The sequence below is a fragment of the Lissotriton vulgaris genome, chromosome 1_1 (assembly GCF_964263255.1).
Source record: "Lissotriton vulgaris chromosome 1_1, aLisVul1.2, whole genome shotgun sequence".
Taxonomy (NCBI): domain Eukaryota; kingdom Metazoa; phylum Chordata; class Amphibia; order Caudata; family Salamandridae; genus Lissotriton; species Lissotriton vulgaris.
The window spans coordinates 1,539,054,138-1,539,126,226 of NC_141685.1; positions in this window are offsets into that span (position 1 = coordinate 1,539,054,138).

A 72,089-nucleotide genomic window follows, 5' to 3' on the forward strand; every position below is an offset into this window, starting at 1 on the left:
ATTTACAATATTATGCTTGGGCATTTCAACTCACTCATTCTTGTATGATATTGAAAACGCCAAGTGATAAAGGGAGTGGAGCTATGTTTTGTGTTTTTTTCTACTTTTGGTTACTTTTAAAGCTACTTTTTTAAAACTCTTTTCTTTTCTTTACTTTTTCCCTATTCTTTCCTATTTTTTTTTTTGCAGCTGTCCAGGACCATGGCAAAGGGAGCCGGGAAGAGTAAGGGGAAGGGCCCCACACCACGTACCCGGCTCCCATGCGGGCGCTTAAGGGGGGAAGCAGTTATAGCCCGGGAGATTTTCAGCACAGTGGAGGTGGCAGCACTGATGTTGTTCGTTCAGCGCCACCTCCCCAAAACCGTCGCAGCAGGCGGCAGGCTCGGTGCTGGGTACGGGCTCTGGGAGCGTGGCCAGCAATGGGGGAAGGTGTGCTGGGCCATGTATTGTGAGTCTGGGGTCCGGCGCATCTACAGCCAGGCGACGCACCGGCGGTCTGACGTCCTGGACCGGGAACACGACCTGATCGACCTGCTAGGCGCCGAGATCCCTGGGCTTGGTGAATAGTAGTAGCATTTTAATCACTACTCGGTTTTCTCCTGCTCTATGTTATCATATTGCAATTGTTTGTTTTTTCCAAAGAGGAAGAATGCTGCCGATTACATTGAGGGTAAATTATGTTTCAAAAGCTTCTGTGATTGCAGGTGCTGGCCTGCTCACTTGCGGTGCTGCTATGCTTACTTGTTTTCAATTTTGTGTTCATTTGGCCTGGGTGATGATTATATATCAGTGTACTTTACAGAACTGCGTAATGCTAGACATTCGAGACTCAAGTCCAGTCCTTCCTTCGTACTCCTGCCACTAAGAAGAGATAGTAGTGGTGATCATGACAGACTGTGTCTGTCACTTCGCGTGCTGCAGGGTGCTGCCTGCCAGTCCTAGTAGAACCTTTTTGTAGTTGGTTTAGTGAGTATATAACTTTCCAAGTAGACGGTCCGCGAATCCAGCAATATTCTATTAGACCACATTGGATAGGTCAATACATTTAGTGCAATTGTTGTCTATTTCCCCGAAATAATTAGTTATTGTTTTTTTTTAAATGTTTGATGTGGTTGACAACAATCATCCATGTTTGTGTCTTTCTTTCATGTTGTACATCAGCTTCCCCCAGGGGCAAGGGGACACAGGAGGAGGTAGCGGCGCCGGCGGAGCAGGGACAACAGCAGGAAGGCCAGAATCGGTCTGACGAGGGCTCCTCTGCTGGCCCCAGTAAGTTTCCCTGTTAATATTAATAATTATACTTTTCTATCTTTTACAGCACCTGTATTTTTTCCAAATGTTCCTCATTCTATTTTTTACTAAATCGTCTTTGATCTTTTTGTAGACTGTTTCTAAATTCTTATCCTGCCTCTAGTATGACTCCCTGTGGTACTACTAGATTATTATTAGTCTGTGTAGCTAACTAAGCTTGCACAGTTGGCAAAAGGTGTTAAACAAAACTCCCATTCTTTTCAGCAATAGCTCTATGCACTGAGTGCAGTCCTCTGGGTTGTCCTTACTGTCTATTGAAGTCTTCTAAATGTTTATGCTTTGACAATTTCCAACAATAAAATGTCAATGGCCACCAAGAATAAGATACTAGTTTACTTTTTGATTAGATAGGAGGACAATCCATACTACTATTGTTGCAGGGATTATTCTGCACAAACAGAACTATAGACAAGAAATAGGGCATTGGTTATGAATTATAATAGGCGCAGTTAAACTTTCCACATACCTCAGTCATAACAGAAGTTGAACCCCAAATCTCCATACTGACTAGCTAGTGTGTCAGAGTCATTATTTTAGCTCCCGAATGCAGTGATGATTGATCCCCAATGATTATACAACCCAGGACATAAGACTACGGAGTCATAGTCCCAACCTCTCTGAGCCACGGACTCATGCTTGCAAATTGCAAACACTTTAACTCACTCACTCATGACCAAAAACCACAGAGTCTATGTAAGTTTTAAAGCGCTATTAAAAGTAAAAACATTTATTAAAATCAACTTCATCATATAGGATAAACGGTGAATGATTCCAAACTGAAAAGTGGCTGATTTCACACATTAATTGTGGGAGAGCCCTCACCTGGTAGGAACATCAAGTCTTCTTTGTGGGGATGAATCGTTGCTGACTCCAAGTGATGATGATCGGATCTTGCTCTTCTTAGAAGGGAAGCTTCTGTCTGTTATGAGAAAAATGGTGCGTGTTAAAAAGCAAGCATTCATCAGTTGTGCGAAAAAGTGTAGCAAGACATGTTATGGCTAAGAATAAATAAAAAAAAGCCTTCCCTGAAGAAAGGGAAATTTGTAGTTTCGAGACTAGAGAGTCACAAATTATTCAATTAGTTTATGTAGTACTAGTAAAAAATTTTCATTCCTAAAAAAATAGGGAGTGGTGTTATGGCATCTAAGAATATGAAATGTATTTTCTAGGCGGAACATCGGCACAAACATCCACCATTGCCGGGGCCAGCGCGGAGGTGGGCACTCCTGGGGCGGAGGCAGTGGAACAGCCATCAGGAACTGCTGTGGGGATGCCACGGTATTTGCGGGCAGTGGTAAGCTATTATATTCCTTACTTATTGAGACTGCAGACTGCAGAGTGTGCTCTCTGCAAGGGAGTATATGTTATACAGTACAAGTACACTTTACTGTTAAGAAGACTTACAAATTTAGAAGTAAGTTTTTGTCAACCAGGTAGAAGACATTCACCCTTGACTTCACATGAGCAATAGCATTAGCGGCAGGAGTTGATGAGTAGCCAAGGGCCTCCTCTAAATTTGACTTCAACTCAGCTGTGAAAGTTTTATCGAGAAGCCAAGTCAGATCAGAGATGAAGTTGATGGATGGGATGAACGAAAAGGGAAAGAAGGGTGTAAGGAAGTTAAAAGTAAGGACTGGCAAAGAATGATACGTGTTTTTGAATGCTGCCCGAGGTGGCTGGGAATATGATGCATGGCCAGTTAAAAGCTGAAGCAAGGATGGGTGAAAGGAGAAAGGGAAGAGGACTACCTGGGTCGGTGAAACAGAAACTGTATGTGTGCGCAATATATCCTTTGGTTCAAATTCAAATGCAAGTCAAGCACGGATGCATGGCTGGCGGTTTCCAAAATAAAATAAAAAGGTTGTTTTTCCGTGAGAAAAACTAAGGTTTGTCCAGTTGAGACATTAAGAATAATGATTGACATATACTTTGAATGGATGGATGCTTGGATCATGGTACTATCTTACTCATAGATAGCATAGGTATATGTAGACGGTCACTGGATGAAATAAGTGTTACTTTGAAGAGCATTTAAAACCGCACCCGCACGTCCGTTCCAGTCTAGCAAAGGCGAGGAAAAGAAGATGTAATTTATCAGAATACTACCATGACTAGTGACAATAGTTTGCAAGCACAGTATATATCCTGCCATTACGGGGGCCACTCACTACCTCTGTTAATAATGTTTATTACAACTCTGTCATTCATGTGTGGTCTATCAGTGTTCACTCAATAAAAAACAAAGTATCCCATATGTAAGCAAATATCCTGTGAAAGGATAGATAATCATATTATTTATCTTCTTCATTTTCCTTTTCTAGTAGTCATTGGCACTGCAGGGTGAAAGTTAAATTAATCAAGGGCTTGGGTTGCCTCCAGGTAGCCATTCGCTATATAAATGCTTCTCACAATCACAATCACAGTAGCCCTTGTAGCAGAGTATGGCCAGTGCCACCTGTAATAGAAAAGTAAGAGCTTTACCACCTGCATGTACTAGAGTGGTACAGTAACGCAAGTCTGTGTCATCATGGCTTGCGTCTGTTTTTTTCGGGTACAAGTTGACTGTACTGGCATTATGCTGGCTTCCACAAGTTTTCGTACCAATTTCACTAAACGAGAGAAGAAGAAGACTGGTGTTCTGTCTGAGTCTAATGTAGTGAGTCCATATAGTGCTAGTAGTATTCCTGAAACTCCCATTAATGTTAGAACAGAGGCCGTCGAAGTGGGAGGTTAGATAGAAACAGGCCACAAATGTTATGTACTGTGCTTGCAAGTTGATAGTGCTACTGTGACACAACTTTCTGCTGAATTATTTTGTGTTAATCTTAAAGAGCAATGGCTACAGTATGTCTTTCTTTCTTCATATAGATGCTCCTTCCAAACCAACACGGAAGGAGCTGGCTAGACCGGCCCGGCAAAGGAAGCTGGAGGCGATTGTTGCCTAATATCGGTGGCTGGTGGCGCAGGTGGTGGGGGACACGCTGTCGCAGTCCACAACAACATCCACCACAACAGCTGCATCCTCCGCCGCGCTCCCTGGGTCAGCCAGTCAGCGCAAGCCTCCAGTGGTACGGAGCAGTGGTACCGCAGCCACCCGCCACTACCAAGGAGCCAAAAATCAGCTGCCCCCCACATCAGGTGCAAGGCACTCATCCACCACCTAACCCTCAGGGTGTCCAACCTTGAGCAGGAGATGGAGAGAGTAAAAACCCTGCTCAAGAAGAACCTCCGCAGGGAGCAACAGGACCACCAGGCCAAAGGACACCACCGGTGGCAGTTGAGGTGGAGAGACTGTCCCTTGCCCCTTTTTTAAAGTCTTTTGGGGGGGGTGGGAATTGGGAGTTGTGTTTTTTGGACTTTGGGGACTTTTTATTTCACGGACTTTCTTTGGGGTTAGGGAGGGTGAGGTAGGTCGGGTCTTGCGGGATAGTTTATTTTCGTTAGGGATAAAAATTATTATTTACTTTCAACTTAAACATAGCATACGCGTTTTTACTGTTTTGCGGGGGAGGCGGGACGGTAACTGTACGAAGCTTGTATTACATACAAGCTTCATTTCGAAAGTGCGTACTCTGAGTCACCTTTTCAAGGATAGTAATTAGTAAGTATGGGCAAATTGTGAGGATCTTTCTCCTCAAGCTAGGTGCAAACTGGTATTTTAGAACAAAATTAGACCTTCCCAGCAGTGCCCCCAGACCCCTCAACCCACCCGCAGACATCTAGACCCCCCCAAGCAGCACCCCAAAAACATGCAATACTGCCTCAGTTTAAATTGTGCCAAAACGCTGTCTGCAACTAGGCCCAAACCCCCCTTTCCCACCATGGATTTTCTTCAAACCACTTGCAATCAAAATTAGATCTTCCCAGCAGCGCCCCCAGACCCCCCAACACACCCCCAAAAACCTAGAACCCCCCTAAACAGCCCCCCAAAAACACGCAAGTGAGCTAAAAAATAAAAACTTTTCACCATGGATTTTCTCCAAACCACTGGCATCCAATATTAGACCTTCCCAGCAGTGCCCCCAGACCCCTCAACCCACCCCCAAAAAAGTAGAACACCCCCAAACAGGCCAAAAGCAAAAATGGAAAAAGCCACACTTAGAAAATCTACAGAGGCCTACCTGAAAATAGCTCCAAACGCTCTCTGCAGCTAGGCCCAAACCCCCCTTTGCCACCATGGATTTTCTTCAAACCACTTGCAATCAAAATTAGACCTTCCCAGCAGTGCCCCCAGACCCCTCAACCCACCCCCAAAAACCTAGAACCCCCCAAACGGCCCCCAAAAACACGCATGTGAGCAAAAAAATAAAAACTTTTTCACCATGGATTTTCTCCAAACCATTTGCATCCAATATTAGACCTTCCCAGCAGTGCCACCAGACCCCTCAACAAACCCCCAAAATAGTAGAACGCCCCCACAGCCGGCCCTTCTGAAAAGAAAATATGGAAGCTGTAGGTCGTGTGGGTGTAGTAGTTAAATGCGGTGATGGTGGTACCAGTGCCACGAAGCCCACATCCTGTTCAGCAGCAATTCGGGATAGGGTAAAAATATCTGTCTGCTGCATGCCCGCTGGGGCTGGAGTGACGTCTGTGATGACTGGGTCGTCGTCAGACTGTTCATCAGCAGCATACACCACTTCTTGCTCGTGGTCATCATCAGCTATAAGTGAAAGCCTTGAGGGAACCTTCCTTTTAGGCTTAGCTACCTTTGTCGGCTCGTGGTGTGCCTCCCTCTCAGACTGCATTGCTGGGTTCCAATAAAGATCAAGGTCATCAGAAGGAAGGGGGCTTGAAGAAGAACGTGTAGTAGACCTCCTTGACCTTTTTCTTGCTGGAGATCTGGAAGACAATGGCTCATCCTCAGGAGGAGTGGCTTCATTGGATGATACCTCCGCTTGAATCTCGATTTCCTGATGTGCCCCTACTTCTGGAGGAGAAAGCATTGTGGGCAGTTTTGCCGCTCCATGCACCTCTAGTTGCGCCTCTCCTTGCGCCTCTACTTGCGCCTCTCCTTGCGCCTCTACTTGCGCCTCTCCTTGCACCTCTCCTTGTGCATGTACTTGTGCCTCTCCTTGCGCATGTACTTGCGCTTATACTAGTTGCAGCTGTGGTTGTTGAACACTTGTCAGCTGAGTTACACCCTGCGTTGATTGGGTGCTACTTTCTTGCGATGAGCCAACATCACTGGTTGATGGTGATTGAACAACCAAAGTGGCTGCCTCTGCAGCACTCATGGACTTGGACCTAACTTGGTGTGGTGGCACTGAGCACAAGAAGCGGAGGTGCTGCTCCCAGCTTGGTCCCCGGCGGACCCGGCTGCTGCAGGTGTTGTTTTTTTCCTGAAAAAAGTGTCTGTGGGCAAACCAGTCTCCTTGGTAAGTGGCACCACTTGCTTCTTCTGCTCCTTCTTACTGGCAGTGGCAACTTCCTTTGTAGAAGAGCTACGGCCACCTTTCTTTGGACCTATCTGCTTCAGATGTCAGAACAGAAGGCTGCAGTTGCATGAGTTGCAGAGTTGTCTGTGGCCACATGTGACGTCACGTGACTTTGTGCTGCACACACCGCTGCAGGACTTCTTCCTGGCACTGGTGGTTCTCTTGTGCACCTAAAAGCAAAGGAATCCAGAGGAACATCGGTTAAACAACCCAAAAAGTCGAAAAACACAAAAAAATCAACACAATCCAATGCCATCCATGCCCTCAATGATACTTAAATTCAAGAGGCCCCCACAAAGTCTTGGTCCATGCACCACTCACTACCCCTGGGCATAATGGGTGAAAGTAGGGCAGGCTGGGTGCAGGTCTATGGCTCAAAGCACACTGCCTGGCTTCAAAATGGCCCCTTGACCCCCACCACATAGCCAGGCCCTGCCTGGACTAGGCCTCAAATGGCCCACACCCACATGGCCAGGCGCCAACAACACCCCAAGAAATCGAAAAACACACACAAATCAACACAATCCAATGCCATCCATGCCCTCAATGATGTTTAATTCAAGAGGCCCCACACAAAGCATTGGTCCATGCACCACTCACTACCCCTGGGCATAATGGGTGAAAGCAGGGCAGGCTGGGTGCAGGCCTTTGGCTCAAAGCACACTGCCTAGCTTCAAAATGGTCCCTTGCCTCCAGCCACATGGCCAGGCCTCAAAATGGCCCCCACCCACATGACCCGGCCCTAACAACAACACCCCAAGAAGTCGAAAAACACACAAACATCAACACAATCCAATGCCATCCATGCACTCAATGATTTTTAAATTCAAGAGGCCCCACACAAAGCATTGGTCCATGCACCACTCACTACCCCTGGGCTTCCAAATGGCCCCTTGTCCCCAGCCACATGGCCAGGCCCAGCCTGGTCCCGGCCTCAAAATGGCCCCCACCCACATGGCCAGGCCCCAACAACAACACCCCAAGAAGTTGAAAAACACACAAAAATAAACACAATCCAATGCCATCAATGCCCTCAATGATGTTTAAATGTCAAGGGGCCCCACACAAAGCATTGGTCTATGCACCACTCACTACCCCTGGGCATAATGGGTGAAAGCAGGGCAGGCTGGGTGCAGGCCTATGGCTCAAAGCACACTGCCTGGCTTCAAAATGGTCCCTTGTCCCCCAGCCACATGGCCAGGCCCTGCCTGGACCAGGCCACAAAATGGCCCCTACCCACATGGCCAGGCCCCAACAACAACACCCCAAGAAGTCGAAAAACACACAAAAATCAACACAATCCAATGCCATCCATGCCCTCAATGATGTTTAAATTCAAGACACCCCACTGAAAGACTAGGTCCATGAACCACTGAGTACCCCTGGGCATAGTGGTTGAAAGCAAGGCAAACTGGGTACAGGCCTGAGCACACTGCCTGGCTTCAAAATGGCCCCTTGACCCCCACCACATGGCCAGGCCCTGCCTGGAAAAGGCCTCAAAATGGCCCCCACCCACATGGCCAGGCCCCAACAGCACCCAAAAAGTCGAAAAACACACAAAAATCACCACAATCCAATGCCATTGATGCCCTCAACGATGTTTAAATTCAAGACACCCTACAGAACGACTAGGTCCATGCACCACTGAGTGCACCTCGGCATAATGGTTGAAAGTAAGGCAAACTGGGTCCAGGCCTGAGCACACTGCCTGGCTCCAAAATGGCCCCTTGAGCCTTGATCCCCACCACATGGCCTCAATGATGCTTACATTCAAGAGGCCCCAGACAAAGCCTTGGTCCATGCACCACTCACTACCCCTGGGCATAATGGGTGAAAGCAGGGCAGGCTGGGTGCAGGCCTATGGCTCAAAGCGCACTGCCTGGCTTCAAAATGGCCCCTTGACTCCCACCACATGGCCAGGCCCTGCCTGGACCAGGCCTCAAAATGGCCCCCACCCAGATGGCCAGGCCCTCAATAACACCACAAAAAGTCAGAAAAAACATAAAAATCACCACAATCCAATGCCATCCATGCCCTCAATGATGTCTAAATTAAAGACACCCCACAGAAAGACTTGGTCCATGCATCATTCACTACCCCTGCGTCTACTGGCTAGTAAGGCTTTACAAGCACCCCAAAATAAAAAAAAAATCAATATATAACAGTGAGCTAAAATTCCATGACATAAATGAGAATTAAGTTAAAATAAATCACAGAAACAGTTGTATCATGCACCCATGACTAACCCTGGGCCTACTGAATACTGTGGCTACCCACGATATGTATTTTTTTTAAGTTGTGAAAAAAGTTTTAAAACTGTAGTTGCAGCAACTGCAGTGCCCCAAACAAACAACACCAACTTACTTGTAAAATCTCAAGTCCAAAAGTGATCAAAACTCCAAATTCCAGAAAGTCCTCAAATACAAATATCCAGCAGCAGCCACAAAAAGTAATCCTTCCAGCTCCAGATCCAAATCAAAAGTGACCAGGACATGGACAAAGCACTGGGAGGAGCCTTCTGGACAGGAACAGGAAGTTGGAGACTCTGAGGCACTTCCTTCCTCCAACCCCCCCAAAAATGGATTCCTTGTACCAAAAAGTGCAGCCAAATGTCAATCTGAGGAGTTATTCTGATCAAAATCATCATTTTCAGAAGGTTTATGCTGCCTGCGGTGGATTTCTCGTGCAGAATTGCAATTTTTGCAATTTCAGGAAAGCAAGCTGTTCAAATCTCCCGCCGGAAGTCAGCTGCGCGCTGCATCTACGTGTTCGGCATTGTTTACTCCTGCAACGCGTGATCACAAGCCCTTATGACGTACTCGCATTGTCAAACTCTCGCTGTGCAAGATGGCGGGCCGTGATGACGTAATCGCGGTCAAAAAACTCTTGCGTGATCACGCAGCAAGATCCAAAATGGCGGAACACACGCAAACCGGGAGAAAAACAACTCGGCGAACACAGAATCATGGTAACTCAACGCAGCGCACCCGATATTGTATTTTTCAAGCGTGACCAATTAAAAAAACCCACAGCTTGCGAATTTGTGGATTTTTGGGCACATTCGCGTGATTTGCGGACCGTGAATTTGCCAAAAATCCACAAATTCCCCAAACCAAACAGATTTTACGCCCACAATTAAAGAAGATACATCTGTAGACATTGGGTAGATCATGTCCCTCCCAAACATTCTGATTGGTTGACTTCTTTGTATGAAACATCTAAAATGGATATGGCTAGAGTATGTAGCAGGAAAAAGATCGTATCCTGGGACTTGTTGCAGTGGAGGTGATTTTTTTCTCCCTTTTTGTCCAATGATTATGCCAACTGGACACTCCTTGGACCAAGCTAGATATGCCCATGGGTTATGGGGCATCAGGAGATTCCATAGGGCCTTTTATTTCAATACCTAACCTCCCTATGTCGATGGAAAGTTGCTTTTCGGTCTGAAAACACATCCCTTCGGGCTAAGGGTATTGAGAGAATCCAAAGGAACAGCCCATGTCATCCTAGACTATTGAAAAGGGGAATGTACTGACGGTCTGCACACTATGGGTACTGGCGAATGAGGACCAAAAACAAATTATGATTATTATTTAACAATAAATTAATTATCAATACCAATAAATAAAAAAAACACATAATTACTTATTTGCAAATAAATTACTTCCCACCCTATTCCCGTATAAACCCACAACCCGCGAAAGAACTAAAATGCAAAATTTACTTAAAAATAATTAGTAATTCCTAAAAAAAAGTAATTAATTTACTATAATTAAATTGCTTCCCACCCTATTCCCCTATAAACCCACAGCCCGCTACGGTACTAAAGCACATAATTTACTTTAAAAAACATTACTAACTTTCAAAAAATAGTACACATATATTCATTCATTCAGAAATCTTTATTCGGCTGTGTTCCAAGCCATAAAGAATGCATTATAAAAACAAAGATTTCGAATTTAGAAAAATAAACAATATCAACAATATTTCTTGAAAAGAAAAAGAGAGACAATTTATATCCAACACCAATAATTATACTGAGACAGAAAAGAATCTACATTCCTAGTGCCATATGGCAACATTTTTAAGACAACAGTATATATATAATGCATTGATAAAGTGCAATATGAGGTCGTTTTCCAACAATATTTCTAAGTCGGGCTGAAGAGGAGATATATCTATAAACTGTCAGACAGATAAATTCATCCTTTAAAAGCTGGAGATAGTGTAAAGATGCCTGACACCTTCTTATTTTCAAATGTTTTAAAAATGGTATTAAAAAAGTGCACCTTGGAGTGATATAAAGATTGCAAAAGAACATAAAGTGCAACGTGCTCTGCTTAGATTTTGAATCACATGGGCAGACATCCAGCCAGGCATCTGTGTAAGCGTTTCGTGGATATGGAACCAACAGATGTGAGCTTTCAAACCTAAACCTTATAAGGTAATATAATTTGACATGATTAAAATAAAAAGAAAGGTAGGGCTCAGTCTCCATTGAGCAAACCAAAAGTGAGTGGGCAAGAACCCTTCTTTTAGCCATCTCCTGCATATCTCTTTCCAAGTACAGATACGCCATGTATTCTTTCTTTAACTTGGCCGTTGGAATTTTAGCAGCTTTTGCTGGGTTGTCGAAACAATCTGACAAACCCAGGTTTGTCAGGTGTGCTTTGAGATAGGAGAGCCAAGGGATTTTGCTTGCCCACTCTAGTTTTAAGCAATCTACAATAATGGCATGATTCAGGACTGTTTCTTCTTTTGCCCAGATATTGTGCCACAGTAAGAGAGGTAGTAGTTGCTTTTTGAAGGATAGGGGGATCACACAGAGTTCGCTATGGCACATGGTGGCAGGGGTGCTCCGTGGAAGGGTCAGTAGGTTTTTAAAAAAAATAAATTCCGCTCGCTAAAGACCTCAAGTATTGCAGGGGTCCCAAACTCCTGCGCCATATAAAGCGGCAGCGCATGTGCGAGCTTTATAGATCTCTATTATTGCATTTACAGGATGTGAGCCTTACTTTTTATTAAATCTAAAAAAAGCTTCCAGGCTTTGATTAAAACCCCTAATCCTTGTCTTCATTAACTACAGCCATGTGCTTTTTGAGTCAAAGATGACTCCTAAGTAGGAAAAAGTGGACACCTGAATCAATTTCTCACTGCCTATAAAAAATGTCTTTACAATGGTAGGATGTTTATCCAGCACCATAATCTGAGATTTTGCAGCATTAGTCTTGAGGCCAAGGTCACTCATAAAATTGTTAAAATCAATTAAAAGTCGTTGCAGCCCCACCCCGGTTTGAGAATTTAAAACACAGTCATCCGCATATAATAAAGCTGGTAATAACCTACGGCCTATCAGGGGTGCGTCCACGTGGCCATTTATAATAGAGTTTTCCAGATCATTTATGTACAAACAAAATAAAAATGGGGCAAGCAGACAGCCCTGGCGGACTCCACAACTCATTTTAATTGGAGCAGTGAGCTCCCCACCTAATCCATATCGGACCCTCCCAGTGACCTCCCAATGTATAGCAGCTATAAAATGCACAATTGGTGGTTGCCCATTTCCAACATCTTCTCCCAGAGCATTCCTCTCTGCACTCAGTCAAAGGCAGATGTCAGGTCCATGAACCCTAAGTGAAGGGAACCCGGCTATGCTAAGGTATATTTGCCTATGACCAGGTGCAGATTAAGGCACTGTTCGACCGTCCTCAGGCCTCTCCTAAATCCATATTAAATATCAGAGAGCTTACCATTCTCTGTTACCCAGGCCTCCAATCTTTCTAGGATTACTCTGCACATGATCTTACAGGTGCAGTCATTCAAAGAACACATATATTCAAAAGCCAATACAAAACTTAATAAAAAAATAAACACAAACTTATAAAATACATAATAAAATACATAACACTAATATAAATATCGATATTAGTAACATCGATATTAACAAAACAGATATTTCTTACCTTCAGGGTGATATTCTGGTGGTCAATATTCTTGATTTCTATATTCCGTACCTAAGATATTTAAAACTCGATATCACTGTTGGTCGATATTTAAAACTCAATATCTAGACTGCACATCTTCTGGTATAACATGGCACTGTCAGTTTTTCTATGTGACGAGAAAAAGTGGCTCCAAATGTATGTCCTCCTTCCTTTGTCTAGTGGGCCTGTGCAGTCCCAACTTAACTGCTAGGTTACAGCTAACTAACAGATTCAGATTCTACTCCCCACTCTTTCAATAAATAAATCAATCAATCAGGGAATTGTGAAGCGCTACTCACCCATGAGGGTCTCAAGGCGTTGGGGTGGAGTGCAGCTCCGGGTCAGCCGGAGAGCCTCGTCTTGAGGCTCTTCCTGAAGAAGTGCAGAGTGGGGAGGATCTGATGTTGATCGGGATTTTGTTGTTTTTGCCACGATTTCCAGAGAAGGCTCTTCCACCGGCTCTGGTTCTGCGGATGTGCAGAGCTTCTGCGAGGGCAGGATTGGCTGATCGGAGGTTTCTCCTGGGTATGTGGAAGGAGACTCTTTCGTTGAGGTATTTGTAGGCATGGATGAGTAGCTTCAAAGTTACTCTCTTCTTGATAGGGGCCAGTGGAGGTCTTGCAAGTGTTGGGTGATGTGTTCATGTCGTGGGATGTCGAAGATGAGTTTGGCCGCGGTGTTCTGCATGGTATGGAGTTTACGTAGCAGGGATTTGTTAATTTCAGCACAGAGGTTGTTTCTGTAGTCCAGTCTGCTTGTTATGAGTGTGTGGGTGGCAGTCTTTCTAGATTCAGAGGGGATCCATTTGAAGGTCTTGTGAAGGATGGAGAGGGTTTTGAAGCTGGTGGAGGTGACAGCATTGATTTGGCGGGTCATGGTGAGAGTGGAGTTGAGTATGATGCCAAGGTTTCAGGCATGGTCCATGGGGTTGGGGGGTTGCAGATGGCAGTGGGCCACGAGGTGTTGTCCCAAGATGAGGGGGTGGGTCCAAAGAGGAGGATTTCTGTCTTTTCTGAGTTGAACTTCAGACAGCTGTTGTTCATCCAGGATGTGACGTATTTCATACCCTCCTGGAAGCTGAGTCTGGTGGCGTCATGCTCCTTCATGAGTGAGAGAATGAGCTGGGTGTTGTCGGCATGGAATATTATGCTGAGTCCATGCTGTCTGGCGATGGTGACGAGGGGAGCCATGTAGATGTCTAAGAATGTGGGACTGTGCGATGATCCATGGAGTACTCCGCGGTTGATCACTGTGTGTTTGGAGAGGATAAGCGGGAGTCTGATCCTATGGGTTCTGCCTGAGAGTGAGGAGCAGAGTCAGTCGAGGGCGGTTTCTTGTATGCCGGAGTTGTGGAGTCTGACTGTGAGAGTGCGGTGGGAGACGGTGCCAAAGGCTGCGGAGAGGTCTAGTAGGATGAGGTCCACGGTATGGCATTGGTCAAAGATCATGCAGATGTCATCTGCAGTGGCGAGGACGGGTGTCTCGGTGCTGTGGTTGCAGCAGAATCCGGATGGGGAAGGGTCGAGGATGGCGTTCTCCTGGATGAAGTTAGTCAGCTGGGTGTTGACGATCTTCTTAATGTCTTTGGCTGTGAAGGGAAGGAGAGAGATGGTTCTGTAGTTTTTAAGGTCCGTCGGGTCTGCAGAGGGTTTCTTGTGGTTGGGCTTGACTTCTGCGCATTTCTAGTCATTGGGGAATGTGCCGGATTCAAAGGTGGGGCTTATTGTTCATCTTAGCTCCGGCCATATAGCGGCGGTGGCTCTGTGGAAGATGTGCGGCATGTAGGGGTCCATGGGGGCTCCTGAGTGTGCGCTTTTCATGGTTGTGGCAGTAGTGACCGCGGTCCAGGCGGCGATGGTAGGCTGGCAGTTGCTGCTGAGGAAAAGGGTGGTTTCTGGAGTCTGTTCACTGAAATATTCATATAGGGCCTCGATTTTTAGATGGGAGTAGGAGCCGAGGTTATGGCAAAGGTCCTGGGAGGGTGTGACATCCGTGGCTTCACTGGGGGGTTTCGTAAATTCATGGATGATGCTTAAGAGTTGCTGGAGCTGGCGAGGATTTTGTTCTGGATGAAGGTCCTTTTTGGTGGATCTAATGAGTTGGTAGTATTCTATCATGGCGTTCTTGCATCACTTCTCAAGACGTTTGCAGGTACGTCTGGATTCTTGAAGGTTGGTGATAAACCTGATGGTGTTCACGGGGCCCTGTCTGTTGGGGTTACAGAGGGAGGTGAGCTTGTCTGCACAGTTGGTGATGCATTGGTGTAGTTGTTTGGCTGCAGAGTTGGCGTTGGTCGAGGCGGGAGGGCGGTCATGGTTGACGGTGGAGTTGAGGTGCTTCTTTGTGATCTTGCTCCAGTTGATTTGCAGCAGGCATGGTGTGGGTTTGTGAGCAGTGGCGTTGTTGATGGAGAACTGTACAAAGTGGCAGTAAATCCAAGGGGGTTGGGTGGTGTGGCTGAAGTGGATGTTTTTCCCTCCTATGAAGATGGAATCAAGGGTGTTTCCTGCCTTGTGGGTAGGGGTGGTTACAAACTGTTTCAGTCTGAGGTTAGCAATGTTGTCCAGGAGGGTGGCGGGATTGGGTTAGCTGAGATTGCTGAGGTGGAAGTTGTGGTCTCTGATGAGTATGAGGTCCATGGAGGCGATCGCATGGGGCATGATGAGGTCAGCGATGGTAGTGGTGAATGAAGTACAAGGTCCAGGGGTCTGTAGGTGAGGGTGCTGCGTAGGGTCATTCTGGTGGTGGTCTGGATCTGGAACTAGGTCAAGCACTGATAATTGCTCTTTCTGTGTGGAGAGGCCTCTGCTGGAGAGCAGAGTATTTAAAATGGACCAGTGTTGTGTAGTTTCCACCCAAAGGTAGGTACTGCTTTTTGTAAACAGCATAACGTTTGGGATGGTGCTAGACTGATTAACACACTCCCTCAGGATATGTGTCCTAAAGGCCAGCTGTCTCACAGTCCCAACATATGTACTCCTAAACTTGGTCGGGTATCAAATGGTTCTGGGAACCACTGAACATGACAACCCTGATCACCCAAAGGAATCGAAGTAACAGATCTAGAACCCTTTTACTCAGTCACTTGTGCTTTCTTTTTCTCAGAGAAATATACAAGGAATACACTGTGGGACGCAGAAGCAAATCAAACATATGAGAATTACCAGGACAGTGAAGACTATGAAAGGTTCCATCATCATGCTAAGACACTGTATATATGCAGGTATATAAAACAATGTAGAAATCTGGTGTACTCCTACTATGCATCTCCTAACCTAAGTATCTAGGGTGTGTGTGAGTTTTACCAAGCATCCCAACACTGAATGATCCAACCTCTGTTACCTGAATGGAAAGAATGAAAGTCCCCATCATAGTCACTAGTTGGACACCCTTTCCAGAGATATCAGCAAGCTGCAGGGCCAAAAGCTTCAGCATGTAGAGACCTCCCCAATGGCAACAAAGCACACCTCTGTCAACACCCATAAATGCTAGTTTATTTATAAAGAAAAGTATCCTTTAGAGTCCTCAGGCAGTCCAGCATTGTCATGGTCTATAGATAGCTGTGCTGACTCGTGGATAAAAAAATAGAACCACATTGGCACAATATGTATCGAGGCCTTGTACATGGTGTTCAAGGAGTTGTGATAATGGTATAACTAATAGGAATCTGTAAGCAAAGTGGTTTTCCGAGAAACTAATTCAGCATTGTCATGCACGCAAATGTGTGTAAAAGGTTATTGTGTGAAAGGGAAGGCTACTTAAGAAATGTGTACATGCTGAAAATTGGTAGTATTTCTTCATGAGGCTAATTAGGGCACATGACACAATCAGAGAAAAAAAGGCTGAAAATCTGATTGTGCATGTAAGTTATTGGAACATGCATATTTAAAACTCAGCATGCATATTAATCCCTAGTTTGACACTTAACTAGACTGAGTAGGCCTAAGTAGAGCACAACTGCTCTTTAAGGCAGATTTCACCTATATGTATAACACAAGTGCACTACAGATAATCCAGTGAACCATTCTGACCTATCTATGAATGTCCACAAATATTATAAGGTCTATGTCAGCACCTACTCTGGCAGTGTCCATTCTGTGCCAGGCTACCTCTGTGCAATTACTGGGCTGAGCACGACGGCAGTCTCACATGCAAAAGTCAGCACGCATACTCATGTGTGTGTGCAAATGTTCACATGTAACCAGCCCAGTGGCCCTCACACTACCTGTGCTGCAGATGCATTATCTGAACAGGCAGACACTGATGGTTAACATGCTCAGTCCAATTACCATGCAATTAATGTGAGGGAAACTCAGTTACTGAGGTTCACCCACAGAAGAGATCCAAAAATTAGGTGATCAAAAATTTAACATTCTGCACGGACTAAATGGTCAGAACCCATTTTGCTACATGTACCTTGACAAGTACATATTTATGGTGTGGTTTATCGGGGTAAGTATTACTTTTCTTAAGTACTCAAATGCCCAGATAAGTATATACTGGTGAAGTTAAGTACATCACAAATAAAAAAGTTACTTTCACAATAGTTTGGTTCTTAATATTTTGGACAGGATTGTTTATCAGCCTGATGTTTCTGTTGTCAATTTTTCAACATTTAACTGATTAACTCATCACATGGTAAGTGAAGCAGCACAGTTGCTGCAGCTGGTTATTGTACTGCTATACACAGTCCCGTTGGTGGTGACCTTCACTCGTTAGGTGCCTGCTTCTGAGGTGTGATGATAACAACAGACAGCTGCTACGTCAGTGAGCAGTTTGCTAAGGATCATGCAGTGATGGCGATATCTCTGAAAAAATAAAATAACGTATTCATTTAGTTCACACAGGTATTTCAACTCTTGACAAGGTCAACAATTAGCATTTTTCGGAACAGTGAAATATTGCATAAGAATTGTTTGATTCCATGTATGACTAGTCTTATAATTAATCAGTGAGCAAATATTAATTATTCTGCAGTGACTTCTTATACGATTACCACAATTTGTAACTAGTTATTGTAAATGGAAAGGGCCTGGGTGCTTGCCTCATGAGGACTGGTGACATCCGGCTTGTATAAGCATGTTCTATTAGAACCCTATTGATTACCATGACCACTCTTTTTTTATTTTCAGTACCTCTTTGCTTCTGTTGCAAGGAGTAAAAAGGGTCAGAGGAAATCATCTAACTCCACAATTCAATATTGTAGAGCCTATCTTACTACCTAAACAACCTCGAGACGTACCAAATGTGTCAAAAGATAGTTCAAATCACTGCAAAAAGAAAAAAAGCACATCCGACCCAACTGATTGGGATTTAACATCTGCCATCTTGGGAGGCTACAAACAGATTGCAAATAAGATTGACATTATATCTTAAAACATAGCCACAAAGAAGCAACACATAGAAAATACAGAAAATAACTATGGAGTAGTGGGTCTTTTAAGTTAAAAGAATTCAAATGTGTAGAATAAAGATGTGTATCAATTTAGGAAAGTAAAGAGAGGATCCTTTAATAGTAGACAGATTTAAAAATTAGTCAGAACACAACAATGCCAAATCACAAGAGCTCGCTGAAGAAATGCCGATGGGATCCATGCAGAGATTTTAGGGCGTCATCCTGACTCCCTTACCTGATAGACGCATTAAAAGTTATCAAAGGGTTAGGGTACATCATTTGCCAAGCTGAATATATGGTAGGCCTGGACGAAATTTAAACTACAGCAGTGTAACTTTGAAGTTTTGTGTTACACTAATCACAAAGGGACATATTAGCAAGAACCTTGTTAAAATTATCGCCATTTTAGCGGTGGGAAACTGCCGCTAAAGCGGCGATAATGAGCTTGCTAATATGCGTTATAGAATTCCAATAGAAGCTCATCTTAGATGTGTAGGACATCTAACCTGGGCTTCTATTGGAATTCTATGTCGCATATTAGCAAGCCCATTATCGCCGTTTTAGCAGCAGTTTCCTGCCCCTAAAATGACAATCATTTTAACGACGTTCTTGCTAATATGCCCCAAAATTCCCAAAATTGAGGTGTTATGCCACTTTGCAGAATTATGCAACATTTGTGGTAAATATTTACCAGGAAGGCACAATTCATGGCAAAGAATGTTGGCAGACATAATGGCACATTTTAGCAAAGGAAGAATTAACCTAATTTATGTGATGTATGTTTAAAAAGTGCATTACGTTTGGCACCACTGATAACCTACTTGTTAAAGGAATACAAAGCTATTAATTTCTGTCTCCAAAAATGTGGGAGCTATAATTTTTCTCCTGAAGGCAATGTATTTTAACCCCTTCCACGCTGATGACGAGCTGGGCTTGTCATGGCGTAGCCTCCTCGCACGCTGATGACGAGCCCAGCTCGTCACGTAACAATCGTTTTTAAAAATCTCAGCGCAGGAGCGGAATTCCGCTAGCGCGCATGAGGTTAAGAGATGGTAATGAATAGCACACAATTACCGTTAGAACTTAAAATAATGGTGCTTGCCAAACCCGCAGTCAGACACTCTGGATTATTTCAGAATATATCTCTTTAAACAGTTGCTAATGTATGCCGTTTTAAAGGGCCCATCCACAGGTGAAATATTATATATTATTATTAAATAGGTTATTTCTTAGTTGTGATAGTTGCATACATTAGTGCACTCAGGTGCTTGATGGCTCACATATGTCCATTTTGCTACAGCTATCTTGAGAGGCTATTGTATGTATTCTTCACCCTTGAATTTCATTAAACTCATGTGCACATTTGCAGTTTGGGTATCGTCCTCTGTGTGCCCATGGGATTTCCTCTTTTTCGGGACATCTCGCTGTTACTGTCTCCAGAATGGCGCTCTGTCTCTTTGTCTGCCTCCATTTATTATATCTGTGTCTGTGGAAAGAGACTGTCCAATTATCCCTGTAAATGGAATGTGTGTTCTTTTTTACATGGGGCTTATACTTAGGACACCCCTTTTTACACGTCATTGTGTGCAGGAAAGTGCATCTGAACCTATACATACTTGTATTAATACTTGTATTAGTAGGTCTGGTGCACTCCTTGAGTTGATTGTGGTGTGTTGGTGGGCACGTCCAACATCTTTATCGCTCTCAGGGGTATATTCACAAGAACGTGTGCTAAACATCACCAAAAACTGCAAACGCACTATATACATCACAGCCAATTGCAGGAAATTACCCTGTGTTAACGTGGAATTCACAAAAAGGTGGTAGCATGCAATAGTCTGCCGAAACCGCGGCAAATGTCTCGACAGCGATAAAAACACAAACATCAACGCAAAAAAACATGTGATGGGCCAAAGTGCGATTAGGAAATTAGCGATAAGCAGCACCAGGCCTGCAACACACACATGGCAGGTGGGAAAAATCACTATAAAAATAGAACATACCCAAACACAAACTGACCAACACCCAAGCACCTTGGGAGCAGACGGAGCAGGCGCAGAGGACGAGCACAACACCACAATCGCGCCGGACGACCAGCCTGGGACCTCGTGACAGGAAAGGGCAAGGACAAGAAGAAGAGGAAGATGAAGTTCAGCCCGCTGGAAAACAGGATACTGATTACGGAGGTGATAAAAAACCATCAACAACTGTTCATCCCCTCCAAAGTTTCATTGGGCACCAAAAATGGGATATGGCGGAACACCGTGGACAAGGTGAATGCCGTCGGAGAACACAGGAGGTCAATGGACAGGGCCAAGAGGTGATGGATTGACATCAAGCGAAAGACCAAGGAGAAACTCGCAGCCAAACAGAAGGAAGCAATGCAGACTGGAGGTGGGAGCCCAGTGCCACAGCTCATGCTGGATGACATGGAGGAGCTATTGGCAACAGTCATCAGTGTGGAGACCGTGGCTGGAGTTGGGGGACTGGACACTGCTCCACAGGACACAACACAACCACAACAAGGTGAGTGACCACCAGGTACGGGGGGACAGGTGGAGAGGGCCACAATGGCACGCATGCACAATCAAGCAGTGCACACCCACAATGACTCTGGATCATGGCCATGATCTTCACACTGTCACAATGTACAATGCGATGCTGTCTGAATGTCAACATGTACCATGCGGCTACAAACATGTGGACACATCCTAATGCACCATCTCCCCTTCATATTGAAGAGGCACCGTCAACACCCCCTGCAGAGCAGTCCCAGCCACTCTTCACTGATGATGAGGATGACAACGCCAGCATCAACACCCAAGTCCTCCAACACATCATGAACATCATCCGCACCTTACCTCCAGGATCAGGGCAGCCCGCTGCATTGAGGAGACCCCACCCACTACCCAAAGCACCCAGCACGAGGCACCCACAGCCCCAGCACTCTCCCAAGACCCCAAGGGAGGGCCAGAAGGAGATGGCTGAGTAGGTGTGGGTGGGGCTCGGCCTCATGGCTAACAAACTGGATGCCATCCATGGGTGTCTAGGTCCCATAAGGGGATAAGCTCCAGTTCCTAACGGACACCACGGCCCGCTCCATGATCTCCAATGAGCCCTGACTGTCATTGCTGAAGTAATGACGCGGAGAGAAGAACAACTGCCTGCTCAGACTGGCTCCAGTGATTCCAGCCGTGAGCTGGCAGACATACGGAGGCTCATGGAGGACATGGTGCGGATGAAGGCAGCAAGGATGGCAGCCACCGGTGCACATCAGTGAAATGTAGCTGGGATCTACTGTGCCCTGCAGATCCTAATCATGGCATAGCTGCCACAAGGCGTGGTGCTCCTGAATGCTGCTGCCCCCACAACACACAAGATGAAGGACGGAATGTTGCACAATGGCAAAACATTCACCCCCAGTCACAGATCTGGGTTTAATCCATCGTTATTTTGCTCATCACGCCACTCCAGTTCAGACATGGCCATATGAAAATCAGTCTTGACCCTGTCCCTCATGGGAACAGTCCAGCCCGAACTGCCAAGCCATCTCTTCCCTGGACCGGAATTAAGCATCCTAGGACCGGTTTCTGGCTATCAGCTGTCATCAGCCAGAATAGCTTGACTCCAGTGGCGTAGTGAGCATGGGACCCATGTCTGGGCATACCCTTCCACATAGGGCGGACAGCAAAACACACAAGATGATGGATGGAATGTTGCACAATGGCAAAACATTCAGCCCCAGTCACAGATCTGGGTTTAATCCATCGTTATTTTTCTCACCACGCCACCCCGGTTCAGACATGGCCATATGCAAGTAATAATAATAATAATAATATTAATAATAATCCACATTTGTAAAGCGCGAACCATCACCCGTTAGGGTTTCTAGGCTCTGGGGGCCGTCAGGAAGATTAAGCAAGCTATTGCCCAGAGTCACATGGTGATGGGCTAATCTGTCACCGGCCCCGGGGATCGAACCGTGATCCCCAGATTCCGAAGTCAGTCACCCTACCACGGCGCCACACCTCTCCAATGGCATAGTGAGCACGGGACCCACGTCTGGGCATACCCTTCCACATAGGTCGGACAGCAAAACACACAAGATGATGGACGGAATGTTGCATAATGGCAAAACATTCACCCCCAGTCACAGATCTGAGTTTAATCCATCGTTATTTGCTCACCATGCCACCCCAGTTCAGACATGGCCATATGCAAATCAGTCTTGACCCTGTGCCTCATGGGAACAGTCCAGCCTGAACAGCCCCCACACCATCCACATCTCCGCCCCCTGGTGTGTCAGTGCCTCACAGTTCCGCAGCCGGTACTGCAACACCCACAGCTGCGGCAGAGCACACAAACGAGGACAAGTACGTTGATGGGATTGATGTCAGAAGGAGGCAGTAGCATTTATTTTCGCCACCTGGCCTGTTTCTGCTTGGTGTCGTACATGGCTTCTTGACCTCCCACTGACCCCGGATAACCTCCGCTGCACTCACCTTGGACCGCGGCATGGACTACCATATCCTGTTTGCTGACCAATGGCACGGTGACCAGACTGCGGACTGTACCCTTCCTCTTTTGCAGTGCCTGTCATCCCCGTATGGACTCTGGCTGACCCTCCACGGGCCCATATTGTGTGGTGTGCTTGGCATAGCCCAGTACCGCTCCAGCTGTAAAGCTCCACTGGATGTGCAATAAACATCCAGTAACGCACTGCTGTGCCATGTCTTTCATTATTCCTGCATGAATGTGTGGATGGAAGAAGGGACAGTGATTTCCCTTACGTCAATGATGCTCATCTAGTGGGATGCCAGTCACTGTGTGCTACATTGCCTATTGTACACCAGGCCAGAACACTCCCCTGACGCTCTGAGAGGGGGCCCACATAGCTACCTGTTGCAGGCCTACTCGCTGGTTGTGTGCAGGTTACTGGTCTAGTTGTTAGCATGTACCGGCCACTCCTTGAGGGCAGGTCTGCACACACACCACACCCATCTGGCACAGGCGTCACAGTCATGTGACCCCACAAAAATAAGGGGCAGACCACATCACATTCCCCTCTGCCGGTGGTGACTGGATGATGGACACTCCACGGTGCTCAATCATAAAGGGCCCATGATTTGCTGTGCACAGGGTTGTTGGCACCCGAGGCCTTGCGGCTGACATGGGCCTACCACCATGTGGTGCTGACTGGCATAGCACAGGGTTAGTGGCACCCGAGGCCTTGTGGCTGACACGGGCCTGCCATCACGTGGCACTGACTGGCGTAGCACAGGGTTGGTGGCACACGTAAGTGCTGAGCGGGTGGGCAGCCTGCGGTGGTGACGTGTGTACTGATGTGGTCTCCACCATTGATGACTCAGGACTCAGCATCATGTGTGAGACCTGCTAGCCCATAGGGATGGGCCCGCATGATGTGCACCATGCCGTGGTGGAGTGACCGGGGCTTGGAGCTTGCACTGGCACACAATGTGCCAACTGATGGACACACACTGGCAGCAGGTGAGCAGTGGGGTCTGTGTGCGCAAGGGCTTCTTCATTTATTTCTCTCTCACTCTCTCTCTCCCTTCCCTCTCTCTCTCACTCTCTCTCCCTTCCTTTCCTTCCCTCTCTTTCTCTCTCTGGCTTACTTTCCTTCTCTGTTAGTCCGTGTCTCGCTCCTTTGATGTGCGCATAACACACATCCTGATTTTGTGCTTTCTTTTCCAGGCTGTGTCATCGAGATTGTCCCTGGCAAACCCGACAGGAGTCTTCTGCATTGCTGTTTTGTGTTATGTTTCAATAAAGTTTTTGGTTCTTACTTCAGTGCTGTGTGACTGTTTCTTGTCCTTCTGGCCACACATGTGGGTATTTATTTTGGCAATGTGCGTCATCGTGCGTTTGTTGTGGCTCTTGAGTCGTGCACAGTATTTGCATGCCCAGGGGGGGTGGGCCGAGGGGGGGCCTTGGGTGGTTGCAGGGGGTGTTGTGGCTCGCATGGGTACCGAGTTGCATGATCATTGTCTCCATGGCATCTGTGGGTCTTCAGGTGTGGCTCTTGGCTGGGCTCCCTTTCGTGCTGCAGGTAGTCGTCCTGCTTAACACCAGCAGAAGGCAGGTGTTAATGTCCTGCTGCTACCGCAGCTTATCCCCTGTTTTTGGTTTGCTTCACAGATCTGGCAGTTTGTTGTGAATGCAGTGTCGTGGTTTTTCTTTTTTTTTTTTTTTTTTTTTTAATTTTTATTGAGCAGATTCGAGAAATACAAAAGAAAATATAGAACTATACAAAAGTGCAGAAAAATATTATACATAAGGAAAAGAAAAAGATATTCCAAAATTCGAGATGGCAAAACATTAAACAAATTTTTAAGACAAACAAATAATAAAGTCAGCATATAGTACATTCCGGTTTCATTCCATTGACACAATAACATAATAGACCTTTAGAAATTGCACTAAAAGAACCAAGTTCTCTAAAGTGAAGTGGAGAACTTAAAGTAAAAGAGTCCTTTATATGGACATTATATTAACTTGAGCATATATTTAGTCCCTTTGCAGCTCATACCAGTTGGCTATTGGTGTCCAGATTTGTTCCCAGAATAACCGTGATTTTTTCCCTCTGGTTCTATAAATTGCTACTTCTTGCTTGTATATTGCTAATATTCTATTAAGCCATCCCTGGAAAGTTGGAGCTTCAGAATCTTTCCATCTTGCTGCAAGAATAATTCTATAAACAGCAGTGCCTATGTAAATAGCAGGAATTTCTAAGTTGCTAAGGCCTAGGGAATCATCATACCCTAACAAAAACAGAGTTGTTGATATTCTTATTTCGTGTCCGAAAATTTCGGCCCAGTACTTCATGATGCTTTTTTTAATCTGTTCTAATTTGGGGCATTCCGAGAACATGTGTATAAGGTTAGCGGGTCCTAGTGTACATCTAGGGCATTTATCATGTGCTATCTTACCCCAGGTGAACAGTTTGGAGGGTGTGTAATATAAGTTTTATATAGTTTTGTAGATTTGGGCCTTTAGGTTGGAAGCAAGTAAGACTTTAGAAGATAAATGTAGAGTCATGTCCATGTCAACATTTGCGTTGTTCAATTTATTAGCCCAACTAGTTTCTGTATATTCAAGGTCATCGGGGTGATTTCTTATGAAAATGTCATATATATTGCTTATTCTGGTTGATTGTTTTCCTATAAGATCTAGGAGTGGTATGGATTTTAGGTCTATATTTGATATAGTTTGTCTAAGGGTTGTGTAAATTTGAATGAATTTTAGATAATCTGTAGAATGGATTTGATATTTGATATGGAGTTCGTCAAATGTTGTTTTGCCTTCTCTGTCTAGGAAGTCGCCAATAGTTATTATGCCTAAATTCTCCCAACGCCTGGTTATATTATCGTTAAGGTAATGTGCTATTACTGCGCTATACCATAAAGGTGTATATTTGGTTTATTTTGAAATTGTCAATGTTTTAATAGTCCTATTCCAGGTTTTAAAGGTGTCTGTAATAGTTTTAAATGTTATCTTTTTAAAATAAGAAGGTTCTACTTGTCTCAGTAGCAGGCCTCTGGCTTTACTACCCAGCGTTAGCTCATAAATTGATGGTATGGGTTGACCTTGACCTTGATCGTTGTGATTATTGGGACAAGGTGTGAGCAAGACCGTCATTTGTTGTAAGATGGTTACCCATAGGTAGTATGTTAAATTTGGAATTGCTAAACCACCTCTAGAGGATGGCAATGTTAACTTAGATAGGGCTCTCCTTATCTTCCCATAAATCCAAATAAACAAGGATATTGCTCGGTCAAGTTTTTTCATTGTATCATTGCTAGCTAAAAGGGGAATAGCTCGAAACAGATATAGGATCTTTGGAAATACCGTCATTTTAACATAGTTTCCTCTGCCAATTATGGAAAGATGAAGATTATTTACACTGAGTAAGTCTGCCTTTATTTTTTTAATTAGAGGGTCATAGTTTAGCTGATTAATTTCACTGATTTTTGGCGAGATGTTCACTCCGAGGTATTTTGCGTTGTTAACTCTGTGTTGGCTTATAAAAGGCGTATTCTCAGTGCAAATAACCATGGTTTTATCTTGATTTAGTGAGTAGCCTGAATATAGCCCAAAAGATTGGGTGGTTTCTTCAATTTCGATTATGGCCTCTGTGGGATTAGTTGTTACAACCCCCACGTCATCGGCGTAGGCGAGAACTTTGGTGATGTAAATGCCTACTTCAATGGGTTTGATCGCCGGTGAAGTTATTAATTTGAGAATTAGTGGGTTGATATATAGTGCGAATAATACTGGAGAGCACGGGCAGCCTTGTCGCCTACCTCTCTGAATATTTATATTTTCAGACTCGCACCCACCAGTCATTACTCTTGCCTTGGGGTCAACATAGAGGGCTTTTATAGATTTTATGAAGACCGGGCCGATGTTGTTAATGGCTAATATTTTCCAAAGAAACTGCCAAGAGACCCGGTCAAAAGCCTTCTCGGCATCTAATAAGATCATCGACATCTGGCCCCCCTCTACTCCCATGATGTCAAAGAGGGAGATAACTCTGCGTGTATGATCTGTGGTACTCTTGCCTGGTATAAAACCGTGTTGCCAGGGAGAGACCAGATGTTCGATGATCTTACTCAGACGTTTGGCAAAAATCTTGGCATATGTTTTTGAATCTGAATTAATCAATGATATTGGCCGATATGAAGTTGTTAATTCTGGTGGTTTATCTTTTTTTCTGAAAATGGCTATATTTGTTTGCTTCCAAGATTCGGGGGGTTTACCATGCCATTGTATCCCAAGAAAAAGATCATGCAAGAACGGGATGATTAAGTTGCCCAATATTTTATAGAGGTCTAGGGGTATTTTGTCTGGTCCCGCTGCTTTTCCTATTTTTGGTTTGCTTCGCAGATCTGGCAGTTTGTTGTGAATGCAGTGTCGTGGTTTTTCTATGTGTTTTTGCACTGGAACGCTCACACTCCATCTCTATAGGGTTCGGAGATGAATTTTGGGGCAGTTATCGCTGGAATACAGCTGATGTCTGCAGTTTGCACCAGCTTGTGAATGGGGTGTTAAATCTAGCTTCACATTTGTTGCGTTAAGGTGGGGATAAATCGGAGTTGAGTCCTTGTGAATATCCCCCCACAGCTTTTTGGTGGTATTATTATATAATGTTGGTCTTGGCCCTTTGTGTTCTCCATTTGCTTGATTAATGTACACTACATTTACTGCAGGATGGTATGTTGATTGGATTGCTCAAATAATTCCTCAATGCTTTGAAACCTAACTAGCACAGCCTCCCTTTTAAAGCTACTTTATACATTGACAAAATCTGTATTTTTCAGGCAAAAGTGATTAGCTCAAGGGAAACATTCACATCTCTTTTTTATTTCTACGGCACAAATCCTGCTACGATACATGTGTGTATCTAAATCATGCCCTTACATCAAATTAATATGTTCAATATGTTATGTAACTTATGTTTTTCATTTGGATCATGAGTCAAATGTTTTTAACAGTTCAAACCTTTGGGACGTGTAAAATCTCGCTCATATATTTCTTCCCATATGACTTCAGCGGATTTTCTCCACCATTTTTATCTGCCATAAAATGTAGAAAATATGTAGCGCAAGCGGTTAGTTTCACTAAAATGTATTGTGAAAGAAGATGACAAATACAACAGTAGTCCGATCATTATGAAATATGAGTAAAGGAAAGATAATTATAGTTAGCACAAATGTCAAAGAAAACGTGCTTCATCCTAAAAAATATGTTATTTGGTACAAGTTTAATTAAACACAAATCTATTTCTGAATGACAGCCAGGCTTATGCAACACCACCCCTCAAGTTTAATTGCTTAGGTTATCTTAAAATTCGATCTTGCCTCTCTAGGGAACATTTACAATTGATTTTCCTAAAGTTAATTAGAGAGAAATCTGAATAAAAGCCGCATTACATGATGCATTTGTAATACTGCATCACATTATAGAAATGGTAGGGGAGGGGGTGATTTTAGGAGATAATGACCTTTCAAATCAATTGCCAGTTGCATTTCTTAGCTTCATTTAGTTCTAACCCTTTTGTGCTTTAGTAATAGTGTTTGCAGCTCACTTGGGGAAACTCAGAGAATTCAAATTGAATCCGGTCCAAAAAATTATTGAAACTGTAGCAAAATATTCAAACTGACATTTTACATTTGGGCGAAGAAAAGATAAAAATTATATCTGAAATGTAAGTACATTTTCTTTCTACCGGAAAAAAAGAGAAAATAGGTTTTTGGGGAAATATGCAATATGCAACGCGATTTAACTCATTCTTACTCCGATCTTTCCTCTTTTGCACCTGCAACACTTACTATAATTACCTTGTTTCCCAGAGCTATGACACTTAACATTCCAAGCTGGACAAATCTTTGCATGGGCCCTCTGACCACTGACCTGATATATTCTATCGGTTTATCTGAGCGTTGATTTTACTGTTAAAATACAGGAAAGTTTGGCAGTATCAAACACTTTGCTTGAAGTGGTAGGTATCTATTTTGAAACATTTGCTCACATTTCAAATATTTCATTGGCGGTTTTTGGTATCCACACGCACTCTCTCGCGTGTAAATCAAGCACACATTTTCTGCACCGAGACTTGAATCCCCCACTGTGTTGATTTATTGATCCGAGTTAATGTAAGAGCCACAGAGAATTGCAAGCAGGTCACCTAGCACCGCAAGAGCACTGATAGATGGGTTAAAGAGATCTCAATTAATCCATCAGAGCGCTGACATTTCTGCAGGGTCTTAGCCTCGTTTCTTGGCATTCAATCAGGAAGAAACAACATATGGATGGAGGGGCTCCACGTGTGGACGTTATAAAAAAATCCATCTGTGAACGTAGTTGGGGCTGAAGTACTTATAACTCCGCCTTCAACTCAAGGCAGGTACAAATGTGTTTAAAAATTCATAGTACCGATCCGCCTTCCCTCAAACCTTGAATTGCAAATAAACAGCTCACCTCTAAACAAAGGAAAAAGTAATTGGCCTCATTAACCGAACCAGATGCACTTCTAAGTCTGACTTGCGTGTGCAAACATCCTCTTCTACAAGTGGTATTCACAAAGGACAGTTTCACATTTGCAAAAAGATAAAAGGATTTGCCCATCTGGAGGTTTGCCGTGGACACGTCTCCCCCTATGTGCTATGTGTATGGTTCAAGTTTATTTCATTTGCATAGTTACTAAAAAACCTTTGCAGTACAAAAGCTTCAATTAAAACTGTAAGAACATGATAAAATATGAATATGCACATTTATTATTTGCAGAGAGCATTATAAAAGATTTAAGTGAATTGGGTTGACAACAGTTAAAAACACTTTGATTTAAAAAGTTAGGGACTTTGCGTCTGCGCTAGTGCAGAGATTGTTTCTGGTGCAAGCTATGCAATCAGTCCAGAAATCGTTGTCGGGCTGACCAATGCAATCAGTGCACGAAGGTGCTTCATGGAGGTTATAAGATGTTGGCTTCAGTGAGGCCCGCTCTGCCTTAGTTGGAACAGCCTCTGTTCGTTGGTTAAATAGGCTATGCTCGGTTCACCAGTGTATGAAGCTGCTGGTGATTCTTAAAGAACTAAGCCTGCATGAAGTGATTTCTTGTGGGCCAGCCATAAAATCCTAGAACGGGGGCTTCATTTCGTGGTCTGGCTGTGTCTTTGAGCGGAGGCTGATGGCATTTTTTGCTTGGTTAGCGTAAGAAATCTTACTAGTCTGCAATTGAATTGTGGATCTCCTGGTTCGAAGCAAGCCAGGACTGCTGGCCTCCTTGAGCAAATTCCCTCTGGTTGAAGGGGATGTTTAGCAGCTGGGTTCTTTCCTGCCACATGTCCATGCAGGTACATAGTAGTCCTAGTTTTCTTGAGATTGATTGTCAAATTGGTTTCTATGGCATAATCCTGCATTTTATTGAGGAGATATGCATGCTAACTGCGGTGTGGCTAAGCAGAATTATGTCGTTGGTGTACAGGAGGAAGAACATAGTTGTGAGCCTGGGCTCATGGGAGTTGCAGATGTTGAGTGTGTGATGTAGACCTGCCATTAATAGGTTGAGTAAGGTGGGCGCAAGCACACAGCCCTGCTGCAAGCCTTTGGTTGGTGCTACTCTTCTCGAGAGATGGGTTCCTGCTCCTAGTTTCACCTGAACACAGGTATCTGTGTGGAGGAGTGTTAACATTTTTAAAAGAGCTTATTGAATGCCCCAACAGGCTAGCTTCCCTCACAATCTTGCCCTGTCGACATTATCGAAAGTGGCGCTGAAATTGATAAAGCAGAGGTGTAGTCTCATTTTCGTGGACATTGCTTCATAAATGAGCAGAGAGATTGCCAGGATGTTGGTTGTTGTACCAGTTTTTTGGGGGGAACCTTGTTTGATTTAATGGTATTATATGGTTGTCATCTGCCCAGGCTGTGAATTCCTCCAACACAGTTCCCACAAAGTATTTGGCATTGTTGTCAATTAGTGCCACCAATCTGTAGTTGCCAGGCAAGGCTTGTCACCGCATTTGTGTATCGGAGGGATCGTAGAGCCTTTCCATAGTACAGGGATTCTGCCCAGTGATCTAAGTTCCAATAAAAGTGTTTGAAGTATGCTTGCCCACTCTGCCGCTCTCTGTTTGAACAATGCCGGTGGGATTCCGTTCGGTCCCGGGACCCCATCCTTGCTTCTTTTTGCAATTTGCGGCCTTATTAAGAGCAACTCTGAGGTTTTAGACTCATCCTCCGGTGATTGATCTATGACAGTAGTTGTTGGTGGGGCTGCCTCTTTTGGTAGAGTGCCTTCCAGGCAGTCACCGGGTAAAGCCCTGTTTGGGATTGTTGACTGAGTGTCCACAGTTTGCTGATTGAAATGCTCATTTAGGAAGCGAGCCCAGGTTTCCTCCAAATAGTGAAAAGAGATGCCTCCATGCCTCGGTGCGTTATTGCATTTATCATTCTCCATAAGCAAACAATATGGTTTGAGCATACCCTGCCAACTTATGGCGAACAAAGCGGTACAAAAGGGGCTGGTGATGGACGGAGTCCCTTGCTCACTTTGCCACTGGATTCGAGCAAGCCCGGCTTAATAGGGCTGTAATGCCAGAAACCGGTCCTAGGAAGCTTGTTTCTGGTCCAGGGAAGGCATGGCTTGGCAGTTCGGGCTGGACTGTTTCCATGAGGCACAGGGTCAGACTGATTTGCATATGGCCAGATCTGTTGACTGGGTGTGAGTGTTTGATTGGTTCAGATGGTCCGTCCATCACTACCCGCTTTTGTACCGCATGGATGGTTTCGATCAATCAATCAAGGAAATTTGTAAAGCGCGCTACTCACCCGTGGGGGTCTCAAGGTGCTTGGGGGGGGGGGGGGGGGGGGGGGGGCGTTGCTACTGCTCGAACAGCCAGGTCTTGAGTTGCTTCCTGAAGGAGAGATGGTCCTGGGTCATCCGGAGTTGGGTGGGGAGGGAGTTCCACGTCTTGGCTGCCAGATAGGAGAAGGATCTTCCTCCGGCGGTGGTTTTGCGGATTCATGGGACGGTGGCGAGGGCGAGGCTGTCGGAGTGGAGCTGGCGGGTTGGTGTGTAGAATGCGAGGCGGTTGTTGAGGTATATGGGGCCCGCACCGTGGAGAGCCTTGTGTGCGTGGGTGAGGAGTTGGAACGTGATTCTCTTGCTGACGGGGAGCCAGTGCAGATCTTTCAGGTGGGCGGAGATGTGGCTTTGACGGGGATGGCCAGGATGAGTCTTGCCGAGGCGTTCTGTATGCGCTGTAGTCTTTTCTGGAGCTTGGCTGTGGTTCCGGCGTTGAGGGTGTTTCCGTAGTCCAGGCAGCTGGTGACGAGGGCCTGGGTGACCGTCTTCCTGGTTGCGGTGGGGATCCATCGGAAGATTTTCGGAGCATGCGCAGGGTGTTAAAACAGGATGATGAGACAGCGTTGACTTGCTTGGTCATCGTGAGGGAGGAGTACAGGATGAAGCCCAGGTTGCGTGCGTGGTCTGTGGGCTTGGGGGCTGTGCCCAGGGCCGATGGCCACCAGGAGTCGTTCCAGGCAGAGGGGGATGGTCCCAGGATGAGGACCTCCGTCTTGTCTGAGTTCAGTTTCAGACGGCTGAGCTTCATCCATTCCGCAACTTCTTTTATTCCTTCCTGGAGGCTGGCTCTGGCGGTGTCCCGGTCATTGGTGAGGGAGAGGATCAGCTGGGTGTCGTCGGCGTAGGAGATCATGTTGAGGTTGTGTTTGCGTGCGATGGCTACGAGGGGGCTCATGTAGACATTGAAGAGGGTGGGGCTGAGCGAGGATCCTTGCGGAACGCTGCAGATGACTTCGGTAGCCACGGAACGGAACGGAGGGAGATGGACTCTCTGAGTTCTTCCGGCGAGGAACGAGATGATCCACTCCAGGGCCATGCCTTGGATTCCGATGTCACTGAGGCATTGTATCAGGGTGCGGTGGCATACCGTGTCGAAGGCTGCTGAGAGGTCCAGGAGGATGAGGGCAGTAGTTTCCGCCCTGTCGAGCATGGACCTGATGTCGTCGGTAGCTGCGATGAGGGCGGTCTCGGTGCTGTGGTTTGCTCGGGAAACCGGACCGCGACGAGTGGAGGGATCAGTTTGTTTCGAGGAAGGCGTAGAGTTGCTTGTTGACCATCTTCTCGATGACTTTGGCAGGAAAAGGTAGGAGCGAGATGGGTCGAAAGCTCTTGAGGTCCGTGGGGTCCGCAGGTGGGTTTTTTCAGGAGGGCGCTTAGCTCAGCATGTTTCCAGCTCTCCGGGAAGGTGGCGGATGCGAAGGAGCTGTTGAAGATGTCCCGGAGTTGGGGTGCGATGATGGAGTCGGCTTTGTTGAAGATGTGGTGTGGGCAGGGGTCGGTTGGGGAGCTGGAGTGGATGGTGTTCATCGTGCGGGTGGTGTCTTCGGTGCTGACCGAGGTCCAGGTGCAGAGGGTGGTGGTTGGGTGCGCTGGTTCGGTGTTTGGGTGCGTGGTCTGTGCACCGAAGCTGTCGTGATCTCGCGGTGGCAGTGCCAAGATCCCCCTTTCTTTGTTGGGTGACTGAGTCCTCACACTTGGGGATCGATTCCGATTTGGGAAAAAAAACGTCTGTACGATTTGTATCCGGAGCCCTCTTCGTACGAATCGTACCCGTCCGTCTGAGTCGCGAAGTACGATCCGTATTCCAGGAATCCGTCCGAATCGTCGCGATCCGTGCGTATTGCAAGGCTGAAACCGTGAACCGTACGACTCGTACACATGGCGTACGACCCAACGAGTACGATCCGGACCGGGGTATGAGGACGCAATTCGTACGGTCCACGTCAGGTAAGGGCGAGTCGTACGGAAAAGCACACAAAGACATACACACCGTATGGTCTGTACACCCCATGATCACAGGGGTACGCACCATACCCCTGCTATCATGGGGTGTATGAGCCGTACCTCCATTGTACAATTGGTGTAGGATCGGTGTGTGAGCCATACCCCATGTACGATCGGTGTACGAGCCTTACCCCCATTGTACGATTGATGTACGATCGGTGTACGAGCCGTACCCATGTACGATTGGTGTACGAGCCGTACCCCCATTGGACGATCGGTGTACGAGCCGTACCCCCAGCGTACATGAGGTATGGCTCGTACACCGATGGTACAATGGGGGTACGGCTCGTACACCCCATGATCGCAGGGGTACAGTGCATACCCCTGCGATCATGGTGGGTACGCACCGTTCCGTACCTGTTTCGGCACAAATTCTGCTTTTATGGCTGTTTTCAGCTCTCGTAGAAAAAGGGTCGTACGGTGCATACCCAACACGTATCGTATTTGCTGGGTTGTAAAAACCAGCCCGAACCGTACAGATGTCGCATACAGCGAGTTCCGAGGGAGAATCGTACAGAGATTAGAGTCATACGGTGTCTTGTACGACTCGTACGGAGTACGGCTTCTGGTACGAATCGTACTTCGTTGTACGTACGGGGGACGTTGCAGGGTACGATTCGTACGGGGAAAACGCTCCGAACGGCTATTCCGAGCGGTTTTTCCCGAATCGGAATCGACCCATTGGTGTTCTGACTGCTTGAGTTGGCATGCTCCCCTCGTCCTGTCCCAGGCTCTGAGATCAGGCCCCTGGAGGGAAAGCGTGAGGAGGCAATTTGTGCATTACTCAGATTCTTGAGCAAGCCGGTCATCATTGATGGGAGGGTCGATAGTTTGTCTACAATCTGACTGCAGCCGCAGCTAAGATGCACTTTGGATTGGACTCTACTTATTAGGCCATTGAGATCCCCCCAGTTTTCCGTCTAATGCCAGCAGTAAACAAAGCCAGGGTGTTCAATAAGGAGAGCTGAATGTCCATCTTATTGGACTGGTATTGAATCTCCTCCGCTGACAGCTGCATGGTATTTAAGATGGCGGCCCAAGCACTACCGGCTTGTTCTTTGGAACACACCACCCCCTTGGGCTCCCCTTTAATTCCCTCCCCAGGGGATAGTTTGTAGTCAAGTGGGTTATACTGGGTATCTTAGCAGGAGATGAACCCGGTCGCTGGCCTGGCAAGTAGGCTGCTAACATGTACTCCCCTTCTTGTCTGCTTAAATAGGAGAGGGACACTATTCCTTCTTCCTGAATGGTGTGGTTAACTTTGGCTGTTGGATTCAATGCAATTGATCTAGGAGGCCGGGGGCCTCAGTTCCGAAGTAGCACTGTTATCATGTGGTGTTTGGCTGCAAATGGCTTTAGGACGGGGTCCTGACTGAAAATTCTGCCTGCTCCTCTCGGCAGCTTGAGTACCTCAAGGGGATTGGTTATTGTAAGTGCCCTCTTGCATGTGAACATGTCAGCCCATTACCATTGAAGCAGTTGCATCGTGAGCGTGTTATTCGTGCCCCACTGCTGTGGGAAAGGAAGATGCAGATACAGGGTTTACTAGGGGTTCAGCCTCATGTTGTTGGACCATTTTCTGAGGTCCTGGTTATTCGATTGGGGCAGGGTTTGATATGTTGGAGTCGGCATGGTGTATGATGCCAAGGATTGACTGAGGTGGCAGAAGGAAGGGCAAGGTTGAGCCATTGTCGGCCAGGTTGAATCGAGGGGGTTTACCATTGGGGCACAGATCTGCTCTTCCATGAGAGTTATGACCTCCTTATAGGGCTGGATATGGAGTAGAGCAATGGTTTTCTGTAGAGGCTGTGATGGTTGTAAGGGATGTAGGGGGGACCAGAGTCCCTAGACTGCTTCGCTGCTTGAATAAAGAGTGGCACCTATATCTTTTAGGAAATACAATTTTATGAAGATTTTCAGTTGAGTTGGAGGAGCTGTGTATTTTGGCATGCCCCCTTCCTCTTGGTGATGCACTGACCACTGAGTCTTACTCTTTTGTAATTAAGGAGGTTTGGACTCTGTGTTGGGGGATGGAGGGGCATGGCATGTGCTGCTTTATTTTTTTCCCAGCTGGCTTATGCAGGGCCGCCACCCTGGTTTGCCCTGACCTCATTGTATGGCCAATGATCTCCCTCTGGTTTGTGCTGCTTACAGTGCGGTAGCTTGTGGTCTGGTGGAGCTCCTTAATTTGTTTTGCCTTCTTATTTTGTTCCCACTCCATCAATACAGTTGGTACCGTCTCTACTAACCAGGCCTGTTGCTTGTGCTTGTAACCGGTCTGTTGTGGAACTGGAGGGTCTGTGAGAGGAAATGGTGATGAGAGTGCTAGAATCCCAGTTGAATGAGGACAGTCCCGGGACCTCCTGTTGCTACTGTCACAGACTATGTCCTTGCAAGGGAGTCAAGTGACCAGAGACTCTATGTATGACTATGGCGATTGGGGCTCCCCTGGCCGAGCTACAGGCCGCACCTGGTGCTACCCAGGCCACCTCCGCAGCTCGGCAGGTGAATGCTATCCGCAGCAGCTGACTACAGCTGTCTCACTCATGCTGTTTGCTCCTGATGGACAATCCTCCTGGGTTGGACTAGGAGGATGGAAGTGGTAAGAAACAGGGGGTAGTGCTTCAGTTTCCTAGCTCCTGGCTCCCGACTCCTGAGTCACCCAGCTATAGAAAGCAGGCCTGGGCTCACAGCCGCCTTCTCCTCCCCATGTGCTATGTGTAGGAATTGGATGTAATATTTAGGGAATAGCTTGCACGTTTGTGAAAAGTAAGAAACATATGCTTTTGTGTTTATTGACAAATCGATTATTAAACCATTCTCACTCCGAAAACAGTAAAGTATTTGCATGAAAAAATAGCAGCAAATAATCTTAAGGAACCAAATATAGTGTGCTTTGGGAATAGATGTGTCAAGTGAGGTATGACAAAGATGGGTCAGGAGAGCAGTCTCTGGGAGGAGAGTACTTCTCAACAAGAGAAAAATGGAAAGAGTGACTGACAAGCCTTATGTAATTATGTAGATGATCCAGGTCCAGTTTGGTATCAAGCAGTATAATTTCAGGAGTGAACAAAAGATTTGTGATCTGGCCAGTATTAACCCCTTTGTTGCTCCCCCCCCTTGTGTTAAGCCTATTTTATATGGCTATTTGGGGTAGTTCACGCTTAGACCCCTGTAACCATTTGTCCACATAAGGTATCCATGCCAAATTTGCTTCCTTTTCTTACAACATCTTGATGATTCTAAAGGTACCCAGGGTTTGTGGATTCCCCTGGAGGAGACTGAGAAGCTGGCCAAAATATACCTAATTTGGGGTTTTTGGGGGAAAAATGTGAATAAAGTGATGCAGAAGAAAGCGCGTGTTTTTTTACCCTGCAAAAGGTATCAACAAAGGGATTGCAGTGCAAAAATCACCATCTTTACAGATTTCAGGAACAGGGCAGACTTTTGTCCGAAAACAAATATTGTCTACACAGTTTTGAAATTTTACTGGGACAGAGCCTTTTTATCCTAATTGTTGTGCTTTCAACCTCCTTCCAGTTAGTGGTAGAGATGGATGTGAAAGCAATAATGGATCCCAGAAAACTATACATTTCAAAATTTGAAAATTAGCAAGGGGTCATTTGTGTAGATCCTTCAAGGTTTTTGTACAAAAACTAACAATTTGAATAAAAACAATTTTTAATGAGTTGAAAAAAATAGACATTTGTGCCAATGTTTCACCTGTAACTTCTTAGTATGGCAGATTTTTTAAAGCAATATACCATTATATCCAATGGACTCTTATGGTTACGGGAAGACTTATAGGTTCACCAAGAACCCGAGATACCCAGAATTAATAACTGAGCTACTACTTGCAATGATTTTTCATTGTGTACCGGGTATATAGCAAGTAATTTGGTAAAATATAAAAAGTGAAAAATAGGTACCAAGAAATCCTATGTTTCCGAAATGTTAACAAAATATAGAGTTTAAACGCAGTGGTCATTTGCACATCTCCAGAATTGTGGCTACCCATACAAGCAAAAATTAGAGGACATTTTTCAAAATGGCTTATTTTTTACACATTGTCTTACGTTTAGAAGGCAGAAATGCAAAGAAAGTCAATAGGTAATAACACTTGTTTTACTATTTGTTGTTCCCCCAAGTCTTGCAATACAAATGATACCTCACTTGAGTGGGTAGACCTAGTGCCTGTAACAGGAAACGGCTCAACACACAGCATGGACAAATAACATTTTTCCACTGAAAACTGACCCTTTTTTTGCAATGTGCCTAGCTGTGGATATTGGAACCCTAGCTCACCAGACTCCTAGGGGAAAGCTAGCAAACATACACGTTTCTGAAAACTAGACAACCAGGGAAATTCATAATGGGTGGACTAGTGTAGCACTCACCAGGTTCTGTTACTCTTGTAGACCTTAAACTTTGTCCAAAAACACATTTTCTTCACAATTCAGTGATGGAAAGTCCTGGAATCTGTGGGGAGCCCCAAACTTCCACCCACCCAGCATTCCCCAAAGTCTCCTGATAAAAATGATAGCTCACGTGTGTGATTAGGCCTAGTACCCGCAATAGGAAATGGCCCAAAACGCAACATGGATATACCACATTTTTCAGTGAAAACTTAACCTTTTTACACAAAGTGCCTAGCTGTGGATTTTGGACCCTAGCTCTGCTGGCACCTAAGAAAAACCTAGCAAACCTATACATTTTTGAAATCTAGACATCTAGTGGAATCCAGGATAGGGTGACTTGTGTGACTCTCACCAGGTTCTGGCACCCAGAAACCCTTGCAAACCTCAAACGTAAAAAAAACACACATTTTCCTCACATTTCTGTGATGGAAAGTTATTGGATCTGCAGGGAGATACAAACATCCACCCACCCAGCATTTCCCAAGTCTCCCGATAAAATTCGCACCTCACTTGTTTGGGTAGGCCTAGTGCCCGTGACTGGAAACAGCACAAAACGCAGCATGGAAACATCATAATTTTCCACATAAAAGTGACCCTTTCTTTGCAATATGATTAGCTGAAGATTTTGAGCTCTAACTCAGCTGGCACCTGGGTGAACCTAGCAAACCTCTACATTTTGTAAAACTAGAAACCCAGAGGAATCCAGGATGGGGTGACTTGTGTGGCTCTCACCAGATTCTTTTACCAAGAATTCCTTGCAAAAGTTGTCGAAAAACCTAAATTTTCCTCACATTTCTGTGATGGAAAGTTCCGGAATCTGCATAGAGCTACACACTTGCACCCACCCAGCTAGGGTCCAAAATCCACAGCAAGTCATATTGCAAAATAGGGTTAGTTTTCACTTAAAAATGTGATTTGTTTCCATTGCGTTTTGTGTCGTTTCCTAGTGATTTCTTTAGCTAGATTTAAGGTTTGCAAAGGATTCTGGGTAACAGAACCTGGTAATAGGCACGCGACACCCTATCCTGGATTCCCCTGGGTGGTGGGCTTTCTGCTGTCCTAGTGGGGTGCAGATCAGGGGATATTCCAACCATATGCTCCCAAGGGGGGGCATAATCCCTGGCGCCTAGAAGGCTCTCTGCTCCTTGGGGGGGGGGGGCAGATCAGGGGCTATTATAATGTAATGTAATGTAATGTAATGTAATGTAATGTAAAAACAATTTGTAAAGCGCAACATACACCGGTCGGTTTCTTGGCGCTGTTCACTAAATCAGGAGGAGACAAAGAAGGGAGGGCAAGGGAGCTTATGTGTAAGCACCGCGGAAGAGGTGAGTCTTTAGGAGAGACCTGAAGTGAGGGTAAGAGGGGGAAAGTCTAAGTTCCGGGGGGAGAGAGTTCCAGAGTGAGGGGGCCAGAAAAGAAAATCTGAGGCCTCCGTGCTTTTTGCGTCTGAACCTGGGCGTCTGAAGGAGAGCATGGTGGGAAGATCGAAGGGGTCTGGAAGGGACGTACGGGTGCAGAAGCGACGAGATGAAAGAGGGGCCGATGCCGGCCAGGGATTTGTGGGTCAAGCAGCCTAGTTTAAATTGACAACGCTCTGAAACAGGAAGCCAGTGCAGGGCTTTAAGTAAAGGACGGACGTGGTGATGTTTGGGTTGGTGGTAAATGAGGCGTGCTGCCTGATTCTGTATCATCTGAAGTCTTTTGATTTGGTATTGCGGGATACCTGCGTACAAGGCATTGGCATAGTCAACCCGAGAGATGACTAATGCCAGCAACGTCAGGGTGAGGGCTTCGGTGGTCAGAAAATGGGCAATTTTGCGAATTGTTCTGAGCTGGTGGAAGCAGGAAGACACTGTAGCACTGACCTGATGTTGCATGGAGAGATCATGAGAAATGTAGACCCCCAAGCTTTTGACCTTGTCAGCAGGGCGGGGGGAGGGGCCAAGGGCAGGGGGCCAGAAGGTGGAGTTCCAGGGGTTGGATGAGCCTCCGACAAGAACAAGCTCCGTCTTGTCGGGATTGAGTTTGAGATGGTGAGTGCCCATCCAATTGCTGATATGACAGAGGGTAGACTGGAAGTCCTGAGCCGCATCCTGCGAGGAGTCAAGATTGAAGATGAGCTGAATGTCATCTGCATAGTTAAATGCAGTGACATTCCTTCCCCGGAGGGAGCGGATCAGGGGGGTAAGGTACAAATTAAAAAGAAGTGGGGACAGAGACGAACCCTGTGGCACACCGCAGGTGAGTTTCATCCTGTCAGCCGAAAAATGGGAGAGTCGGACAGATTGGTGGCGGTTGCCCCCATCTAGCTCCCGTGGGAGGCCGAAAGACCGTAGCAATCATTTTTCGGGGTTGGGGGCATTGTCATGCCTATTCTGGGCAGCCACCACCCCTATGTCTAATGAAAAAGCATAATCCCTGGTGCCTAGTGGGCTTTCAGATAAGGGCTATTGATCCATCTACCTCCAAAAATGGCAATTGTTTTGGGGGTAGGGGCATTGGCATGCTCATTCTGGCCCCACCCCTACATAAAAACAGAATTAAGCCCCGGTTCCTAGTGGGGCTTCTGCCCCCCCCCCCCCCCCACCCCCCTTGCTATTGCCTTATTCTGCCTCCTGGGACGACCAGAAACACTTTGGCATTTTTTGGGGGAGAGGGTGGTGGCATTGGTATGACCATTCTAGGCAGCCTCCACCCCTGAACTATAAAAAAAGAATCTCTGTTGTCTAGGGTTATTTCTTCCACCCCCCACGGGGGGGGGGGGCGAAAGACTTATTATGCCCATTTCAATTTGGTGGGAGCAAAGACCCTTTCCCAACGGGTCGCTATCCCCTCCTTGGTTCTCAGTGGGTGTATCCCTGCTTGGGGATTGTTCTCCTAGGGCGATCCCCAAGCAGGGATCCAAAAGGGAGGGGTACCATTGGAAAGGGGAGGTTCTCCCCTATCCAATGATACCTCTCCAATGTTTTTCGGTGCTCTAGGGCCGAGATAGCACCAAAAGCACCAAAACAGTAAAACTGAAACTACATTTCAGTTTCAATTTCAAAGTAATGACGTCAGCGCGCCATGCACGTGATCGTTCTTACATTGAAAAAAAATGCCTCAGGAAGTTGGGGTAGCTCTTTCCCCCCTCCCAAGGCTAAAATAAAACGGAAATCCGCGTGCTGTTTACAGCACAGGGATTCAGTAGGCTCGTGCACATGACGGAACAGTTCTGTCCGGAGCACTGGTGCTCATGACAGAAACATTCCTTCATGAGCACCCAAAGGGTTAAGGGTCACAATGAAGTATTAGGGAAGAAATCTCACCTCTCCTGTGAATTAAGCCTTGAAACCTGTGTGTTATGTCAGAATGAATTAAATGATGTGTAGATGGACTAACCTGTCATAGATTAAGGTGTCAAACGGATGGGCATTTGAGGATGACTCAGAAGCTTGTCTTTATGATTATTTTTGTGTACACTGTGTCTCACCTTGCCTATGTTTTACTTTTCTTTGACAGCGCCTCTCTGTCCAGGCTTTGAGCACTTTCCCTTTTTTGCTCCTACACAGCCACCAAATACAAACTCCTATTGTATTTGATTTTTAATAACTCATACAGAATCGTGGTTACATTATTTTTCTAGAAACCTACTGCTGTTCTAATTACTCTATAAATCAATAGAGAATGTTAGATATGAAAGTAAGTACCAAATGGCACAGAACCATGTAAAGCATGAATGACCCTTCAGAAACACAGACACATAACCCCCCTTCAGTGATCCAAGCTTCTTCTATGCAGTCTTCACCCTGTACTGAACACTTTATGGATAGACGATTTCATGTGGGCACTCAACCAGACATGATTGGGCGAGCCGCTGTTGTACACGGTCTTCACCCTGTGAACATCTCTTCATAGAGAACTTACTCCCTCCAGACACCTCAGCTTCATTAGGTAAGCAAGCCTGCACTAAAAAACAACATAGACAGTCTACCTCTCATAGTCAATGAACCAGATATGTGTCGGAAACTAACAACTGTGACAAGCTTTTGTCCCATGCAGAACATCTCAACGGAGATCACACTTGGTCTAGACACCAAAGGCACTTAGGTGGTGTATGCCCTGCTATGCATAGCCTTCACCCCGTACCAAACACTTTGCGGATAGCTGACCTCTTATGGGCTGTCACACACACATGGGCGGGCAGGTACCTGGTGGGTACTGTCTTCAGGTCTATGCACAACCTCTCTTGCAGGACCTATTCCCTTCACAGACTAAAATTCCCTTAGAAGTGTAAGCACCTACTACATACAACCTTTGTCCTGTATGAAAGCTTTTGCAGTTAGCCATCCTCTTGTGGCCAATCAAGAAGACATGAGTCAATACGTTTTTGCAGCACAGTGTTCGCCTTGTGCACATACCATGTTTGAAACCAGAGGTGGTGGAAGATAAGCTCATCTGGCCACAAAAAAGGGTTTCAGGTAAATGAATCAATAAATGGCAAGAATTCTGTTTTCGAAGAGTTTATTCTCAAGGAGTTGAAATTCATCTATACGGCAATAGATTGCATTCACTGTAAATAATCTGTTTGCATTAAAGTCAGATAACCATCTAGTCTGAGGATGAGCTGAATGTCATTGGCATATGAGGAGAAAGTGAAGCTAAATAAATGATTGATGGTGATCAGGGCTATCACATAAATAATAAATCAAGTAGGGCTTAGGGCTTAGTTCTGGAGACACTAGGGGGTATATTTACTAATGTTTTATGCCAGGTTTGTTCACAAAAGTAAGGCAAATTGGTACAAAAAATGTTTTCAAAATTTACTTCCCAGTGGAAAACTTGTTTTGCACTGGAAAGTAATGCGAAAGTAAAGCAAACAGCCTCTAGCGCTGCTTTGCGTTACTTAGCGTCGAGGGGGAGTTCCATAGGTTTTGCCTGGGTGTCGCCATGCAACCACCTATGGTTTTTATTGTAAAACCCTATTAGTAAAGGAAAGTAGATAGGTTTTTATATTAAAAATTAACGCTGGCTTGACATTGATGTTATCAAGGGGAAGTGCTTATAATTCTCAAATCATTTCCAGCTTTGCCTGTGTGCTACACAGAATATGACACATACAAAGTATGAAAAGTTTAAAAGCTAGTCTAAGCATAGGATTTTGGGCTAAAAGGATACAAAATGTACGCAAGACATCATGCATAAACCTTTGCACTAAGGCGCAAAGGTGTGTGTGGTGCTGGCAGCCTGATTCTGCACAACGCTTGTGAGAGAGCATGCACGTGATGTTTCTCTGTAGATATGGTGCTTTCCTGCTGTTTCCCTCTTTTACATGCAGCACTGAGTTGTGATACAGTTTAGTAAATATACCCCACATGTGTTCCTTTAAAAACTGGGTTTAAATGGTGGCATAATAATCATTTGAGAACCATCTGTCAAACTAGAGGAGAAGCAGTATAAGACATAGCAACCATACACCTGCTGCCTTAAGACAGTAACGTATGATATCATGGGAGACGGAGGTACAAGCTGTAGATAGATCCAGCAAGATGAGAAAGGTGACACTGCCAGAGTCAAAGCTTATATGGATATCATTCAAGGTGGACTTATTCTGTACTAAATTCCTATCTAAAAATACTAGTGGTGCTCCGGCCAGCCCCACCAGTATCAACTGCAAACCCTGTAAATAACCCACAAAATCATTACGCCGTGGAAGCGACTCAACTTCGCATTATTGAATATGATGCTCGATCAAATCATCTTTTGGCCGCTGTTTCATCTACGTTGACGACGAACGATGAGCCTCAAGTGTCACGGGCTGTTTTAGATACAAAGGGTATTGAAAACACTTGATTTAATAATGGGTTTCCCAGCTTCTCACTTACGGCAGCCCCTCATCGAGCTATGGGGGCAGTAAGGCAGGCAGATGCCCTCTTACTTGGCCTTTCACAGCCAATTCAAACAGGCGCTCAGGCTGTGGACTCCATTGGTGATTTAAATCACTCCCAATCTCAGGATCGGGAAATAAGGCTATATCCAGAATATGCCTCGCAGGGGAGGTGGGACATCGTCAATCGTAGCAATCTTCTGATCCTCTGTGCAAACATCCCAGGGCTGGAGGGAATAAAAACTACAGACATTGAAACCATCTCCTTCCTACCGCCAGATGCGGGAGAGAAAAATGAAACCACAGAGTTAACCTTCATGAGCTAGGCCATGGCTGAGGCGTTAAAAAGCCAGGACAAGTTACTGGAAAGCTGGGGCATAAAGATAAAACCCAAGTGTCCACAAAAATAGCCTTTGATATTAAAAACACACTCTGCGTACCCCCTGACAGGAAACACGGCACAACCAGCTGGAGAGCTTCCACGTTTGCATGTGCGCTATAACGATGCACCAGAATTGGCGCCCAAACTCCAGGGGCACAAAGGTGGCACAAACTCCGGCCACCCCATTAGAACCCCAATTAAGATCACCATGGATTCAATCCAGGGGACACGCACATGCGCAACACTGGGACCAGTGAATAAAGACTGGTCCTTGCTCTCGGTTGCTTTAAACTCCAAGACCTAATGGATCTCACCTTAACGCCTGGGGCCACTTTCCACGATGCATGAAAAACACAGACCTAAAAACTACAGAGAAGGAATGGTCTCCGGGGAGCCTGAAAGTCATGTCTTGGTACGTTGCTGGCCTTAGGCGGCTGCTTCTCAATCAAAATGTGCTGTCATTTATGGAGGAAGCGGACATAATTTGTACACAAGAGACCTGGCAAATCCACCCTCTCTCCCTGAGAGGATACGCTGAGTACGGAAAACCAGCGAAAAAGCTTAACATCTTCGGCAGACCCTCGGGAGGGATATGTGTCTACATTAAACATACACTAAATTTGAAATTTGAAGAAATCTCCAATCTACCGGATTTCCTCCAGGCAGGCATCCTGAAAGGCTGTTGCCTGGCATATAGTAATTTATCAATATTGTTGATTAATCTTTACCATAACCCCCATGGGCCTTCATCTAACTCGGCCATGTTGACACAACATATTGAGTGCTTACTGTTTCAATTCGAGGGCCTTGAATGTAAAATTCTTGGCGATTTTAACACTCATAACATAGGGGTTACGACCACACGCAGCCACCAGGCAGGGGCCACTGAAGCATTAAACGATCTACTAGAATCCTATAACTTGGCGACGGCCCACTCAGTCCTCCTAAAGAACAGTCCGGGACAGATGGTCGGCCCCACATTCAATAATCAAACAACGGTCGATTACATAATTTTAAGCGGCAAACTCCAACTTATAATGTCAAACTTTTCAGTCCACCCGCGCAGTGACAGCGACCACGCTGCCTTAACTGTCACTTTGAACCTCATAGTGGACCAACGCCACAAGCTTGAATACATCGGAGCGGCCGATGGAAAAGAATTAATAAAGTTGCCCAGAAGGATCAAATGAGAACAAACCGTAATAAGATTTAACAGCTGGGTAAATCAGTGGGCAGGTTGGCCATCGAGTGAACAGAAAAAGGGCGCAATAGAAAGCTGGAATGTCACATCAGAGACCCTGGCGGTGATTCTTTGCGGGAATCAGAATAGTGAGTCGCACAGGGGTCCCCTCCCTATATATGGTCATAATATAGAAATCAAATTAAGCGCCAAAAAACTAAACAAGATACGTAAACTGCTCCACAAACGCGGGACAAAACATAACAAGAACCAACTGCAAGAAGCTAAAAAAAGCCATGCAAAAAAGGTATGGGCTGCAAAACTTGCCCATTCTGAAGCACAATGGTTAATGATTTTTGACTTGCTGAGCCCGGGAAAATCACAGGAATTTTGGAATTATATATGCAACATGGGACGAGGCCCAAATCATAGGGAAAATGCCCTGGAAGCCTCTACTTGGTTTGCCCATGTAAAAGCACTATATACTAATGGTGGTCCAGCAAATATGCAAAATGTAACACCTATTGCTGGAGACTACATAGATCCTTCCATCGAGACGATGGCCCCACCGGGAAAATTGTTGGTCTCCAAAATCTTAAAAACCATCAGACGAAACGCCGCACCGGGCCCCAAAGGGCTTCCCGGACACCTATTCAAGGCAAACTTTGACTTTTGGACCACAAATTTGACCCACCTGTACTCCGAATGCTGGCTCCAGGGGGATGTTCCAGACTCGTGGAGAGGCTCGCTTTTACAGCCTATTCATAAAAAAGGCCCAAAATCGGAACCCACCAATTACCGCATGATTGCCTTGTTGGATATTGAGGGAAAAGCCTATGCTAGCGCCATCTTGAGGGACCTCGCAGACTGGTCAAGTGCAGCAGGCATCCTTCCATTCTGGCCAACCGGATTCAGACCTGGGTCGATAACATCATTGCTCTTTCTTTCCTGGCACACCGCGCATGGACAGGCAAAAGTCTTCCCCTCTTCGCCTGCTTAATTGACTACTCGGCGGCGTTTGATGGGGTTGACCGTGCAATTCTGTGGCACAAGCTGGTCCAATGGAACATCAATCTGGGGCTGCTAAGAGCGATACAGTCCCTGTATTAAAAAACTTGGGTGAGCATCAAACTCTCAAGGGACCATGCTTCTGCTAAGTTCAACACAGATAGAGGCCTAAAACAAGGTTGTGTGCTAGCCCTATTATTATTCAACTTATAGACTGCAGACATGGAGAGGGTCTTGATCGGGGCTGCCCTGGCCACCCCAAAGATTGGCAGGCGCAAAATACATTTTATGCAATATGCTGATGATTTGGTCCTCTTGGACCACACGAGAATGGGGCTGCAAAAGGTGCTGACGGCACTTGCCATATACAACGGCAAAAACAGGCTCGTAGCTAATCGAACTAAATCAAAGGTAATTATATTTGGGCACTACCTAAGGAAAAAATCTTTGAAATGGAGGCTAGGCAACCTTTTGCTGGAAAGTACACAGCGGTACATCTACTTGGACATCTATTTTCAGGAATCGGGGCTCTCAAGTGCCCACCTTAAGTCAATCCAGGTCAAAGGTAATTCCATCACCTATGCCATTTGCAAGCTGCAAGCCTCCTTATACAGCCCGTCTACCACGGCCATCAATAGAGTACTTAAACTTAAAGCCAAGCTTATGCCGGCACTCAACTATGCCCTCCAGGCATTCCCGGGCAAACTGAGCAATGAATTAGAAAAAATTCATTGCAGGGCCTACAAGATGCTTTTCCACCTCCCAAGCTGCACCAGAAACACCCTTCTTCACCTTGAGTTCTCACTCAACCAGCAAAACCTGGAAGAGCTGGCCACCTTAAGTAAATATTATTTTCTAACAACGGCAGCACAAGAGAACACACTGAAGGCAGCCTTGAAATGTATCTTCAGAGAGCCAGGTAACTCCTGGTCGGCCACCCTCGAAGCAGCTAAGGTTCATCTCAACCTTGCCATGGACTCCTGGAATCCAGAATATGTTACATACTCTGCCATCAAAAACTTGATTAAAAAACAAGTGTGTGTGTGATCACGGGAACTGGATCTGGAGTCCCTTAGGAGAAGAAAAGACTTGCATGAGACCCTGTGTTTCCCGCACACCCAGCACACTCCTAAACAGCACCTCACGCAGGCAGTGGGCAGTGCAGCCCCTCATAAGATCTTTGCTTACAGATTACACCCATTGCCCCTCAAAGAATTATACCAGTGCAGCAAGGACAGTCCAGGAGTGCAGGAATGCATGCTGTGCAGCTATAAACGGAAGTCATTGGACCATCTTCTCTTCTGTTGCCCTGCCCTGCGTTTGCCCCGCAGTCTTTACCTTAGGCCATTACTAAGACATTCAGGGTTACGCTCTGCAAAGGATGGGCGCTTTCATCTCTATACCCTGATCAGGGTAAAGCATGTGGCCGCCTTTGGGAAGTTTATCTTTCAAGCACGGACAATGCTGAAGACTTCCACTGGCCGGATCATAGAGCCCTTTGCCGGCCCATGAACCTTTTCCTTGGCATCTCAGTACTCTCGGGGCAACTAGACAACTTGATCTGTTTGAAACTCTATTGATTTTAACTTTTGTAATGTTGTGATTTTTGTATCTTTGCTTTTATGTAATGGTTTTTAGTAACGAACAATAAAAAATGCATTCATTCATTCATTCTATCTAAAAATAGATTGATGTGGTACAAAGTAATGTTTGTTTTCGAGATAAGAAAAAATAATTGTTTTGAGATATATGCTTTATTCATTTAACTGTGACCAGACTATAGACAGATTGATTATAATTAGACATAGCATGGGTATTGGTATTAAAACTTTTACAGGAGACCATTTTGGTGATTTTGGCAGTCTGTACCCTACCCCGCAGCAACAATGCTAGACATGTTTCAAAAACACACCGCATAATAAAATTTGCAGAAAACTTTCAAAACTTTATGTTGTCAGATACCATGTGTACTAGTCCTTGGTTTATAAGAATGCCTAAGTATCTCAGTTTGATCATCCAATACTGATATGTTGGAGGACTTGTACATTGGCAGCACCTTACTCTTCAACCAATTCATTTGCTGACCAGAACAATTAGAAAATGTGTTTATCAGAGTCACAGGGCTTGGAACATCATCTGCAAAGAGCAACCTCCCTTGATGGCCTGCAGGTGTTCCTGTAAGCATAATATCACCAGTTTACTGTGTATTGGCCACCAGAGATTCAAATGGCAGCATCAATAGCTAATTGAATAGCAAGAACCCTGTCTAGTTACTCGAGTAACAAGAAATGACTGATGAAAAACTTTGGTTCTGTAAACCGACAGCAGATTTTGGTTATGAATTTTGTAGGAGAGTAGGGTCTGCTTCCTATGGTTACCACCACTTTTGCTGTGATTCTCTGTTTTTTTTTACTTTAGTGTGGCTGTGGACCTGCTAATGATACCATGTACTTTAGGTACATATCAGATTGATTACTGGGTCACCCTTGTGAGCCCCTGTATAGAGTAGCATAGGTACCCAGGGCATAGGTGCACCTAAGACCTACCAGGGGCTGCAGCATGTATTGTGCCACCCCTGGTTTGCCTTCCAAACTAACACCACAGGTCTGTTCACACAGCCTGAGTAAGGTGGTGTAATCACCCCTTACTGAGATATAGTATACCTATATCTATATATACATATTGACACATATACACCTATAAGTCACTCCTATGGCAGGCCTTAACAATCTTGGAGGCAGAGTGCTTGGTTTTATGTGAGAAGGTGCCCTAGCATGAGCTGAGCCCCTCTGCAGCTTTCGGAACCATCTCCTTATAGCTGTTCTATGATATAGCCATACCATATACTCTTAAGTGCATTATAATCCTCGCGGTTAATGCTAACTTTGGTTTGGCTTTATCAAAACATGTTGTGTAAGGTGTCAAACACTTTGGAATACTACCCCCCCCCCCCTGCCAGACCTGGCAGCGGGGGTAGCATTCCAATCTTCTAGAGAGAGAAGACATGTAGTTACTGGTTTACCCGGTTAAAGTTAAATGTAAATGTAAATGTGTGTGTAAATGTGTAGGCATTTATATAGCGCACTGCTACCCGTAGGCGTCCTGGCGCTTCGACCGCCGCGAAACCCTTCCTGGCTTCCCTGAGAGATGGTCCCTTAATGGGTATCTCCAGGGTGAGACCAGGCATCCCCGGCGGTCTGGGGGGCCGTTAGTGAAGATGAGGCAAGCTAATGCCCAGAGTTGCCGAGTGTGATCGCTGATCAGAGTGGGCACCGAGGCGAGAGAATTATCGAGTCCGCTGACCCTGGTCCAGAAACCTGCCACGCCGGGAATCGAACCCTGGTCCCGGGCCGTCCTCTGCTCTCGGGTCTGCCGCCTCTAACCAGTGAGCCACACTACTTCACTTACACAACAGAGCATTAGCATCATAAAATGGATGCTGCTGCCACAGACACGAGTCTGACCTCCTGTTCCTGGACAAAACTCCAGCAGGGGAGGCCTGGACAATAGGTTTCCTGTCCAAGGAGGTGCTGGCATCTCCCCAGATAGGCGTTTGTGTATTGGGGCAGGGAGGGCTGCATTCAGTGAATGCTTTCCAGACACTGCCTGGGGCACACAAGGTGCTCCATGCATTTCCCAGTTCAAACCGGCTGCTGGGGCACACTGCCTGAGGTATAGTGTGAAACTGGACAAAGGGAAAGGGGTGCATTCACCCCCTTCCAAGGTCCACTCATAGGAGGGAGCCTAAGGGTAGTCCAGCCCCTAAACTTAGTATAAGCATAGGAACCCAGTCACTAGGACTCTAGATTACCCTGGATGAAACTTTGAAACATAAATCCTGGACCTTTGACATTCCATTTCGACTGGAAGATGAAAGACATCTTCCTTGTGGTCAAGTAGTGACTACCCTGTTCAAACAGGCACCAATAGCAACTTTGCCGATCTGCATTTTCGAGGCTCCCGCCGGATCCCAAAGAATCTGCGACACAGGACACAGACTCCCAGACATCTCTGACCTCGACCATTCCTCACAGCAAGGCTGAGACTGGTGGCGGACACGAGAGACATCGGACGAGAACTCCAGGACATCCTGCATTTTGCAAGCTGCACTCACTTCACGAGGTAACTTGAAGTTGTGCATTGGGGTGTTTGAAGCCCCAGTAAATAACATAAAAAAGGGTGTCCCCAATATATATAAAAATAGGACAAAAAGTTCCAAAATGTAGAAAATTAAACACACAGAACAGCTCAATTGAGTTTCATTATTTATTGTTCATTTTGTTTTTCATTATAATGTTATCTTTTTTATACATGAAGTGGAAAAGATGTAGAGCAGATCCCTTACATAAATACATTTACAAAAGACATCATAGTGACCAAATTTCATTTAAATACCCCAGAGCATTTCATAAGAATTATAGGGAGAAAAAACACAGCCAATAAATGACAATATTAAAAAAAAATATATAGGTGAAAGTTCACAGTAATGAGGTTCAGCAGTCCAAAAAACAATCAGATAAAAAGGGGACACAAGGTTCAGAATTACATTCACAAACATAGGACAATAGAAGTAACAATTATTAAAACAGTGAACAACTGTAACAAACACAGAAGAAAAGCGTGCGCGCGTTTCGGAAAGTGACAAGGACAATTTATAAAAATTCCTTCATCAGGGCGCACATATTATAAGGTTTCATATAGGTTTCATAAGTCGTTACCGACCCAGGATCCAGTCATCATAGAATTGAAATATGAACCAATGTGAACATCAGGGCTGACGGATCATATCTGTGGGCGAAAGAGAATAAAATGTTTTTCTTAATTCTAGGGAAGCAAAAGTAGCGGTCAAACATTGAGCAAGACAAACACAAAAAGAATCCTACCACATTCACAAAAAAATGAATAAAGGTGACTCAAACATCAGTCACCATTTAAGTGACCCTTATATCCCCTCGACAAGAGGTCTTCAAACTTTTGGATGCCGAGACCCCCTCTGTCAACATTTTTAGGCGTAAGGACCCCCTCCTGACAAAAATTTCTAAACCTGTAGGCAGGGCTACTAGAAATATGAGGCAAGTGAGGACCAAATTATGTGACAGGCTTGCCTTAATTGTGTGAGAAGAAAATGTAAGTGATGTTATGTGATGCCGCGTATTTTGGGATAGCATTGCATGATTATTTTGACATTTTTTTACACACAGTAACACTGAGGAAAGATTTCACCCCATCAGTACCCGTTTATAACCAAAATACAGCAATTAACATCAGAAAGATTTCTAGTCAACCTTTGAGAAGGGCCTTTCACTCCGCAGGAATACATGCTGCCACATTAGAAGCTCACCTGTCCCTGGCCAGGAGAGGCAGGGGTCCCTTAAAAACCTGGCGTTTTTGCGCAGAGTTAAGCAGTTTACCCACGCAGCTTTCCTCTCACCCCCTCTGTTCCATCCCTCTCTCCTCTCCTAACCCCGGATCCTTCTCTCAATTCGCAGGCCATTTTATTTCACCCCTTTTTACATCATCTGAACTCTCCCCATTCAACCTCTCACTTTAACAATGCACCTTATCTCTCTAGAGCACCTTTCTGACAAACATTTCATTTTTTATAGCGTTACTCCTAGTTTACTCACACTCAGTTCTGTCATCTGCATGGTACATGTTCTTTGTAGTAGGCACATTAACCTTCTGCACACTGTGTAGGTGACAAGAGTGCCCATGTGAGTGCGCGGTGAGCAATGCAACAGTGCGAGAGTAGGGTAAGAGAAGTGACTGCAGGGTGAGTGAGGTGGCTTATGGATTTGGGTGCGGATGCAAGTTCAGAATGGGACCAACGAATGTATGATTACTGATGGGCTTGTTTGATTGAGTTGTTTATTGAGCAGTGAGGGGGTCAGGTGAGTGAAGTGTCACATGAGTGCAGGATGAGTAGTGTACTCGTGTGACTGCAGGGTGAGGTAAAAGGTGAACAGCGGTAGTGCATTGTGAGTGCAGAGTGATCACTGTGAGTGCAGGGTGAGCAGGTGAATGGTGTGATTGCATGGTGATCAATGTGAGTGCACGGTGAGTGTGAAAGTGAAGGGCGAGAATGAGGAGCGAGTTGTCTGAATGCAGGGTGCATTTCCATGCACTTGAAGTAACTTAGCATGTTCTTGACGGCGGCGTAGGGTTTAAGATCTAAGTTAAACTACTGCAGCATTAATCGGGGATCGAGGGTGAATGAAATAAAGAATGTGATGATGCTGCAACAAACTTACAGTCCTATGGTTAAGGTTGCCAGCAGATTATTTTGATAGCCCAGTCGGTACAAAAATAAGCAGACACCTAAAGCTGTATTTTAAGCACTTGTCTGTACATACTTCGAACAACAATTATAAATGGAAAGCACTTTTAATTGTGTTCTAGGGCTGCCTCAATGATGCCTGACTGACAAAGAGAAAAAAAAACAGAAAAGTCACATACCTAATGATACTTTTGTATTTAAAAGTCTATTTAGTGCCAAGAGGAGATCTTTGCAGGCTCTTTAAACAAAACAGGCAGGCATTTTTATTTTGGCAAACCCGACTTTATATTCCTTTTCATTAAATACATTTTCACACTACAGCAGTAATTGTAAAATACAAATGTAAGGAACAGGCACAGTGGGGGCCCAGGGGGTACTGAAACCAGGAAAAAAACTAAGCCTCTTTAATCAGTTTACAAAGGCATGTAAATATGCAAATGGTCTTTAAAGACCCGTGAAAAACTCCGGCGTGTTGGAGATGACTCCAGACACTACCCAGCCCAGCCCACAGCTCGAGTTACACTGCAGCAGCAGCCAGGCTGAGAGACACGACGAGGGAGGAGTGGGCTTGAAGCCCTTGGGCCTGGGAAGAAGTATGACTGTGAATGCGCGAACCCCTTTGCATCGCTCCACGACCCAGACCTGGATAGATAAAGCCGAATGATGAGAAATAAATGAAATCATAGCAGCCAGGTTCTATTCTCGAGAACTAACTACACAAATAGATGTCCTCTACAGGAACAAAGAGTAATCTAGGCTGTAAAATCTGTCTGTAAGCCACTAATTCTAAATCCCTGAACAAACTCCAAATTGACAAAATGGAGGGAGATGTAGATATTATTCCACCACAAAATCCAGACATGGTAATGTCTGGATCCGCTAATATGTTTTCTTGGGCCATATCCTCGTAGGAAATTGATTTTCTGGTCTTCCTCTTCAATTTCGGGCCTATATAGGTGAGCGACTTAGTCTTCCTCTCACATCTACCCTGTCGGTATTTTGTGGTGGAATAATATCTACATCTCCCTCCATTTTGTCAATTTGGAGTTTGTCCAGGGAATTAGAGTTAGTGGCTTACAGCCAGGCTTAAGCAGTTAGGGGAGGTCCCTGACTGCTTAAGCCGATTTTCCAAGAAATCGTTGTGACGTTTTGGTACGGGTGGAAGTAGCCATGCCTGTATTTGGACTGCATGGGTTTTGTCTAAATAGGGGAATGATTTCTATGCCTATATTAGGGCAATGTGAATTGTACTTATATAGGGGCATGAATCGGGAAAATTCACTCGGATCCTAAAACGCCATACAACAAAGGCAATTACTTTAAAGAGAATGTTGACTCTGCCCAAACGAGATGGGAAGCATATAAAAGGGCTATGATGGCCCCGGTCAGGGGACATGAGATCCCAGATACATTTTGGAATTATCATTTACTTAATGTAAGCTCCCTAAAAAACATGAATTTGAAACCTATGATTTTCTAACCGCTTCATCCCCTGACTTGCTTCATACAGAAATTTGGCTAACGGATGCTTCTAATCCTACTATTGCCAATGGTATTCCACAAGTCTATCAGATTCTGAGGAAGGACCGCCCAGTGGGGAGAGGCGCTGGGATAGCTATTGCATGCAGGAGCTCCTTTACTTGTACTCCTCTAGCGAATGTAGAGATAGAGAGGGTGGAAAGTCTGGGTTTTCTCTTAACTCTATCAGCTCAGCAATCCATGGCAGGAGTAGTAATCTATCGCCCTCCTGGCCTGGCTAAGAACTTCCTGGACTCTATCAGCATTTCCATCTCTCTCATTGCAGCTAAATATAGCCATTGTATGGTCTTGGGAGAATGTAATATCCTATATGGATAAATCTTTGGAGCCCTACTCTCTAAGACTGTCTGAATCCCTGGATAGTCTTAATTTAACCCTGTTTGTTTGTGGTCCCACGCATTATAAAGGCCACATACTGGATCAGGTTTTCTCTTCTAACCAGACTTATATGGATGCCTCTTTAGCCTTAACCTGGTCCGATCATCATTTGATCAATTTTAAAATTTGCAGAGATGCTGCTAGGCCCCAACCCCTGGATACAGTCAAGGTGAATCACTGCTCAAGACAATTTCACCTGATGACATCTGAGGCCATTCAGCGTGTGCTGCAACTGCAGCCAATTCCCTTAAGTGGCGTCCTGGAACAGGATGTGAAGTCTTTAGAGGATTGGCTACAGCAGCAAACCACTGAATTCCCCCCCCCCCCCTCTCCTGTGCGAGGACTGTTAAATCCATCCGAGCTTCAGCTCCTTGGTTTTCTGAGACCTTAAGGGATAGTAAAAGAGCCTGTAAACTTCTTGAAAGAGAGTGACAAAGGAATTATAATTCCTCAGACAAATTGTCCTACAAATAGGCACTGACAAATTATCACAAGAGTTTATGTGAGGGAAAGAAACTCTTTATGTCTACAAAAATTGAGATGGACAATAAGAGTAAAACCCTCTTTAATGTGGTAAAAAATTCCACCTCCCTTGCCTCTATAAGCCAACCGTTTGTTCCCACTAGTGATTGGACTGATCGAATGCCCCTCTTTTTTTATGAAAAAATTTAATTGATCCAGGATTCTTTTGAAGCTCAATCACTGGATCGAGAGGGCGCTGAGGGCTCCCTCCTAGCTACCTGTCCCAGCCCCAGGTCCTCTTTGAGGGAGTTCCCAGAGATTACTTTAGAGCAATCTCTGGTGTTTATGAAAACTTTAAAAACTGGCTCGCCCGCGGATCCCTGTCCAGCTAAGGTGTTGTACTCAATAGCGGAGGTGATCAACCCTTGTGTGAATTCTATCTTGAACACAGCTCTACGGGAGGGGCTGATGCCACAAAGGTGGAAACATACTAAAATCCTTCCACTACAGAAGAAACCATCGGCAGGCCCTGAGGCAGCAGGTAACTACAGACCCATCTCACTTCTGCCTTTCTTTTTGAAGGTTCGGGAAAAATGTGTTAATAAAGTCTTAACGAACTATGTGGAGAACAATGATCTGCTGCACCCTAGCCAGTCTGGCTTCAGAGACAATTTCAGTACCGAAACGGCCCTATTGGAAGTCGCAGAAACTGTCAAAGCTACACTGGACAAAGAAGGGAGAGCTGTTTTGGTGGTATTGGATTCAACACTGTGCCTCATCCGAGATTACTGGAAAGACTCAGTGATAGCGGTATTGGAGGCACGGTGTTGAGTACGTTTACATGCTTTCTTGCCAACCGCTCTCAAACCACCTGGTCACCTCCTTTTTCAGCAGCAATCCCTCTTTTGAACCAGGGGGTGCCCCGGGGCTCTATTTTGAGCCCCACATTTTTTAATATGTACATGGCCCCTCTGGCCCATCTCGCTGAGAAATCTGGCGCCAAAATAGTGTCATACGCTGATGACACTCAGCTGTTGTTCACCTGCGAGAAGGGAGTCGAGTTTGACGGCAACTTAATTAACAACTGTATTTCCAAAGTCTACTCCTGGTTAAGCTACAATCATTTAAAATGCAACTCCGAGAAGTCTGAGATTATTTTTTTGGGGACTCAGCCTCTGGATATTTGGCATGAATAGTGGCCCCGGGATACGTCGCCCCCTGTGTCGGCCGTTTCCACAGTGAAAAACCTGGGAGTTAATCTGGATTCCACTCTTTCTTTGAAGGCCCAAGTACACTCTGTAGCCAGGGAATGCTTTGGGTTGTTGAAAATGCTGCGAAATTACCTGCCATTGCTTTTGATTCCATACAGGAAGACAGTGGTTCAGGCGCTGATAATGTCCAGATTGTACCATGTTAATTCCTTGTATCTCGGTCTTCCTGAATATCTTCTGAGCCGACTACAAGTGATTCAGAACTCGGCAGCCAGAGCCATTTTCTTGACAGGTTCTAGAACCTGTACGCCCCAGCTCTTGTCTTCTCTTCATTGGATTCTGGTACAGAAAATAAATCAGTTTAAAGCCCTAGTTCTGTTTTTTAAGGCTTTCCATAAGACCTGAGCCCCTTATCTTAGAGACAGATTTCAGCCTTATCTGCCTCAGTGCACCATGAGATCCTCATCTCAACTTTTGATCATCACTCCTAGGGTGCTACATGCTCGGATAGGGGGCAGATCTTTTCAGGCAACTGCCTCACGGCTGTGGAACAGCCTTCTGTTTGCAATCAGAGTCCGGATCTTTTTTCCTTTAGGAAAAGTCATAAGACACGGGTCTTTCAGCTGTGAGTCATTAGCGGTGGATTGGTTGTGTTCTATGTTATGTGACATTCGGATGTTTTAGCGCCAGGACACTCCAGGGAGTAGCCACACGCTTTAAAAATAGACACTAGCATAACATAACATAAAGTGGACCTGAAGGGGCAGGCACTGTCCTTAAATACAGGATATATCAAAAAGAGGTGACAGTTATTAGTTCAGATAGAAAATGATCTACAAAAACTAGGGGAAGATCAAGCACGTAACCCCTCAAACAACAGACATCACAGATTAACCCTAAAGCAAGACGAGTATAGACTTAGAGCTCGAGAAAACATGATGGCCAAACATCGCAATACTCAACACAGGTATATTAACTAGGTGACAGGGCAGGTAAAACCATGGCATGTTAGAAAAGAGAGAACAGAGCACAAGGTGGGTACCCAGATTGCAACTACTGGAAGGAAGGACACTAACACACCCTAGGGACATTTTGGAGGCATTTGCAGACCACCTAGAGAAGATTGTGGACAGCGATGTACTGACTCTCTCAGATTCTGACAGAGACTCCCTGGAGGGGGACTTGACAGATGAGGAAATTAAAAGTCTATTGGTCAAATTCACTCTGGAAAGGCGGTGGGGCCGAATGGCACCCCCCTCGAATTTTTAAAAGTTATGGTCTCCCAGGTAACCCCGCACCTACAAGCCAAGTACGAGGAAAGCTATGAAAAGGGACTGTTACCAGCAGATCAATGTCTAGCTACCATTGCGGTTATCTATAAGCCCGGGAAACCGGCAGACAGGTGTGGCTCCTATAGGCCAATTTCGTTGATCAACGTAGAAGCTAAAATCCTAGCAAAAGTTCTTGCAATACGGCTCATGACTGTGATCTCATCCCTAGTACACCCTGATCAATCAGGAGTTATGCCCGGGAGAAACACTGCTCTTAACATACGCTGTCTCCATAATGTGCTGGCGCGCACAGACTTTTTGGAGGAAGATGCAGTTATACGGTCTCTGGATGCCTCTATGGCATTTGATTCTATAGAATGGCCATACTTATTTGAAGTCCTCACCAGAGTAGGACTGGGACCCAAAATTATTGGTTTGGTGAAACTGGTATATATGGATATCCAGGAGAAGTTAGAGTGAACAACTATACATCTTGCACCTTCACGCTACGGAGGGGCACTAGACAGGTTTCTCTCTGTTGTTGGAACCCCTGGCGGTGTGGATATGTCGGGGCGCAAAGATACAAGGCTTACGATGGACAAGGGATCATGAGGATCGAATATCCCTGTATGCAGATGACATACTATTATATCTCGCCTCCCCCTATAAATCAATACACACGGTTCTGAACATATTTCCAAACTTCGGGAAATACTCTGGGTATGCGAATAATTAGGGCAAATCAGTGTTGTTTGTACTTCAAGGGCAGATCCCCAGTCTTCCTGCAGACTGTCCGATAGACATAGCCAGGGAGGGTTTCCGGTATTTGGGAGTGTTTATTACGTCGGACTCCGCCATTTCCATAATCTTAATTTTGCACCCCCATTGGCTAGGGTGAGATCAGATGTAAAACACTGGAGGTCACTGCCTCTGTCCTTTGTGGGTCGAGCTGTCCTTTTTAAAATGTTGGCACCTATGCGTTTTCTATATATTCTTAAAAACTGGCCACCTCGCGTTCTGGATACTTACATCGCAGCCGTGGATGGTGAGATCTGTGCATTGTTATGGGATGGGAAGGCCCCTAGATTTGCACTGAAAAAACTGGCCAAAAGTTGGTATGACGGAGGTTTAGCACTACCAGACCTTACACTTTATTATTGGGCCTCGCAATTAGTGGCAGTGAATCACTGGGTGTACCACCCACCCACTGACCCGGTTCATGATCTAGACGATACAAGATGGACCGTGCCGGGTACTTGGGGGCCTTGCACTCACACACAAGTAAAAAGAGATACGTTGGACCCACCTCACACACAATAGAGATCTGGCGCCAGGCAAATTCCAGGCTGGGCTGGGTTAACATCCTTACCAGGGTAACGCCACTATGGTTCTCCCCGAGGTTAGGTATGCTGTGTTATCAACCAGGGTTTGATAAGTGGGACGTGATTGGGATCTTAGTAGTAAAAGACCTGGTTAAAAAGGGCTCGATCATCGAGGGTAGATATTCCGATACATGCAAATAAGACATGCCTTACAAGTGGCATTCCCTGACTTCGAGGACATACCGGAGTCATCACTGTTAGAGGATTGCTTACTAGATGGCCCACTATACGCCAAAGCCATATCTTTAACGTATAAAAAACGTAGAAATAATTTGCCAGACAGTTTTGGTAAGCTCAGGGAACCGTGGGAAAGAGATTTGGGATCAATAGATGAGGAAGATTGGCGATTGGCTATCTGTTCCCTAGAGAAGTAACCATAACACTCTGATTTAGGTTAATACATCTTAGGATTCTACATAGGTCCTAGAGACTGGGATAACTTTGGCCAAAATAGGTGCAAGATCTGATGACCTTTGTCTGAGGGGTAGCCGCAGCCAGCCACCTTTTATCATACTATATGGGATTGCCCAGCTATTCAACATCTCTGGGAAGAAACCACCACCCATATACAGACCGCACTAGGTAAAGAAGTGACACTGACACCGAAACTGGGATTACTGAACATATGGGCTGCAACTGACCTTACAGAAATTGAACAACAGTTAGTGACGTTAGGTTACACATTGGTAAAAAGAGAACTGGCAAAGGGATGGGGGGAGAGGCTCCATCTATTACTGCTCAATGGGTGAAAAAATTAGACAGATGCATGATAGCTGAGAAGGAAGTTTTCATAACCTGGGGTTGCCCCAAAAAATGGGACAGAAAATGGTCCAAATGGAATGCCTTTCTTGGTGACATTTGCATATCCCCAATGGTAGAGTTGGAATTATGCAGAAACGTGAACCGAGATGTACACAATTAATATAATTGATTTGATAAACTCTGTAAAATGTATGGATGATATGAGTAACCAGTCATTTTTAATCGGCAACGTTTGTATGATTGTCTTTAATTTCAATAAAAAGAATTTATAAACAAAAAAGAATCTCCCAGAGTAAAATTTTCTAAAGGTAATGAAAGAGGCTTTTAATTCGAAGATGAGCTGGGTCCATCTACCTTTAACTATACAGGGGAGAGTAAATCTAATCAAAATGTCTATCCACCCAAAATTTACTTTTTTATTCAATAAAATTCCCCTCACATTTTAAAATGAACGGTTAGAAAAAATGCACAGCAGGATAAACAGCCTCAAAATGACCACTGATCGCGTGGAAGAAAGAACGGAGGAAAAAGATCAAAGGAGTTTATTGTTGCTAGACTTATGCTATTATGCCTGGGCCTTTACGCTAAAATTGGTAAGATGCTTCTGCATGAGCCTGACAAATCCGAAATTGGTAGTATGTTCAGTGGTATGCGGGTGGGCACTTGGGTAGAGATATTACAAGTATGGATAAACTCTGGTTTCAAATCAAGAAAGAGATCAATGTCACCTGTTACAGCAAGTTTGAATCTATCATGGACTCACCATGCTCCCCTAAATGGACTAAGGATAATCTGGCACCACCTGTAAAAGTGGCCGGCATCCTGACGTGGAGTCATCTGGCGGAGAAGGGTAGATTGATTCAATGGGACAAACTTGTTGAACTGGCGGACAATACAATTTCAAGGTTTAAGTATCTCCAAGTTAAAAGCTAGTTCCAGACAATAGGATCAGAGATAGGAGCATCCAATGACCTGAAAAAAAAGCTTGAAGCAGTGGATACCAAGAGCCAAGTAGATTTCCAGGTGGTACTGGCTGTTGATCGACTTGGGGATGTAGCTTTTAGACTACTGTATGAGCTGTGGAAAAGTCTCTTGCCAGAGATCCAACAAGTTAATTTATGACTCGAATGTTTTGTTATTCTTTACAGCACAGTCAACCATGTCAATTTAAGGAGAAACCATTGTTTCTGCTCCCACAGGGCTTATTGAACCCCTTTCAGACGGTCGAGATTGGGGAATAGAGAAGTTGTAAGCTGGTCAAAGGGTGGCTTAGAAAAAGCAGATGATGTTCATGGAATGCATGTTCATGGAATGCTCAGAAACGTAAACATTTTGGGAGGACGTGAGTAGGTTTTTGACGAACATTCTTGATAGAGAAGTTTAATTAAGCCTATCTCTCATTATGTTTGGGCTTTTGGGGAGCAGGAAAAATTAAATAGGGATGGAATAAAACTGCTATTTCAACTGATCCTCCTTGCCCGTAGGAAGAATTGTTGGAAATGTATAAGTAACCTTCCACCATTGGCTTAGATTGGGTAAATTCAATTAAATACACTCTTAAATTAGATAAGGCAGAATTGGAAAAGAAAAGAAAAATACATTTTGAGCAACAGTAGTGAAGTGGTTTGAGCAAGATGGAGGGTAGGTCACCCAGGGAATGGTCCATGATCATGCCTTTTCTTTTTTTACATATTATCATGCTTCATTACCTGGTTTTGATTGTTGTGGTATAAGAAGAAGAAAAAAATATAATGTTATGTCTTAGGTGTGGTAGATCTTCTAAGACAAGGGCGCATAAAGAGGAAGATCTCAAAGGACTAGCCTAAGTTGAATGAGGACAAATATATTTTTTAAATAAAGCCCAGTCTGCAAAATGTCATCATCGGGAACAATTTGCAAGACAAACCTTTGATATTGGCCCAAAGGCACCTGAGAAAGCCAACTTTACACCAGCTGCTCATATGCACGTTTTCCAGAGGTTGTTGGTCACAGAAAAGTGTGCTGCATCCAGCTGTCACTAAATTCCATGGGGAGGGTCAGTGCCCCTGAGGATCATTGAGAAGCATGTTGAGTGCATGTAGGGGTTAGGATGCACGGACAATCTCAATTTCTGTATTCCCTCCTGGGACACCAATGCCCCAAGTGTGACGTTGCATACTTCCACATTGTCCCCATGTCCGTGCCTGGGATGAGTGGGGAGAGTGTAGAAAAAGAGAGCGACATGTGCGTTTCCATACTAGTATCGATGCCCGGATGGCTGGCGCAAGTCGCCTATTAGTTCCCATTCTGTATAGTTACCAAAATAAAGAGACGGGCGCTGGGAGCAGGAATCATAAGAACAGAGTTTATTTCTCATGAGGAGAGCCTGTCATTTCAGACACGAAACAAGGTGTCATCGGGAGGTACTCTAACAAGTGAGCTGAGACTCCGTCTTTTATACCTTACAAAACACTTGGCGTACAATCACAGCATTGTGAAACAAAGAAAAGATATCCCCATAATCCTCGTGTCAATCCTACCCCACATGTGTTCACAATAGAGACCCTTGACTTGCTGATAAGAGGGGAGGGCAATCACGCAGCTGAGTGTTCCGTCAACTGTTTAGAATGTGTGCGCCTGATCATAGCCCAGGGGGTGGGGTGGCCAGGATCAATAGTGGGTCCTTTGAAGAGGAGTGACTTCATAAAAAAGGGCAGTAAATGGTATCTCCTGGCTTAGGCGATGGCCTCGGACATGTGTGGTCAGTCGGACTCGGGGGAAGGGGTCATCAAAGGAGTGGTATTCATGCCGCGTGGACACTCGAGTGCGGAGGGAGGGCTTGTCAACAGAGGGGCATTCATGGAAGGAAAGGAGGTGTTGGTCAGGCGCGGCCGTGACTACCAAGGACAGGATCTTGCAGAAGGAGGTTTATGACTTGCCCGTGTGAGGGAGAAGGGGAAGGGGGAGCCAGGGTGTGCACAGGGACAGAGTCGCACACAGAGAGAGAGAGATCTTATGACCCATGCATGAGAAAGCGGTGGTAGTCAGGTGCAGCTGGGGAGGGTTATGTCAGCTGGGGCGAAGGTGACCTCTTCAAGAGTGAATGGGGGGGTTTGCGTGGGTCAAGCAGAAGGGCTGCCTTTCAGGGCAGGGTCGCACAGAGGGAGAGGGTTTCATTAATCCATGCATGTGAGAGAGAGGGGGGGTTCAGATACGCGCAGAAGGGAAGCCGGTGATTGTAATGAGCAGGAAAAAAAAGGGGGCCAGGGTGCTTAGAATGGCTGTCATGTACGCATGGGTACAGGCCTTTGCTGGCAGAGTAAATGCAGTCAATGCTTTACGGTATTCATGGTGCATGCAGGGAGAGGAGTGGGAAAAGGGAAATGAACGTTGCTTATGTACATCAATATTTCTAATTTTCTACAGTCGCCCCTTTTTACATAGCAAAGTTAATTTTCGTAATCGATGAAGGTACATAAAAACAGGTGCCGTCAAAGAATTAGCATTTGTCAATACTAACATATGGCATATAATCATGGACAGTTGATGTGTTTGGCAGAATGCAGCACATAGGAGATTGCATTTGTCGAGTTCCTGTTATTTCAAAGCATTACATAGCATAAATGTTTCTGACTTAAAAATGTGGCCAATGAGCATTTTGATCAAGTAGTTGAGGGCGGAATTCAGTTCAATACACAAGATCTCTTCGTCACAGTGTCTTTTTAGTAGTGAGCCATCACTGGTAGGCTCTAGTCCGTGTCCTTTTGTTGGCGCTGTTGAGCACCGGCGGTGGAGCTATGGGTCCAGCTCGGATTTATCCTTACAAGTCGCAGGGTGCGGTCAGTCCTCTGCTGTTAGACCACAGTCCTGTTTCCTAAACAATCCGTTTGGCGGCGCCTTATGCTCGGCGCCTATATTTCCGTGGCAGCACCCTATTCCCATTTGAATGCAGTTCTTCCTTTTGGCAACAAGTCACAGGGAAAAGAGGGTGTGTGTCGTTCAAATAGTCGATAGGAGAGAGAGTGGAGTTGGGTCGGAGTTCCTGGGATACACAAAAGGGACCAGGGGAGCAAAGGATAACAAGCAAGCAGGCCCATCAATCGGGCCCAAAGAAGGGGGACGGAGACTCCAGGCACACGTGGGTTTAGCAGATGGAGGGCTTCAGGGCAGCCCATCATTTTTCATTTTCCACGTTTGAAATTGCTGTCTCGTCCCGTATCTTGTCGCTCTGCAGCTCCACCTTTTTGGTCGAGGTCGCATGTATCTCAAGATCTGCAGCCAGGCACGTCCGACCCTTCTCCTCCGGTGATTGCAAATCTTTGAATAGGTACAAAACAAGTTTTTAGAGAACTGACAGAAGAAGTCATTTATGCAGGTGAATTCCTCCCTCAATCCTGCGCACTTGGGAGATACGTTCATCGGTCACAGTCAGAGGTCTATTACCAAGCAGTGCATATGTCAACATTCCTACTGTGTTCATGCCAAGGGTATTCGTCGTCTATTCATGACATAAATTTATAGAAATAATATTCCCATCAACTGCGCATTTCACCAATTTAAACATTTCGGAAATTCCAGTGTAGACTTGCCTTTGAAACCCAAGCCTTTATCAGTCTAACATTTCCCTTCAAGGCTGGCTAACCTTTCTAAACAAGGCGGGGGCGCTATCATCGAGAGTCACGTAAAACAAGTTTTTCTCGAGGGACGACAGTTACTCATGGTCATCATGTTTATACCCGGGACAGCAGCTGGGGTCTATCAAATGGGGCGGGGATGCTTCAGGCGCTCGTGCTTGGGTGCAAAAAGAAGGGGGGGTAATCTGGGCGTTGGGGGTCAAGCTGGACATTGGCGTTCGTCTCTGATGAACAGAAAAATAAGGTGCCATTGACATACAGTTCCCCTATAAAGGCCAGATTGGGGGACCTTAGTCGTCTTACCTGTCCTTTCTTTCTCAGCCAATTCGAGTTCATTCATTTTACAGAAAGGAGAGGTAGTAACATGGCGATATACAATCATTTTAGTTTTCGGTCAATTTCGCTGAACGCCTTCGCGTTCAATAATTACCCAATCAGACTGGTGCCTGCGAGGCACGATTTTACCATAAAAAGGAAGAAGAAATAAGGAGACTCTCATAGAGTGAGAGTCGTCTGCAATCTAAACGCGCCATTTGGTACACGCATGACATGTAGAGAGATAGAGAGAGATAGAGAGAGAGACAGATAGAGAGAGAGAGAGAGAGAGAGACGTGTACAAAAATAGGTCATTTAGTGCGTTCATAACACAGAACAGTAGGGGGTCAGGTAACGGAGAGACGTAAACAAAGAAAGAACACAAACCCCTACAGTACACACACACACAAACTCAGACGAAGGAAGACAGTACATGTATAAGACATTCACAACAAAACATAAAACAATAGTTGGCCAACAAGATCTATATATTTTTATATCCTACTTATCTTTTACTATCCTATTTACCTACGTGCTTAGCTCTGTCTACCTTTCCCTCCCTTTTCCCTCTCGCCTGTTATCTTTTCGAGCGTTCTCAATTGCCAATACTTACACCTTGGTTAGTCGATCAGAAATTAACCTGGTCGCGCTATTTACCCATGGTTGGATTTTAAACCATTCTCCAGTTCCTTCCTTTGGTCGGAAGTTCTTCCGTCTGAGGCAACGGTAAGTATTGATCGGGAGAACAGTCGGACAGCTTGGCTAGATCTATAAGAGTGTGAGAAGGGGGGGGGGCAGTACATTTTGAACATCAGCAACATTTCTAACTTCCCAGATGGGTGCAGTCTTGGTAACCTTCACCCGTGCACTTTTCTTTTGTCCTTTCCCTACCTAGTCAAACGTCTAATTACATTCTCTAACGTGTTATTTCGAGCCAATTTTTCGTCATACAGTACCCGTCAAGTCTCTATGTCAGGCCATCCTCCCAGTCGCTATGTTCTAAGGAGGTACAGTCATGTCAAGTCTACGTATTTTTTTTTTTTAAAAAAACTTATTGTCATAAGGACCATGCTCATATTCCCTTCTTCCCTTTCTCGTAGGTGGTTCGGTCATCGTCCTCCCATACTTCAGCCGAGGTTCCGACGTGACCTGCAGAAGGGAGGAGAAAGAAGGGGGTGGGGGGCAGCATTCAAACCACATCAGCATGCAGTAATCCGGAAATGTTTTTACCTACCACATACTCGACCTATCTTCACGTAGTGCATTTCTTTGTCATCTCAGCGTTTAAGCCTAGAGGGACCAGAAATGTCAGATAGATAATCACTGACGATCTGCGTATCTACATGAGTTGCTTGGTCGTAACCCCTTTTGGTTGGGTGCAAGGGTGGCGGTCGGGTGGCATTTCTGTGGTGTCGCTTTTAAGGCTTCTAAAACACTTTTCCGGCTGTCTGTGACACATAATGTAGCTGCTAAATATCGGGTCCTTTTTAACCTTCAGCCTTCATCATACTTTCTCGTTGCTCACAGTAGTAATACATTCAAAACTTATTAATGCAACCGCTACAACTATGCTTTCTTTTTTTAAAATACTTTTAATAAAAAGTGCTGGTGTATAAATACAGGCCTACAACCCAGTGGACCGGCCACGGAGCAGATTGGAACTGTACATAAGAAGAACGAAGTTGGTGGCAGTTCATTGCACAAAGTGCGGCAGTGCAATAAAATCGTATAAAACTTTACTACAGAGCAAGCATGATGCATGTCAAGGATTCAGTCATATTAAATTAATTCATTATCCATGTGCTCGTTCACTGTCTAAATTACACCAATTCATTGTTCCCATTCATAATAAGTACCCACCCTAAATCAGTTCATTGTCAAAACACATGATCAATATCTGTATTGCTTTCTTCTCTAAGCACATAATCACTATCCATCTTATCGACTTTCATTGTCCAAAAATGCATACATATCTCAGAGCATCACTATTCGAGCAATCCAGGTGAACAGGGAGTTTGAAAGTTTTCGTTTCGTGTATCGGCGCCATTTTGGGCGAGGTCAGGCAGGTTCCGGTATAGTCAGAATGTCTCCAATGACTCATGGTCGGACCAGAACCTTCCGTTGGCAGTTCAAAAAGTTTTTCACAATGTGGTAACAGTCTAACAAATGGACCATCAGTCAAAGAGTGGGGAGGGCAACAACAATTTTCCTACTGGGTCATTCTGGTGTTCCACCGGAACTGAACAAGTCTGTACCTTGGCTGTGTTTTAGCCATTTCCAAACTGAGGCTGGCGCCGGCAGGAGTGTGTCGATGTCGCGGGTCCCAGCGAGGGGGACGGGGGCACCCATGCAGAGGGGTCGGGCCCCCCTGGCTCTCATAGAATCTTCAAGGTTGAGGAGAGACGGCATGGGGCGTGTGCCCGCCCCGGGCGAAAGACCGCTTTTCGATGTGGACCCTCTTTAAGTAAGAGCATTGGGGGTGTCGCTGGAAGCCTCCACCTGGAGGGAGGTGGGGGAGGCTCGTTCGCGCCACCTCCCCCTTCCAGCGACCCCTCGCCGATCCTCGGCTCCGCCGTTTCGATATTGGCCGTGCCGGCTATTGAAGATGGGGGGGGGGTCGGTGGCTGAGGCAAGACAGCCCCCCCCCTTTTTGACATGTGGCGGGACTACCTCCAACTCTCCAGGAATTTGACATGTGGCGGGACTACCTGTAACTATCCAGGCGTCGGCATGTGGCGGGACTACCTGTAACTATCCAGGCGTCGGCATGTGGCGGGACTACTTGCACTTGTCCAGGCGTTGACATGTGGCGGGACTACATGTAAGCGCTGTTGTTCTTGTTTTTGGCTTCGGCCTTCTTCGCGGGCCGGTCCAGGCGAGAGACAGAGGGGGGGGGGGGTGGTCGGTGGCTGAGGCAAGACAGCCCCCACCGTGGCCTGCAGGGCAGCAGAAGAGGAGAGAAGGAGAGGCCATCACGGTTTTCTGGGCCGTCCGCCCCACAGCCTCCCCTTCCGACTGCGGCCAGGCGAGCCCCGATTGCCTCGAGGCCTCGCCTACCGGATGGGCGTAACCGCGGACCTGTGGCACTTCGGGAGTTTCCGGAATGGGGGTAGGTACCTATTGATTTGTATCTATTTCATGTGACCGTTATTTGGGCGTGGTGGGCAATGAGGCAGACATGTTTAGGGCAGGAATAGGCAACGGAACCTAGTTACCTCGTGGCTTGCCTTGGTGTCAAGCTTGTCTTCCCTCGCCATTTTTATGTTTCTTATTACGGGTTATTTCTAACGTTTCTTATTTTATTTTTAGCGAAGTTGATAACTCCTCAGTGGCCTACTGATTTCGCTCAACTCCTTTTCTTGTATTTTTATGCCATAACCTATTATAAGCTATAGCGACTAGTCCACACTTAATGAACAGGTCCTTATTAGGTGTGCCTTCCAGTGGAGCTGGATGGTTCAACTCTAATAAGCGGTCCGGGCTAAACAGGCTACCAACCAGTGGGGAGAAGATAGGCATGACGGATTACAACGGGGACAAAAGTCTGCACTACCTATCTTATCACGGCGGGCAAAGACTAGACAGAATATTTCTATTCTCCGTTGTTTGCAGGCGGTGAATACCTCAAAAGAACCAATACCGAACACTTAATGTACGGCCAATCAAACAATCAGTGGGGAGAATAAGTGGGTACGAAAAGTTTGCGTTACCCACTCTTTCTCTACCTGCAAAGAGAGACCTTGTTCTTCCCTGTTTGCAGACAAAGAATCTCCAGACAATAATCCACGAACGGCAGTTCGGGAAACAGTGGGGGAGGAAGATAGGCACGACGGATTACAATGGGGACAAAAGTCTGCGTTACCTATCCTTCACTGCTTGCAAAGGGAGAGCCTGTTGTTTCTCCGTTTGCAGACGGTGAATCTCCAGAGGTACCAATCAAAAGAGTAATACTAGTATTATCCAAACCAAACAATTAATTCACAATTTGTCGCATTTACGCGACCTTACCCGGACCGGACCGTGTGGGCAGTTCTTCGCTTTCCTCCTTCCAGCGCCCTATCGTTCTCTTACTCCATGATTTTACCGCGGCAATCCTGTGGGATTCCAGTCAGGACAGTGGGTCATGCGAGAGAGGTCCGTTCAGAATTGGTGACGTTCATTCAATCGGCAGCCGGACGAGGGCCCTCTCAAGGCAGGTATACTCCGATCATTTAGATGTTCACCTCATCGTCTGGATCTCTCTCATTGGACCTTATGTCACTGATGGACCCCGCGTTGGGACGCCAATTGTAGAAAAAGAGAGCGACATGTGCGTTTCCATACTAGTATCGATGCCCGGATGGCTGGCGCAAGTCGCCTATTAGTTCCCATTCTGTATATTTACCAAAATAAAGAGACGGGCGCTGGTAGCAGGAATCATAAGAACAGAGTTTATTTCTCATGAGGAGAGCCTGTCATTTCAGACACGAAACAAGGTGTCATCGGGAGGTGCTCTAACAAGTGAGCTGAGACTCCGTCTTTTATACCTTACAAAACACTTGGCGTTACAATCACAGCATTGTGAAACAAAGAAAAGATATCCCCATAATTCTCGTGTCAATCCTACCCCACATGTGTTCACAATAGAGACCCTTGACTTGCTGATAAGAGGGGAGGGCAATCACGCAGCTGAGTGTTCCGTCAACTGTTTAGAATGTGTGCGCCTGATCATAGCCCAGGGGGTGGGGTGGCCAGGATCAATAGTGGGTCCTTTGAAGAGGAGTGACTTCATAAAAAAGGGCAGTAAATGGTATCTCCTGGCTTAGGCGATGGCCTCGGACATGTGTGGTCAGTCGGACTCGGGGGAAGGGGTCATCAAAGGAGTGGTATTCATGCCGCGTGGACACTCGAGTGCGGAGGGAGGGCTTGTCAACAGAGGGGCATTCATGGAAGGAAAGGAGGTGTTGGTCAGGCGCGGCCGTGACTACCAAGGACAGGATCTTGCAGAAGGAGGTTTATGACTTGCCCGTGTGAGGGAGAAGGGGAAGGGGGAGCCAGGGTGTGCACAGGGACAGAGTCGCACACAGAGAGAGAGAGATCTTATGACCCATGCATGAGAAAGCGGTGGTAGTCAGGTGCAGCTGGGGAGGGTTATGTCAGCTGGGGCGAAGGTGACCTCTTCAAGAGTGAATGGGGGGGTTTGCGTGGGTCAAGCAGAAGGGCTGCCTTTCAGGGCAGGGTCGCACAGAGGGAGAGGGTTTCATTAATCCATGCATGTGAGAGAGAGGGGGGGTTCAGATACGCGCAGAAGGGAAGCCGGTGATTGTAATGAGCAGGAAAAAAAAGGGGGCCAGGGTGCTTAGAATGGCTGTCATGTACGCATGGGTACAGGCCTTTGCTGGCAGAGTAAATGCAGTCAATGCTTTACGGTATTCATGGTGCATGCAGGGAGAGGAGTGGGAAAAGGGAAATGAACGTTGCTTATGTACATCAATATTTCTAATTTTCTACAAGAGTGAAAACACCAGTCTCCCACGTGTGCATCATGAAGGAACCTGCATGATGGAGAGCTGCAAGAGGATGAGACGCCAGTTCCATCACTGCAGCCCAGATGATTTGTGCCAGGTGATGGACAAAGGTAGTACCATGTACACAAGGGGCCTCATTTATGAGGCTGTGCATCACTTTTGCGCCGCCGGTGCGTCACTTTTCGTGACGCACCAGTGGCGTAAAAAATGCATCTTGTTGTGCCATATTTACAAAGTGATGCATCTAGGTAGATGCTTGACTTTGTAAACCCCTGCAACACATTATACCTGCGCCAGGTATAATGTATGCAAGGGGGGCGTATTGACGCAAGGAAGGGCCGTAGAAGTGACGCAGTGAAATCTATGAGATTTCAATGCGTCACTTTTAAGACGCCGTTGTGTCAAAATCTTGCGCCTGCCTCACAGCAGGCGTAAGACTGATGCAGGCCCTTTCACCTGGGGCTTGCCCCATGTGAATGGACGCATTGCTGGAGTTGCGTCACTTTTGTGACACACTCCAGCAATCCGTCACTATTGCGCTTACAGATACATCAGAAATACTGACTTATCTGTAACTCCTTGCGACATCATGCGTCATACATTAAATATGACACATCAGGAATGTCGCAAGGAGTGCGCACTGAGAAGTGACGCATCGCTGATTTCACGCAGCGATGCGTCATTTCTCATAAATGAGGCCCACGATATCCAGAAGGATTAGGAAACTGCTCAGAGGGTCTGCCTCTGCTCTGCGGGAGCAATACAATTGGGGGGTATCATGATAAAAACAAAAACAAAAAGTAAAAGATGAATCCTCATCAGTCAGCTTCGTGGGCCAGATAAACTTGATTTTTAAACCTGCTGCAAATGTATCCTTTGCATTTTGCCCAGAAGATGGGCAAGGATAGCAGAGGCACCACCAGGACGGTTTTGTTGTACTGACGGGCTGCAAGAAAAGCTACAATCCCTCCACTAAAGCCATTAAATTATTTTGAAGAAGGTCATAGGAAGAGTGACTCGTGGAGAGTTTTACTGGTTAATTAAGCACTCCCGGAGTTGGGAAACTCTGTGGTGCATGGGCATTTTCTAGTAAGCCTTGTTTTAGCTTAGGAATATTAGTCAAATTTACAACAACAAAAAATTCCTGCTGTGGATACATTAAATATTTTAAACTTTATTGACCTGTGGATTTAAAAAAAGTTAAAATCACAGTGAATATTTTATTTCATGTCAGTGAAAGGGGGCATGTTCTCGAAAAGTTTGTAGGTTTAGTTGGATTTAGATATACAGACCATTAAAACGTTCCTCCAGTGCAGATCATTCTTTTGTATGCATTGTTGTAGGCTGTTAAAGATCTGCAGGTAACGAGTGCATCTTTGGTTGAGAAGATTGTGGAAAGTTTACAGGTAAGGGAGTTGGAAACTGAGTGTCCGTATCAACTAGACTGCACACTTAGCTTTAGGTTGGCTGCCTCAGTTCCTAGCTAATTATTACAGTGACATATGGGCGGTAGTGCCAGTATTTAAGTCCCTGTCTACAGAAAGCAGGTGCCTGAGATTCTCCCAATTGTGCTAATTCTCAGCCATATTTATTTCTTCTCTTCCCTTCCCTGCCCTTCCCTTTCCTCCTCTCTGCCTTTTATTCATCTGTACCTTGCCCTTTGCTGTGCCTCTATTTGTGCTTCTTTCTCAGTGCATACCTTTGTTTGCTCTGACGTCCAGTGGTTATTCCATGATACTTGGTCAATAACAGAAAACTTAGTGCAACCAAAGGGATTATTTTAGATACTCAGTTATAAGGAGTAATTAGAATGAAACATACATTGGAAGTGGAAATAATCATGCCTTCATAATACAATACATGCACAATTAATCCATTGGAAGAAAAACATAAATGCAGCTCTGCATATAAAGACATTTAATTTGAATAACAGTATGCACCTTCACAGGAGATGAAGGGTTCCTTTATAGCAAATAGCACATATATGTCCAACAGTTATAAG